General features: G+C 37.7%; 3 protein-coding genes across 3 annotated transcripts; 2 read left to right on the top strand and 1 right to left on the bottom strand.

Moving 5' to 3' along the window:
- The first annotated feature begins 15,673 nt into the window (after positions 1 to 15,673).
- On the top strand, positions 15,674 to 16,216 carry LOC122610009 (32 kDa heat shock protein-like). The gene has a single exon (XM_043783012.1). The coding sequence runs from the start codon at positions 15,674 to 15,676 to the stop codon at positions 16,214 to 16,216; it is 543 nt and encodes a 180-aa protein (XP_043638947.1).
- Positions 16,217 to 16,340: 124 nt separating this feature from the next.
- Positions 16,341 to 18,780, top strand: LOC122609915. The gene is made up of 5 exons (XM_043782901.1): positions 16,341 to 16,551; positions 16,636 to 16,868; positions 17,010 to 17,183; positions 17,297 to 17,763; positions 17,844 to 18,780. The coding sequence occupies exons 1-5, from the start codon at positions 16,341 to 16,343 to the stop codon at positions 18,778 to 18,780; spliced, it is 2,022 nt and encodes a 673-aa protein (XP_043638836.1).
- A 282-nt stretch (positions 18,781 to 19,062) lies between these two features.
- LOC122609823 lies at positions 19,063 to 21,330 on the bottom strand. Its single transcript, XM_043782800.1, has 2 exons — positions 20,436 to 21,330; positions 19,063 to 19,079 (listed from the first exon to the last, which is right to left on the bottom strand). Exons 1-2 carry the CDS (start codon positions 21,328 to 21,330, stop codon positions 19,063 to 19,065), a joined length of 912 nt encoding a protein of 303 aa, XP_043638735.1.
- Positions 21,331 to 61,922: the final 40,592 nt, after the last annotated feature.

Genomic DNA, 61,922 nt, shown 5'->3' with positions numbered 1-61,922 from the left:
CTTACTCCAACTCTCCTGTTCCCAAATTCGATGGGAATGTGTGAGACATTTGGTACATGGAAGGCTAGAATGCTCTTGCATTTTGGTGGATAGAGAGGTATATGTTGAAAATCCTTAAGGATGGGCATATACACCCAGTCCAGTGGTGTTAGCCCTCTTTCGACCCCACTGGGAGAGAGGGCACCAGGGAAAAAATCTGAGGAACATTGGTCAGATGAGGATCGCAGATTGGTTGATCTTGATACCAAAAATGAAAAACATGATTCTTTCTGCTATACCTGAGGAACTAATTCCTACTCTTGTGCTTTCCAAGTGCAAAATCTATGTGGGATGAATTAGTTCTCCAGTTTGAAGGAGGAAATGACACCATTGTCACTAGAAAGGTTGCTCTCAACAAGAAGTATGAATCCTTCTTTGCTCTTCCCAATGAAAGTTAACTGGTACTTATACCAGATTTACTGGCCTAATTAATCAACTTAGAGGCTTGGGAGTGGAGAAGGATAAGGATATTCTTCTTGAAAAATTCTGTGATGTTTTGCCATCCAAATGGGCACACATGGTTCTTGTCTTAAGACAAGGAAAGACCTTGCATAGCCATACTCTGCCTCTCTTTATGGAGCCTTCAGATTTACTGAAGATAATGATGCAGCAAGATTACTCGCTGAACAAGATGCTTTAACCATGCTCAGAGTTCCAAGGCTGCCAACTTTTCTGGGCAACCTTGTGCTGCTTTAATATCTACTGAGAATGTCCAGTCACATTCTATGAAGGAATGTTAAACAACTTTTTGAACTTGGTCTAACCACTAATCTCAGTGATGGTGTGAGGAAACTGACGATGATGATCTGGTTGCCATGATTGCTAAAACCTTTAATAGGTTTAAGCATAAATCTAACGATTTAATGGGTCCAATAATGCTTCCAATTCAATCTCAATGGATAAGGCTAATCTTACCTGCTATAAATGTGGTAAGAAAGGCCATTTCATGAAGGAATGCAGATCTAGTCAGATGAACTACCAAACTGGTCCTATTGTCCCAAACTTTGTTAAAACTGATGATTATAAGGCCAAATACAAGAAACTTAAGGCCCAGATTGCTCTCATGTCTCTTGAACAAAATAATGAGAAAGAAAAGAACAAGTGCATGATGGCTCAAATGAAGGGAAAGGGAACTCTCTGATGATTCATCTGATGATGAAGAAGAGATTAGAGATATGTGTTTCATGGCATTGGAGAGTCAACAACCAGTGGTGAAGGATGATGTTGTATCTGGAAGATGGGTTGATATCATTTAAAGAAGGTAAGGGATTATGATATCGAAATTGATTCAGAACTGAAATTGGATATTGCTGAATCATTGAATGATGACTTGTTATTTGTTGAAACCATGAGAACTGACTGTGAAAGATATTTAGAAACAGTTTTGGTTGAATTAAACAACATGAAAAGTCAAGTAAATGATTTGCAAAGTGTCCAGTTGGCTCTTAAAGAGTCAGATTTGAAAAAGAGGCATTGGAAAGAGATAACCAAAAACTGAAATTTGATCTTGAAAAGAACATATGGTTATTAATTCTTGGGTTCAAGCATCTGGAAATTATGACGCTTTTTTCAAAACCATTGATGCTCAAAAAACTGCCTGGAAATCTGGTGATCTTCAGATGGCAGCTGTTTTACCCACAATTCACCAATTGCCAGAATCTGTTAAAATTGAAACACCTTATTTCCTCTGGCACAATCAAATCTGAATCCACTAAGACCAACCCTGTTGAGGTTAAACTGGAGCCAAGAAGGCTAAAGCTACAGTTAAAAAGGAATATGGTGACAATCCCTTTACCTCATAAGTCAAGTGAGTCCTCAACTCTAAAGACTAAACCCCCGCTGAGCCAAAGTCCAAGGCCAGCAGCTGAAGAAAAAAAACATTTTGGTAAGAATGGAAAATCAAATCCAAAATTTGTCAAGGCAGGTACAAAGTTGTACTGCCAGAATTAAGAATTTGGAAGGAGGTGCATCCTCTTCTGTTGAAAAACAAATTGTCAAACTCCTCCTCAAAAACAAAAGATAAAACAATCTGCTCAGAAAGGAGCATACATCGAAAAGAAAAAGGAGGTCAATGTTCCACTGAAACCAATGTTTTATTCCAGAAACTGGAGAGAACCCTCCAGTTTCCTCATCCAGTTCAACACCTAGTCAAGCACATGGGACTTCTCGGAAGAAGTCCAGTGGACCCATCAAGAAAAGATGGGTTCACAAAAATAACTGATCACTAACTTGGGTGTGCAGGGCGATCGAAACAAAATATTTGGTATCTGGACAGCGCAGCTGGCCGGACTATGACGGATGTAAGCCCTGCTGGAAGAGTTCACTGCATGTGATGGACCTGCAGTGACATTTGGTAATGATGGAAGTGGGAAAACTGAAGGATATGGTGTTGTTGACAATGGGCAGATTCAATTCACTAAGGTTGCATTTGTAAATGGTTTGAAATATAACCTGATAAGTGTCAGTCAACTTTGTGATGATGGATATAGGGTACTGTTCGACATTGCTCAAGGCACTGTTTTTAACAAGGATTGGAAGGTAGTAATGATTGCACCAAGAAAAGGGAATGTGTACATCATGAACATGGAGCCTACTCCAAAAGAGCATTGTTTCTATGTCAAGGTTGATGAGGACACCAACTGGCTGTGGCATAAACGGTTATCCCATCTTAACTTCAAAAACATTAACAAGTTGTCAAGAAAGCAACTAGTTGATGGGATACCTTTGTTTTCCTTTAAAAGGGAGAAGCCATGTCCAGGGTGTGAAATGGGCAAAAAGAAAAGAGCCAGTTTCAAGACCAAACAGAATTTCAGCATCACTGAACCTCTTCACATGCTTCATATGGACCTTTTTGGTCCAGTGAATGTTCAAACTAAAGCTGGTAAAAGGTACACTTTGGTTGTGGTCGATGAATACACCAGATTTTGTTGGGTGATATTTATCAGATCAAAGAGTGATGCATCTGGTGAAATTATCTCTCTCATCAAGCGAATTGAGCTCAAGTTTACCAAGAAAGTTTGTCAGTTGCGAAGTGATAACGGTACAGAATTCATGAATAAAGAATTGGAGACATTTTGCACTGACACTGGCGTTTCTCAAAACTTCTCGTCAGCTCGTTCTCCAGAACAAAATGGTGTGGTTGAAAGGAAGAATCGCACATTGATTGAAGCTGCCAGAAGTATGTTATCTGAATCTGGTCTTCCCACCTGTTTTTGGGCTGAAGCTGTAGCAACTGCGTGTCACACCCAAAACCGGTCAGTTTATGTCAAGAGACATAGGAAGACTGCCTATGAAGTCCTCAGGAATCGTAAGCCAAATGTTGGATATTTCCATGTATTTGGCTGTCCAGTTTACATTTTAAACGATTCCAGTCAGTTGGGAAAATTCGATGCAAAAGCTGACGAAGGTGTCTTTGTGGGGTATTCAAATATTAGAAAAGCCTATAGAGTTTATAATTATAGACTCAAAAGGTACATGAGACAATTCATGTCACGTTCGATGAATCAAATGAAGCAATCAACAAAAGACCAACCCTTGATTTATCTTCAGTTGTCCCAGTTGATTTTGGTGTATCTGATCAGGTTCATCAATCAGTTAGTACACCAGAAAATGTTTCCAAACACCAAGTCTTGGAACCAGTTAAGGTAAAGAAGAACTTCTGTGACACCTCATTCTATCCTTCTATCAGTTTTAACCTACCTGAAAAACTGGTAATTGGATCTGATGTGCGTGCCACAACAACATCAGAACCACTTCAAGCTTCTCCAGTTCTTCAAGAGATACCTTTGTTTGAAGATAATCATGTTAACTCTTCAGTTGACAATAATGATGAAGTTGAAGTAGTTTGGACTGATTCTCCTCCTGTTGCTGCAACAGTTGGAGATCGTCAGGTGTCTTGCACTGATGTTGTATTACACCAACCTAGTCAATACACTAAATGGACTGCTGCTCATCCCATTGAGCAGATTATTGGCAATCCAGATAGTGGGGTTCAGACTAGAAGAGCCACAAGTGATCAATGCTTGAACGTCACCTTCTTATCACTAATTGAACCGAAGAAGATTGACGAGGCTATGGCAGATCCAAGCTGGGTTGAAGCTATGCAAGAAGAACTCAACCAGTTCGAAAGGAACAATGTTTGGGAGCTTGTTCCTTGTCCTCCAGGGTTAAAGAGAGAACCCATTGGAACGAGGTGGGTCTACCGGAACAAGATGGATGAAGATGGCAACGTTGTCAGAAACAAAGCTAGATTAGTTGCCAAGGGTTATTGTCAGGCAGAAGGTGTTGATTTCGATGAAACTTTTGCTCCAGTTGCAAGACTTGAAGCCATCAGAATTTTCTTGGCTTATGCTGCTCACTTACAATTCAAGGTTTTCCAGATGGATGTAAAAAGTGCGTTTCTGAATGGCACATTGGAAGAAGAAGTGTATGTTACGCAGACTCCAGGCTTCATAAATGAAAAGCATCCACATTGGGTATATAGACTGAACAAAGCTTTATATGGTCTTCGACAAGCCCCAAGAGCCTGGTATGATACTCTAACTAAACATCTTCTCAAAAATGGTTTTCAAAGAGGTGCAATAGATAATACCTTGTTCATCTTGAAAGAAAAAGGTGATATCTTGCTGGTACAAATTTATGTTGATGATATTATATTTGGGTCAACTGATGATGGAATGTGTAAAAGGTTTTCAAAAATTATGTCTCAAGAATATGAGATGAGTTTAATGGGTGAATTAACATTTTTCTTAGGTTTACAAATTAAACAACCATGGATGGTATTTTTATTAACCAAGAAAAATATGTCAGAGATTTGTTGAGAAAATACAAATTTGATTCAATCCCATCAAAAACCACACCTATTTCAGCTCCATTAAATTTGGACTCTGACCCAAATGGAAAACCAGTGGACCAAAAGAATATCGTGGAATGGTTGGTTCACTGATGTATCTAACTGCCAGTCGACCAGATATAATGTTTGCAACATGTTTATGTGCCAGATTTCAGGCAAATCCAAAAGAATCACACTTGCATGCTGTTAAACGCATTTTCAGGTACCTGAAAGGGTGCCCTAGCCTTGGTCTTTGGTATCCCAAAGGCTCAGGGTTAGATCTAATGGGTTATTCAGATTCAGATCATGCAGGTTGTAAGATTGATAGAAAATCCACAACTGGTGGATGTCATTTCCTAGGGGGAAAACTGGTGAGTTGGACAAGTAAGAAGCAGACTTCAGTCTCAATGTCTACTGCTGAGGCAGAATACATTTCTGCGGCCAGTTGCTGTGCCCAGATTCTCTGGATCAAAAACCAGTTACTTGATTATGGCATGAAATTTACAAGAACCCCAATCTTTTGTGACAACACCAGTGCTATTGCTATATCTCACAACCCAGTGATGCACTCAAAGACAAAGCATATTGATATCAGGTATCACTTCATTCGTGATCATGTTATGAAAGGAGATATTGAAATACATTTCATCCCCACTGATAAACAGTTAGCTGATGTTTTTACAAAACCTCTTGATGAAAAGACTTTTAAACATCTCATCAGTGAACTGGGTATGTTAAATCCTCATTAAACTGAAGAGGCCCTTCAGTTGAGGATGGTCCAGGTGATCCTTGATTGGTTGGAGATTGAACGCCTTGATGTACTCAAAGACTAGTCATTGATCAAATGGATCACATTTTTAGGGGGAAAAAGACTCAAAATATTTTTCAAATAAATTATTGAAAAATGCAACTGAAGGTATCAGTTGAAACTGGCATCTAAATTTTCTTTTGGTTGCTAGTTTGGTCTTGTCTCAAAATGGTGGTCAGCCAGATTTCATAACGTTGTGTTTTACTTGGTGGATACTTGTGACACGTGATGTTACTCGAGTACTAACCTCGCACTCACGAACGTCACCTGACATGTCTTACGTGTCAAGACTTTTGCTGAAATGTACTGCACTTTTTATGGGTATTGGTGAAGTTAGTGGGTAAATGTGAATACCAGCCGTCGTAGCATTAAATGCTTGATGGGAAGTATTAAATATTTTTGAATTCTCAAAATTTTGGAAAATAACTTTTTACAAATTATTTCAAACTTTTGGAGACTAAAATATCTTTTCGTATATATTTTGGCAATATTTTTACTGCCTATATATACCCCCCACCAATATATCCGTCTCATTTACTTCTCTCAAAATTCCTTCATTTACTCTTTCAATCATTCACAATTCGAGATCCTTTTCTCTCTTTCTTCTTTAAGTCCAAAACCCTAAATCTAAATTCACAAATGGCTCCTAAATCTTCTTCTTCTTCATCTCGTTCTCGTGATGTGAATCTACTCACTGCTGAGTACATTCCATCACAAAATGTTAATCGTGCCACTGGTGCTCCCATAAGCTCTAAGCTTATTAAACTAAATCCAAATAATCCAATGGCATCTCTTCAAGGGCTCCAGGCCGCTGACTCTCTTATCGGGAGAATCCAATCCTTTCTTCGGATTTCTCCCCTCAGCGATGCCTTCTCTTTGAATCCACACAAGCTATTCCATGATTACTTGTGTGAGTTCTGGTACACTGCCTCTCTTTCTGAGGACTGCTCATCCATCTCCTTTTCTCTAAAGGATGGGTCAGTCCCGTGTACCATCACCACTGGAACGTTGAGGAAGCCCTTAACCTCAACTACTGGAGACATAATGAAACTCCAGTGGTGATTTCCTCCAATATCAATTTCCGCCAGGTCTTCCTTGATATGGGAAATAAGGAGATGGTGGAGGGGGATGTGTTGAAGACCAAGGGGTCCATTACAATGAAGGGGCTTTCACCATCCTGGAAGTTCTTTATGGTCCACTTGGTGGAAAGTTTGGGAGGGAGTTCTGGTGGATTGGACCAGATAAACTCCTTCCAGGCAGAAATGGCGTACTGCCTTTGGAATGGGCTGAGGGTGGATTTTGCAGGCATTTTGTTCAGAAGCCTGGTATTCAAGTTAAAGGGTAACAGGGGTCCTTGTGTTCCCTTTTCAAGGTTTCTGTCCCTTTGTTTTATTCAGATTCTGGGCAGAGACGAGTACAACAACACGCAATCCTCGTTCTCTGTGCCAGAACTGTTGAGGAATCTGGACAACCTGGTGTCCACTTCTGATGAAGTCCAGATGTCCCCGAGAATGATTTTTGCATTCTCTAAAACTGATGCACCACAATCTGGTGAATCAGAAAGGCAACTGGGCGGGCCTCAAAATAATGAGGGACCCACCGGTTCGTCTACTGAAGTTGTAACTGTGGCAGAAGCAGGAGTCCAGGCAGTTCCTAAAGCAAGAAGATCCTCTAAAAGCAGGAGATCAAGATCTGGACTTGCTGCACCTGACCAGTCACAATCTGTGATAGTGGTCTCTGAAGCCGCTGCCGATGATATTGCAACTGAGGATAGAGCAGTTGTGGTTGAGGCACCAGTCACCTCTGTCCAGGGAGAAGATGCTTCGGCAACGGATCCTCAAACTGATGATACCATTGAGGCAACTCAAACTGGTCATCAGGAGTCTGAACAACTTGTTCAGCCACCCCCAACATTTATGGATCTTGGCATAAATGAGGGTGTGTTTCAGCTTGAGTCTTCGGACTCATCTGAGACAGAATCTGACCAGGAGATGGCTGATGCGACTATACTTGATCAGCTCCCTTCTCTCCTTGGTCAACCCCAAGAACCACATGTTTCAGTTTCCCCAACTCATGTACAAAGCTTAGAAATACCTCCAATATTCACCTCTCGCCAATCACCTTCTTCTATGGGTGTGCCTAGAAATAGACACATCCTAACCCCACCGTCGCCGTCGTTCACACCTGAGCATTCTCAGCATGAACGCCACATTGAATCTCTTCCTTTCATTTCTACAACCCCTCCTCTTCTCTCTACTGATGCTACTGCAACTGGAGAACCAGATATTGTCATACCTCGTCCAGTTGCACCTGTAGCTTTCTCAGCTGGTCCAGTGACACCTTCTCCTCCGTCATTGGACAGCCAGTTCGTGTCTTTTCAAACCGATCTCTCGAACCTTCTTGCGAGGGTGGAAGAGATTCAAAAGACACTGGAGAAGAACACCAAGTCCCTCTCCAGGTACCACAAGGATCATCTGCAAAATATTAAAGTGGTTGACCTGGGGATTAACAAGTTCTCTGCTAATGAGGACTTGGTGTTTGGCAAGCTGAACGAGTTAGTGGAATCCTCCAATCAATTGGCAATATCTTTAAGGGAGGCATTCGCACTGACTCAATCTGGAGTCACATCCTCAATATCCAACCTGCTGAACAATACTGTCAGATCTTCAGAGGTTGATATTAAGAATCTGGAAAGGCAGGTGCAAGAGCTGTGTAGCAAACCTGGCCTAGATGTGACAGAGCTTGGGAGTCGGTTGGCCTCTTCAGTGGGTCTCAAGATCGAAGAAACTTTGGCTGCCAGTGAGAGTAACTTGATAGAAAAGGTGATATCTGAGATCACCAAGATTGCAGTGCCCCAGGTCGATCTCACTCCAATAACATCTGAGATTGATCGGTTGAGGTGCAGTCTGGATACGCTGGCTAGCAAAGTGTCTGAACATTCAACTGCCATATCTGATCTGACCACTGAAGTTGGCAAAGGAAGGGCGGTTGAGCCTGACAGTGCTCAGGAAGTCCCTGCAACTGGGCTCTCTTCAGATGATCTCTCCATTCTCAAACAAATTTTAAAGAGTCAAGAGCAGACAAGTGGAAATGTAATGACTCAATCTCAAGAGATAAATCATCTTTGGAGGACAGTTCGCATGCTTTGTGGAGTCTTCAAAGAGTGTAAGACAATGCAATCATGGCAGCCTCTAGATCGCCTGCCCTCTAGTCATGCTGATTTTGAAGCCATCAGGCAGGGACTAGATGCTGCCAAGGGGGAAAGGTCGGTACATGCCCCTCACACTCTTGTGAAGACTTCAAGTAAAGGGAAGGAGATTGTGATGGCTACCAGTACTGAGGCTGGTGAGCAAGGGTTTGAGGTGTTTGATGATGTGGTGGTAGGGAGTGTTGACAAGGGAAAGGCCATTGCTGATGAATCTTTGGAACCAGCCACCGATGCACCAATGTTGGAAACTGGCAATGTCGATTTGTTGCCTCCAGTTACTGAAAGCGAGAGCCAGAAATTAGCAAGAGTGGGATACCTGGTCAAGGAAAGGAAGAAACAAATGAAGGCAAACCAGTTTGAATCAAGAAAAAATCTTCCAACCCCTCTTGTTGATATCACTGATGCTCAACTCCTTGGCTTGACACTTGTTGAATACAAGAAGATCAAAGAAGATACAAGAATAGTCAATGCACTGAAGGAGATGCTTGAAGTAGAACTGGACAAACACTACCAGGATGATGAGGCTGAACTGGATGCAAAGTGTTTGAATGTATCGGTGGAAAAGGCCAGAGAGATCAGATCTGAAGGGATTCTCAAGAGAACTGAGCAGGTCAAGAAGGCGGTCACCAAAGTGTTGAATCCACCCAAGTCCAAAGGAAGAAAACAAAAGGCCTTACCAAGAGATGCAAATCTGAGGACTTGGGTAGAACCATGTGAACCCACAACAGATGATATTCGAGCTGCTACACAAAAGCTGAGCACGAGCAAAATCAAACTGACAAATGAATCTGAAGCTCGCACATATTTGTCAGATGTACAGCGTCGAAGGCACAATAGAGGCAGGATTACTGATGTTAAGGTTTCAATTAAGCCTGGTGCCAAGCATTTTGTTGTTGAGGTACAATACTTTGGTGGACCTAAAAGGACTACTGAGAACCCGGATGTCAATCAGTATGGTCATTCCGAGCATGTTGAGATGTTGAGGCTGTTGGAGGGGAGGCAGAGGAAGAATAAAGTTGAAAGAGGCTGGGAGTATGTATTGCAAAATCTCATCAAGTTCAAGGAAAACATTGAAGAAAGATTAGGCCTTGATCCTGAGGATACTCAGCCGATTTCATCAGTCTCAAAGAGAAGGAAAACTGGCGAAGGGCCATCTGTTTAAGTTTTCCTTCTAACTATTATCTGCTTGTAATTTTGTGTACTCTCTTGTAATTTATTTGAAATTGTATGTATATACAAGTTGCCAGATTGTAACCTACAAGTAAGATATCTGATAAGATCTACAAACACTTAAAACAAAATCCAAGACATTTGATGATCTATAAAAATGTCTTGGAAACTTAATAGGTCTTATCAAATTCAAGTATTTCAAACTTAAACTTGTATAGAAACAAGTTTGAAAATACTTGACAATATTTCAGGACAATTAGGGGGAATTTGTTAGGTCCAGTTTTAACTAAACTGGAGCTCTCCAGTGACATCTGGAGAGCATGAGGAATTGTCCGAAATATTAGAAGTCCAGTTGCATTGTACAGGTTTAGCAACTGATGACTTCCTCCAGTTGAGATCAGACGACTAGAATCTGAAGACCTTCCAGTTGAAGTCAAAGACAACAAATGGAAAATAGAGATTGGCAATGGCAGCGAAGCCCAGTTGACAATCTACCAGATCAATCAACTGGAGAATCCTCCAGTGTAAATGCTCTTACAAAGCTTTACACTGATTACGAGGAGGACCTTTTTTACTCTACATCCTTTTAACCGGACAATGATATTGTCTTTGGATAAAGATACAAAGATGTAGAGTGGTTGAATAAAGTAACCTTTTGTCTTACTTTATTTAACACACACAAAGGATTATTTAAACAATACTTTTGTGTGCTGTCAACCATATTTGTACATCGAAGTTGAGATCCCCATGCTCAATCTTCGACTATAAATAGAGGTCCTTGCACAAGCTGTTTCAATAACTTTGCAAATACAAATATTCTGCAATATTGGTGAACTTGTGCAATATTCTCTCAATCGCAAAAAGAAACATTTCACAACTCTAAGTGTTTCGATTGTTTAGGAGAATTTCCAAGTTTAGATCAATTGTAATTCATGGGTTGTTAGGATATTTACATTCTTGTATTATCTTGGTTCCGCAACAACCTTGTATTTTATTTAAACAGTAATAAATAAAATACACTTGAAAATTACATATTGTCTCACCAGTTTATATGCTCGTCATTTATATTATTGCATGTATTAACATTCTGTCACTTTAATACTTAATTCCAGTTAACCTGGTACACGATCAAACTAAACTGGTCACATCCAGATTAATTGATCGTGTTGCAAAGTTCACTCACCATCGACATAGAGGTGTCTTCAGCACCCATCTAGTGATAGTTGGGACTAATAAAGGACGAAAACTTTTATAAATTTATCTGATAAAAGTAAAGAAAATTAAACTTTCGTGATAAAAGTTAGAAAAACAAAGTTTAAAAAGTAAATAACACAAAAACTTTGTGCAGGAAGTAAAAGAATTAAAAGCTATGTGACAAAAAGTGAAAGTTTAAAAGTTATGTGATAAAAAGTAAAAAGAATGAAGTTTCGTGGCAAAAAGTAGAAAATGGAAGTTTAAAAACTAAATAAAACAAAACCTTCGTGCCAAAAGTAAAAGTAGTCAAAGAAACGAAAGTGATGTGGCAAAAGTAAAAGGACGAAAACTTTTATAAATTTATCTGATAAAAGTAAAGAAAATAAAACTTTCGTGATAAAAGTTAGAAAAACAAAGTTTAAAAAGTAAATAACACAAAAACTTCGTGCAAGAAGTAAAAGAAATAAAAGTTATGTGACAAAAGGTAAAAGTTTAAAAGGTTCTGTGATAAAAAGTAAAAAGAATGAAGTTTCGTGGCAAAAAGTAGAAAGGGAAGTTTAAAAACTAAATAAAACAAAACCTAAAAGTAAAAGAATTTAAATTTATGTGACAAAAAGTAAAAGGTTAAAAGTTTCCATGATAAAAAATGAAGAGGATGAAACTTTCGTGACAATAGTTTAAAAATACATATGTTTAAAAACTAAATAAAACCAAACTTTCGTGCTAAAAGTAAAAGAAATTAAAGTTATGTGATAAAAGTTAAAAGGTTAAAGTTATGTAGCAAAAATTAAGAAACCTAAAAATATAAATAATCCAAGTTTGTAGTAAAAGTATAAGACAATAAAAGTATTACGAGTAGTATTTTGTGGCAAAAGTAAAAGAAAAAAAAAAAAAACCTTAAAAGTTTAGTGGTGAAAATAATAAAAGAAAAAAATTTACTGTAGCTACGGCTACTTTAAATGTTATATATAAATAATTAGATGAATTCCTAAAATTAACATAAAAGGGTTAAATTAACAACTAGAAGATTTAATTAAAATCAAAGCTTAAAATTCGAAAATTATTTTTGAATTTTGAATTTTGATCTTAAGTTAAAATAGTTTTATTTTTATTTTAAATGAATTTCTACTTAGAGGAAGTTCTCATCGTAAATATATATCATCACCTCATTATCATTTTTTTTTAATTTTAATTAAAAAACATAAATATATGTGACCGGGGATCGATATAATTCGTCGATGACTCATCAGTTAAGTAAAGAAAGAACCGATTTTATGCGACGAAACGTTGCCTATAACAAGTCAACGTTTCATCAATTAAATAAAGAAACGTTGCCTATGACAAATTTATGCGACGAAACGTTGCCGATTTTAAAATGAGGAGCGCATTTATAGTGCCCACAACAAAATGGTAGACACATCAACACCGCATTACCACCACCCAACAACCTCCTAACAACCATACCACATCAGAATAACGTAAAAAACTAAACCACACAATACCTCACTGTCCAATCAAATAAAAAGAATCAAACAAATTAAATGACCTAAAACAGACACCAACGACGACACACCGACATCGTCCTTCCACCTCAAAACAACCCCTCGGGTGACCCTAATCATGATTTCAGTTCACACCACGACTCTAGTGTTGTCGACCTTCCACACTGTCGACGTCTGCACCGTTACAAACCCTTTTAAAGTGTTAGTAATGGTGGTTGCGTGGAAATCCACAACCCCCACATCGTTGAGTTGTCCTATTACAAGCTCTGTGTCATTACTGTGTTGTGGAGCAAATGTTGTCTTGTTGATGGCGAGTTCAAAGAGGGTCGCGTGGGGCATTATGAGGTATAGTTTTTTCTGTGTTGTGAGGTTCAAGTTTAAAAGTTATTATTATAAAAGTATTATGATTGTTTTGTTGATGAGATAGACCGTCTTTGTTTGGTGGTTTGACCATTTATAACACTTTTTTTTTTCTATTACAAGGCAAAAGTTACTAATATCTTGCTTCTCACAAGGATCGAACCCGTTCCATCACAAATAGAAAAGCCTACTGCAAAACCTTGACCACCCTATTCTAGAGATGGCATTACTAATATTATTATAAATACTTTAAAATGTATCAAATATTCAATAATTAAATTTAAGGTTCACTAATGTATACAAACATAAATCATTAAGATAGTTCTATCGACTATTGTGTTAGAACATTATCATTAACTAAACGCATAGTATTATGAATAAATATTATATGTATGTCCATATATGGTAACAATATCTTTGTATTATGTTAGAAAGATTTGTTTTTTGGAGAAGGCTTAATCTTGTATCTATATATAAACAAATGAATTGATGAGATTAATGATATTTGAACTCCATTCTCTCTATAACTCTTGTGTTTTTTATTGTTCCGTTTCTTTAGTTTTACGACACGTTCTAATAAAAAAAAAATTTCGGTCGATGACAAAAGCAATAAAACCAATGTTTGGTTTGTTGATCCAGCCGACAAAAACAATCTACATAGAATTCTTAATATAATAATAATAACAATAGGGGTGAAAATCTAATAGGTGGGGAACGTATAGTTTTGAGAATTGACGAATAGGAACAACCATCGAGATTGAGGTACTACTTTGAATTTTTATTTTCTTTATTTTTATTTGCCGATTTTGCGTGAAGATTATTGATAACTAGCCATAAAAAAAAAAAATAAGAATAAACTAAAACATGATTGTAACCTTTATTCAATGATATATGGCACTGTTTTAAAGCGATAAGTGTTCTTTTAGTCCTATAATTTAAAATATCTTTTTTAATTAATAATTAAAAATCACATAATAATAATATCATTATTATTATACATATTCAAAATAATTATTAAAAATATAATCCGTAGATAAAGCACACATTGTAACCTTATGTTTGCCATTCTAGAATTCTTAAGTTATTTTCCTTATCATTCTCTAACATTATTAATTGGTTTTGAAATTTTTCTTAATAATAATCAAATACGTATATGTTTGATGTACACTTAAAGTGGAATTCCAAGTTAATGATAATTGGTTTTAAAAAAATTACTGAGTATAAGATAGCATATAAGTATAACTATGATGGGATTTAATATTAATATACTATATTGAACCAAAGTTATTTATATATTCAATACTAAAATCTATATTCTTTTATTTTAAAATTTAAATATTGATGTCATTACTTTTTTTTCTCTTTCTGATGGAAGTCCACACTACAACAGGGAACAGAATATAGGAATTAACTTATAATTATATGTATATACATTGCATTTCGTGCGTAAACATAAGTAAGAGTGTAATTTTTTTAAAACAAAGCTTGTCATTCTAATAGAAAGAAGGTTTTATAAGCTTAAAATTTTGTTTAGGAATAGATTATAAAATATGATCAACAAGTTGATAAATATTGAGCTTTTTAATTCTTTTTTCATCTAATAAATTATATTATATCTAAATTTGAGCGTTTGAAATCTTTTTATCATTTGAGTTAAATCTTAACCTCTTACACATTTTTAAAAAAAAAATTAAAAAAAGTTACCATTGTGAATACTCTTAATATAACTATCGTTTAAAAATATTTCAACTTACGTATGCATCAAATAGATATATAAAGTTTATTATAAATAAAAGGGAATATAAATATGTATAATTGTAAGTCAACCTTGCAACCCGCATGAGTATTAGTACTAGTATATATATATACTATAGTATATATGAAAAAATACATAAAAGGGAACCCATTTACCTAAAATTCCTAAAAAGGGGAATCTATTTTGTTTTCATTTAATTAAAGGATACAGTTTTTATAAATTTCCTAAAAGGGGAACATCGTTAGTTTTTGATGCCCGACACCCGTTAAGTGCCACGTCACCCGTGCCACGTCATCAATCCTGCTTACGTAGCATTGACTAAACAAAAATTATATATATTACGATTATATACGTATATTTTCCTTTTCTTTTATCATTTTCTCTCTCCCCGATCGTTTACCATTTTCTTTTTTACCCCCAAAATTTCCCATAAAATAAAAACCCTAAAATCAAAATCAATACTCAAAAATGGTGGTTTACGATTAAGAAGATGGTGATTTATGATCAATCACACAAGTAAGTTCCCTATTTTGGTTATTAATTAGGTTAAATTCCATGATGGAAAGATCTTCTAAGTTGGGTACTCTAGTTGTTCACTATTGTGGAGGGTTTAAAAAAATCCTTTTAGATATGAAGGTGGTGCATTGGTTACTATGGATAAACTGAAATTTAATGAGTTTACCAGTCTTTTTCCAAAAGTATTATTAGGGTTATAAACAATTTTTATCAAGTAAGCAACCCAAAGGCATCTGCTGGGCTTTACTATTGTGTACCTGGGAAAGATTTAAGTAATAGTCTGCGTTACATGGTATGTGATCCTCATTATACAAAATTTGTTAAATATGCTAATGCACATGATCAACCTATTAAAATGTATGTGGATTTAGAAAAATTAGATTTATCTAGTTTTATTGAGGAAAGTGATGATGAATGTGTGAATGAGGAAGTGAAGGAGGATAAACCACATGGTGATAGTGATGATGATAGTCAAGATTCTGACTTTGATGTAGATAAAGAGGGGGGAATTGAGATTGAATCCGAAAGTGAGAGTGTAACAGAGAGTGACAATGCAAAAGAAAGTAAGCAGAGTGATGAGGAGGTTGAGAGTGATTCAGAAAGTGATTGTCCAAGCCTTGATCATTTGTCAGCTGATGAGGAGGAGTTACTTGAGTGTAGGAAGAAAAAGCAAAACAGAAAAAAGGGTAATGCACCTAATAATATTTCACCTAATAAGGGATTCAGTCCAAGAAAACAACCTATGCCAGTCTTGAGAACACCAAACAAGGGAGTTAGTCCAAAAAAACTAACCTTTGAGACTGAAGAGGATAAGAAAACTGAAAAATGCTGAAGATCTTGATACTGTAAATCACTCTGATCCATATTTCAACCCCAATGCTGAGGAAGGGCCTGAAAAAGAAGAGAGTGAGAAGATTAAGTCTCAAATGCATGATCCTACAATTCATTGTAGGTTAATGCACCCATTCAAAGGAGAGAGGTTTGAGAGTATTGAACAGTTCAAGGATTCAATAGTTAAGTATGCATTGGCAAATGGGTATCCATTGTATTATGAAGAAAGTAAAAAGACACATGTGCTTGTTAGATGTGGGATCAGAAATGCTACAGAGAAGGGGATTGTGGTTAAAAATCCATGTCCTTTTAGATTGTGGGCATCATGGATTCATGGTGAGTCAACATTTCAAATTAAGTCTATGAGTTCCAAGCATACATGTTCAAGGAAGCACCATTTGAGTGGAATTGTGACTGCAGGCTGGATTGCAAGACAATTTGGTGATAAGATTAGGATGAGAAAGAAGATAACTCTTGTAGAATTGAAACATATGGTGATGAAGAAGTACAATGTAAGGGTGACAAATAGTCAATGCAGTAGAGCAAGGGCAAAAGCAATATATGAGATGACAACTATTCTCAATAACCATTATGCCAGGATATGGGACTATGTAGAGGCAATCAGGGTTACAAATCCAGGAAGCATAGTTGAGGTAAATGTACAAACTCAACCAGATGGAAGTTCAAGATTTCATAGATTTTATGTGTGTTTCAGAGCATGCAAAGAAGGTTGGTTAGCTGGGTGTAGGAAGGTTGTTGGTCTTGATGGCTGTTTTCTAAAGGGTACTACATAGGGTGAGTTGTTGTCAGCAGTTGGTAGAAAGGCAAATAACCAAGTATTTCCAATTGCATGGGCTTTAGTGGATGTCGAGACAACACAAAACTGGTTATGGTTCACAAGATTGATACAAAATGACCTTGGATTAGAAAATGGTCATGGGATTGCTATAAATCCTGATCAACATAAGGTTAGTTGTCTTTAAACTGTCATTTTAATTCTTGCTTACTTGCTTACTTTTACATAAGGTTAGTTGTCTTTAAACTGGCATTCTAATTATTTACAATTGGGCATAATTGATAGGGTTTGATTGAGGCAGTTACTCAGGTCCTACCAAGTTGTGAACATAGACAATGTGCTAGGCATGTGTATGCAAACTTTAGTAAAAGATGGGCAGGGATGTATTTCAAGAACTACTTTTGGCAGGCTGCAAAGTCTAGTTATCCAGAACACTTTTTTTACATTTTGGATAAAATCAGACAAGGAAATGAAGAAGCATTCAATTATTTGCTTAATAAACAACCATACACCTGGACAAGAGCATTTTATAATTCAGGTTTAGATTGTGATTCTGTTGAAAATGGAATATGTGAATGTTGGAATTCAATGATCAAAGATTTTAGGAAGATGCCAGTCATACATATGTTTGAAGAGATAAGAAGGTTAGTGATGACAAGGCTTAATGACCAAAGAATTACATGGCAGTCATGGACTGATGATATATGCCCCAATGTGATACTAAAACTGGAAGAAAGCAAAAGAACACACAGGTAAAGATTTAGTAGTTTTCTGCTTTAATATAGACAATGTCATAACAAACTACTTATCTATCTTTATAATTGTGTATTAGGGATTGGGAAGTGTTCAGTAGTGGCTATCAAAAGTTTGAAGTAATATACTCAAATGAAAGCTTTGTTGTGAATTTAGATACCAAATTATGTACTTGTAGAGCATGGCAGTTAAGTGGGATCCCATGTTTACATGCAGTTAGGGCCATATATGCTCAATACAGAGAGCCTGAGCCATTTGTGAGTGACAGTCTAAGAAAAAACAGGTTCTTGTCCACTTATATGTATAAAATTAGGTCTGTGGGTGGTGAAATTATGTGGCCAAGGACAAACAACATTCCACCATTGGCACTACCTTTAAGAAGAATGCCTAGAAGACCAACTGTGAAGAGAAACAAAGCAAGCAATGAGGATGGACCTATTATGTCAAGTAAGTTAAAAAAGTATGGAAGGTGTTGTCAATATGGTCATAACACAAGGAGTTGTACAAATACCCCATTCCCAAAAGAACTTGAGATATCAAAACAGAAAGGAAGGCCAAGTCAAGGTGGTGGTGGTGGCAGAGGTGGTGGTAGCAGGGGTGATGGTCCAAGTCAAGGTGGTGGCAGAGGTGGTGGTGGCAGAGGTGGTGGCGGCAGAGGTCGTGGTGGCGGCAGAGGTCGTGGTGGCAGAAGTGGTGTTGGCAGAGGTGGTGGTAGAAGTCAAAGTGCTGGCAAAAGTGAAAGTCAACCTGTACAACATTCTGCACCTGTTACAGTTGGGGTTGAAGAACAAAATGTTAGGGTTGAAGAACATGTTACAAATCTCAATGATGATGAACCTATTCAACAATCTGCACCTGCTGCAACTGCTCAAAGGAAAAAGCTGACACCCAAAAGGAAACCATTTGTTCCTCCAAGAAAAAAATCTGAAAGGATTATTAACAAGAAGCTTGGCACCAATGTGATAACCAAAGATGGGGTTGGCAGTAATGGTGACAAACCATTAACTATAGACTAGATGTATGCAATGCATTATGTAGTTCTATCTTTTGAAACACTTATTATCCAGTATATATGCTATGTAATGCTATCTTTTGAAACACTTATGCAATTTCAGTATGTAATGTATGATAATTATCCAAATCTTTTTTTTTTCAGTATGTAATGTATGCAATTTAAGTATGTAATGCATCAATATTATACACATAACACATTGACCATAAACACTTGCATTCATTGGATATTCAAAACCTTACAAAACATAAATTACAATTCTTGAACAGATGAGGATATTAAAAGACTAGAAATACACAATACCTATTAAACAACTAGAAAATACAGAATACAACAACATATAATACCCATTATAATCATCCTTGAACACCTGAGCTTTTTCTTCAATTTTTGATTTTCTTCTTCATATATCTTTCTTTGATCTCTCAAGTCAACCATCTTACTTGCATACCAATCATTCGGTAGTTGTGGGTCAATCCATTTGAAGTAGTTACATCTTCTAGCAGCCTTGTAGTTTAGGCAACCAAGAATCGCCTACCTGGGTTGTTTGATGTCCACGACGTCCAACTTCTTGCTACATCACCACAATAGCAACGAGAAACACCTTCCCCAAATATGTTAGACATTTGATTTATGCTCAATTGTGTTTAATTGAGAAGAAATCGATCGAATTTGATATATGCTCAATTAGGGTTCATGGGTTTGGGGGGGAAAAAAGAAAAGGGGGAAAAGAAAACGGGGAGAGAGAAAGTGGTGGGAGAGTGGGAAAGAGTTGTTTAAATATATATATATATATATATATAAGTATAAATATATCTGTACATGTATTTTTTTATTTTTTTAAATGTATTTTTGTTTAGTCAATGCCACGTAAGTAGGATCGATGACGTGGCACGGGTGATGTGGCACTTAACGGGTGCCGGGCGTCAAAAACTAACGATGTTCCCCTTTTTAGGCAATTTATAAAAACTGTATCCTTTAAATAGATGAAAACAAAATAGATTTCCCTTTTTAGGAATTTTAGGTAAGTAAGTTCCCTTTTTATGTATTTTTCCCTAGTATATATTACTAAAAAGTAATCCGGCAAGGCACAATATTTTTAGATACAATATTGATGCTATGATTAATTACTTTGATAGCGTCTAAGAGCATTCACAGTAGAAGACACTCATCCTCCAAGAACTAGTCCCTGTCAGCACCACATCAGCTCCACATCAGCCGGACTTACCAAGGACTAATTCCCCAAAACACCTACAATGCAAGGACTAGTCTAGGACCAACCATTTATTTAACTTTACATTTTCAACCCAATATTCTACCATCTATTTAATTATACACTTTTAACCCTCTAACTTATATAACTTCAATAATTTAACAAAAACACACTTAAAAATTTCATTAAATTAAAAAACCATACAATACAATACTAAAAAAACAACACACAAGTAATTAAAAACAAGAACATAGTTTCATAATTTATTATTATTAAGATAAACAACAACGAATCATGGGAGACGCCAAATATGCTTGACAAGATCATGATGAAGACCGTGGTGAACCCCTCGGTCTCGAAGCTCCTTATTGGTCCGTGCGTGGACCGCCATCCTCTCTCGGAAGGTACGAACAGGTACACGGGGGGGGGGGGGGGGGGGGGCTCACCTAGGATTTCTAGATCATATGAGGTTATTGCATGACCCGAATCCTCAACGATCATGTTATGCAATATGACACAAGCATACATGGTTCGACGAATCTTGTTGACACTAAACGACCTTGAGGGGTGTGTAAGGATTGCCCAACGACCTTGGAGAACTCCAAATGCTCGTTCCACATCTTTTCGCGCACTTTCTTGATACTTCTTGAATTTTTTCTTCTTCAGGTCTTGTGGGCATGAAAAAGCCTTGACAAATGTCACCCACTCAGGATAAATACCATCGGCTAGATAGTACCCCTTCTTATAATCAGTTCCGTTAACTATAAATGAAGTATCCGGAGCCGTATCCTCAACGATTTCCCTAAAATGTGATTGATTGAGTACATTTATGTCATTGTTTGAACCTGCCGTTCCAAAAAATGCATTCCAAATCCATAAATCGTATGATGGTTGGTACCCCTTTATCACCTCGAGTGAACTGGCCTTGCCATGCTTTTGGACACCTTTTCCAGGGCCAATGCAAACAGACGATGCTCCCAAGCATTCCTGGAAAACCATGGAGTTCTGCGTGTTTCTGGTAGATACGTTGTATATCATCTGTTGTTGGTCTTCGTAAGTACTCTTCCCTGTAAAGGTCAAACACACACAAAAAGCACCAAGCGCGTCTCTGGAAGTTTGTTCACCCATTTGTAGATACTCATCAAGTGAATCGGCCACGTTGCCATACGCCAGCTGACGTATCGCAGATGTACACTTTTGAATTGTAGAAAAACCGAGTTTACCCCATGCATCTACACACTGGTTTCGAAACTCAACAATAAGATGAAGCACATGCTCGTCACCAACTGGGGAGAAAGAAGCGATATCGTTAGCTATATGCATGAACAGCTCTTTTCGCATGCGAAAACGCCGCCTAAAGAAGTGTGGCGGGTACTTTGAGTTTTCGACAAAGTAATCATTCATCAACTGATTCCCTGCACCAAGTTGATCTCTTGGGATATAAACACGAGTGAGAGGGGTTGAAGAGTCCCCATTTTCGAGCAAAACGATAAAATCACCCACTCGACGGAAGTGAAAAAGACATGTTGATTTTAGATATATGAATTTGTGTTTTATGTTTATAAAAGTGTGTTTTTGTGTATAAAAACTATAGATGTAAAGATATATATATGTGTGTGTGTGTGTGTGTGAGAGAGAGATAAAAAGAGACCAATACTGAAAATGTGTATAAAATTCGGAAATGGCCGTTATAGGGACTGATTGTGTAACTTTTTTGAAAATTTTGGAAAACTTGACCGTTGGCTAACAAAAAAAAAAAAAACAAACAAACGAACGCTCTCACTCGTTTCTGGGGGGACCAACGCGGTCAAGAACGAGCCCTGAACGAGCGTGAACGGACCCATTGTGAACTCTCTAAACTGATTTTGTTTGATAAAAGATTCTCTGCAAATCTATTGTCTTATTTGAGTTGTAAAGTGTCTTTATTAGTAGGAACTGGTATGTTGTTTTCTTTTTGTTTGAGGTCATTCTACAATCTACACCAATAATTTGAAACTTCTGACCGATGAATACATACTTTTTTGCAACAAACTATAAGCGGTTCAAATCTTAATCTCAACTTCAAAAGGGAAATATATATTTTATTCATCAAACATGACCTTATATTTATTTGTGCGTATAGTTGCTTCATTTAATTTTATTTGAGAATGTTATGACCGAATGTAAGATACCGTATAATTGCATATATAACTTCCGTATATTTCATAACCACATTAGTAAATCTCCGTGGTCAAAAATATGTTTCAGGTTGACATGAATAAGACTACCATTATCAGTGAGCTGATCAATGGATCGTGCAATATAATACCCCCTTCGTCTCATATTAAGTGTCATAATTTGACTTTTTGAGTTTTTTTTTTCTTTTGACTTTGACCATAAATATCTTTGTTTATGTCATATAACACTTGATCTAATATATATGAATTGATTGAGTTTTAAATCTATTTCTCATTGATACAACTTTTATCAACTAACTTATAATACACAAAGATATTTACGGTCAAAGTCGGAAGAAAAAGACTTGACCAGTCAAACTAGGACAATTAAAATAGGATGGAGGGATTAATAATATCTATAAAAAATGTCAAAAATGTTTCTAACGATCCGCTCGTCTGCAAGAATTGGATTGTGAGCATTTCTTTTCCACATGTCCCTATTTGATTAGATAACATTCTTTTTACAGTTATTAGTTTTACACCTTTTTTGCTTTTCCGCATATATTCGAAATAAAATTAATATAATAATATAGTAGTTTGGGTTGGGTTGGGTTGGGTTGAGAATGTGATTGAAAATTGGAGTAGGGTTAGGTTGTATAGGTGGAAGAGAGAAATTAATTATTAATAAGAGATTGGGTTGAGTTGGTTCACTGATGTGGATAGTCTAATATGGCATAAACTTGGGAATATAATTCATTTTTTTTTAACAATATTGGGTTTCGACACTTTTTTACCAATTTTATGGCATGCATAATGGATCAATATTGATTAACATGTATTAAAATTTAAAGTAGTACTTATTAGTTTTAGTATCACATATATGTTATGGGGTGAAGTTAGCATATGAAGCTGATTTGATGAAATATAATTAGATGCTCTTATTTGATGCATCACTATATTAATATTTATATTAAATTGTTTTAATTCAGTTTTTATTGTATCGTATGATATGAGTTTATTTTTTCCGGTAATATGAATGTTTCTAATAAGTTGTTTTTGATATTATAAGAAAAATAATAGCATTGAAAAGGTCTCATGCCTTATTGCGTTAAAAAAGATCTCGAGATTTTGTTTACTAATAACTAAATTCTGTAATTATTTTATTCACTCCCGATCTTAATATTCACATAATGTATCTATTAATTGATTGAAATTTGTATGGTTTTTCGGAATATGGTTAGTGAACTTCATGAACTGCAAAGTTCTTCTAAAATTGATAAATCTAAACATATATAGTTGAATGTTGTATATGGATTTTGACTGAATAGGTGTACTAAATTGGTAGCTAATATGTGCTTGAGTCGAAGCTATTTTTGTCTCTGTGGTTATTTTATGTGTGAATATATATTAGCAGAACTTGTTTATTTTGTTTATAAGTTGGCTTTCAGCTTACGGTTGTAGTGTTGGTAATTATGATGCTATGGAAGTTTATGAAATTTATATTACGTCTTGGAAGAGATTATCTTACATATTTTTCTTATATATATATATATATATATATATGAGATATCAAATGAGAAGGTGTGTTAAGGAGAAAAGGGAGAGAAAGTCCTATTGGCCAATCAGAGTGTAACACGTCGCCTCTAAAAAAAAATGCACGGTGGCATTTTTGTAAATAATTTGACTTCAAACCTAAGCTGACCCAATCTAGCTCAAGCTAACCCAACCCAAGATGACTCAGCCCAAGCTGACCCATCTTAACCTGACCCAGCCTAAGTTGATTCAACCCAAGCTGACCCAACCCAAGCTGATCCATCACAAGCTGACCCAACCGAACCCCAAGCTGACCCAAACCCGTAATTGACATTTGTGTAGATTAATCTACATTTGTGTAGATTATTTGTAAATTGTGTCAAGCTAACCCAACCCCAAGCTGACCAAAGCTGACCAACCCAGAACCCAAGCTGACCCAAAACCCTTAATCTACATTTGTGTAGATTATGTGTAAATTGTGTTAAGTTGACCCAACCCCAAGCTGACCCAACCTGACCAGACCCCAAGCTGACCCAACTTGACCCAGACCCCAAGCTGACCCAACCCTGACCAAAGTGTGTGTGTGTGTGAGCCACATCTAATAATTATGAAGAAAAATAATTAAGTTAAATCATATTTTGCTCTAAATTAATGAGATGAATGGTATTGAAAATAAGGGTAAAATATTACATGTGAGTTTTGCAATGATTTTCTCCCTTATGAATATTTGATAATTTAAATGGAATACCTCGTATGCATTTAAGGATTGCAGAGATTACCTATGAAATATGATTCATTTGTTTATGATATGTGGAGAATACTTTGCTATATTTGAATACTAGTATGAATGATGATTACCTATTAAAAAGTTGAATCGATGATAAATTACGTGATTGGTCTATTTCTATGTTGAGATGTTTGATTAATCAATCAACTACGAAATATGTGCAATTTCATGATATGTTGTATGCCAATGTGGATATTATTTATGAATGTATCACCTTTATACAAGAAAAATATAAATTCATGATGAGAAATCAAATGTTTTGAGATGTGCTGGTACATATGCCTTGTACAAAGCATGTGTGAATATATAAACGAGAAGAATATATACTTTGATTAATTGGTATGACCGGTTAGATCATCCCGGGTCAATAATGATGCGAACTATGAAAATTTTCAATTGATTATCGAGTATGAGAATGTTTGCTCGATATAAAGAAGTATATTATTGCCAACTAAAATAAGGATTGAATCTTTTGGTTTATGGAACATATGCAAAGGAGATGTAATTAGGCCTATACATCGTCCGTATTGACCATTTAGTATTTTAAATCGAAGCATCGTCTATATGGGTCACCAAGGTCGCAACATGATGTTTGCCTAATTAATTGCTCATCTTGTAAGATTGGGAGCATGTTCCATATTGTATTAGCAATAATGATTATTGAGATCAAATGAATGACTATAGATTGGGGCAATATTATTTAACATGCAATAATATGAACTCGCATCATGCCAATAGTATTCTTCCCCATTGAAATTGGTTTATAGTCATAAACCACATATGTCTCATAAGAGTTTTGAATGTGCAATATATGATTAAGTTGCTTCACCAGAATGCACAAAGATGAGACTAAGAAGAATGTTGGAAATAATGTTGGGAAAATAGACGTGCCTTGGAGGTGTGTAAGCTTATGCTTTGATTCAGTTCAAAACTGTGTGATTACACTAGACATTAGTATGGTTGTTTTGGGTATGAGTTAAAACATGAAAGAGGTGTGCGTATTCGATAAAGCCATCATTGGAAGATTTGTATATGGCTTAAGTTTATCATTGATATGATTTAATTTTCCCAACAATAGGGGGAGATGTTCCTAACATTAGGGAAAGTGGAAAGCAGCTAAAGAAAGTAAGAATGAATTATGAAAGATCCTCACACCAATGAATATAAGCTTAAAGTTTGTGGGATAATTCATTGAGAATATGTAGTAATTGCCAGCAATGTTAACTGACCCAAAAACTGCTTATGCTCCAATTGTTAATGAGTCTACACACATTTGAAAGTGGTAGAAAATTCGATTCCAAATAAAAAGTATCGAATGAAAAGGAGCATAAAATTTAGATGGTCAAAGTCGATTTACAAAGACCCCAAAAGAAATTAGTGATGAGAAACTAGACATGGATATTTTTGATAAACCCCAGGTACTTGGAAATAATGAGATCTCATGAGTTGTAAGAGACTTATGGAATCGAAAATAGATGATGTGCAAAATCGAGCTTTAAATTTATAAAACTAGAATTACCTGAAAACTCACTACTACGCACTATCGGGTAATGGACTCGACCGTTTGTAATATTGCTAAGAGGTAAGCCCGTGTTCATTCTTAGGGATTGGATTGACTAGTTGTTTGATGAGATGGTTTGGAAAATGGGTGTTGCTTCTATAAGTCCCAACTCAAGAGATGGTACTAACTGAAGACACCTCTATGTCAATGGTGAGAGTTCTTTGCAATATAATCACTGAACTGGAGACGACCAGTTACAGTGACTGTATACCAAGTCCTTGAATAGATTACTTAGCAGGTGACAAAGAGAAAGACAATGCAATAAGTAAATATACCAAAGTAAAATGGTGAGACCAAGTTGTAATTTTCAAATGTATTTTATTTATTGATACTAAATAAAATACAAGGTTGTTGCAGAACCAAGATAATACATAAATGTAAATATCCTAACAACCTATGAAATACAAATGATCTATACTCGGAAATTCTCTTTTAACAATCGAAACACTTATAGTTGTGAAGTGTTCCTTTTTACGATTGAGAGAATATTGCACAAGTACACCAAAAAAATTGCAAAAGTCTGAATATGCAAAGTTATATTCTTGTTGTGCAAAGACCTCTATATATAGACAAAGTTGGCATTGGGAATCCAACTTTGTCGTATAAATATGGTTGACAGCATTTAAGGAAACTAAGTAAGTTCCTTAGAGATGCTTGATAAGGGAAGTCAAGACATTACTTTATCTAACCTGCTTTATGCACTTTTGTACTTTAATCATAGATAAATGATATTGTCTATATAAAGCTGCATAAAGCAAAAAGGTCTTCCCATAAACAGTGTAAAGCATTGTAAAGGCTTTAAACTGATATTCTCCAGTTTCAATCTGAGTAGAATGCCAACTGGGCTTCGCTGCCATTGTCATTCTCTATCTTCCATTTGTTGTCTTCGACGTCAATTGGAATGTCTTCATTTCTGATCAGATCTCAACTAGAGGAAGTCTTCAGTTGCATTAACTGTATGTTGCAACTGGACTTCAATATATTTCTGGACAAATCTTTTGGTCTCCAGATGCAACTGGAGACTGGCCAGTTTGGACGAAACTGGTTCTAACAAATTCCCCCTATTTGTCCTGAAATATTGCCAACTCTGTTCAAGTTTTGGTAACTATACAAGTATGAACTTGAAAGATTTGTATGACTAAATCTAATCTAAGTTTCCAAGGCATTTAGATAGATCATCAAATGCCTTGATTGTTTTTTTTTTTGTTAGATTTAATCTGTTATCTATTTTGTGGTTACAATCTGGCAACTTGTATATACAGGATAAAATTACAAAAGTTACAAGACAATAAGTAAAATTACAAAATAGATAACTGAAGAAGATCTCAAACTGATGGCCCTTCACCAGTTCTTCTTCTCTTTGCAACTGAAGAGATGGGTTGTTTATCTTCAGGATCGAAGTTTAATCTTTTCTCAACATCTTCCTTGAACTTGATCAGACTTTGAAGTACATTAACCCAACCCTTTTCAATCTTGTTCTTGTGCTGCCTTGCCTCTGGCAGATTTAACTTTTTAACATGCTCAGAATGTCCATATTGATGAACATCTGGATTTTCAGTTGTGAGCTTTGGTCCCTTGAAGTATTGAATAGTTACCACAAATTGCCTTCCTCCAGGTTTGATTGTAACTTTGATTTCATTGATTTTTCCTGGATGATATCTTCGCTGAAGAACTTCATTTAAGTATGCACGTGCGTCAGACTCATTGACCAGTTTGATCTGGGCAGTGCTCAGTTTTTGTACAGCAACTCGAATATCTTCAGTGGATGGCTCATTGGGTTCCACCCAAGTCCTTAAGTTTGCATCCCTTGACAAGGGTTTAGGTTTTGACTTGCTCTTAGACTTAGGTGGGTTCAATACTTGTTTGACCTTTTTCGATATTTTCTCAGTTCGTTTAAGAATCCCTTCAGTTCTAGCTTTTTTTGCCTTCTCCACTGATATATCTAATTTCTGGCATCATGCTCAGCTTCATCATCAGGATAGTCTTTGTCCAGATGGACTTCAATCATGTCATTCACGAGTCCCACTATCCTTGGGTCACTCTTGACCTTCCTGTATTGCTCCAGTGAGATGCCCAACAGATTAGCATCATTAACATCAAGTATGCCTAATCCTTGCAGTTGAACCCTTGAGACAAGCGAAGTGGCTTTCTTTTATTTCTTCCTTTCATTTATTGCATTGCCAATTCTAGCCAATCTCTTGCTGTCAGATTCAGTCACTGGAGGAAGCTGATCAGGATTTCCAGTTTCTAAGAAGGGTATATCAGTGGCCGGCTGGGCAGATTCATCAGTTTCAAGTGCCTTGCCTTTATTTTTCTTCCCCCTATCACCAACATCCTCAAATTCTTCAATAACTTGCATACCAGCATCAGTACTGGCAGCGACAACCAACTCTTTTCCAACACTTGAACTTGGAGTTTCAATGTGATGTCTGGGGATGTTAACAGATCTTTCCCCCTTGGCAGCTTCTACTCCTTTCGTAATTGCATTAAAATCTGAAGGACTGGAGGGTAAGCGATCTAGAGGCTGCCATGACCCCATGGTCTTGCACTCGTTGAAAACTCCACATATCATTTGAACTGTCTTCCAAAGATGATTGACTCCTTGTGACTGGACCAACACATTGCCATATGTTTCAGTTTGGCCAACCTGAATTGTTTTAAGTATAGTCAACTCATCTGGGGAGAGCCCAGTTGTACCAACATCCTTCACCACTTCTTCATTTTTTGTTTCGCCAACCTCAGTTGTCAGATTATGTATTGTAGTGGAGTGTTCAGATACCTTGCTGGCCAGAGTAACTAGACTGCACTTCAACTGATTGATCTCAGATGTAATGGGAGTGAGATCAACCTACGGCGCTGCATTCTTGGTGATTTCAGATATCACCCTTTCCATAAATTGTTGTTCTCTAACAGTTGTGTTCAGCAGGTTTGTAATGGATGATGTGACCCCATTTTGAGTAAGTACAAAAGCCTCCCTTAAAGATGTTGCAAGTAGATTGATTAAAGATGTTGCAAGTAGATTGAAGGAATTGACTAACTCATTGAGCTTGTTAAATACCTTTTGAATATCCTCAACCCTTGTAAGAAGGTTTTGGATATCAGATTGAAAGGATACAAACTGGCTATCCAGTGACGGAAGGGAAGGTGTCACTGGACCAGTTCGAAACGCTACAGGTACAACTGGAAGAGGTGTTATAAGTGTTGATCCTCCAGATGTAGTAGCACCAGTTGAAACAAGAGGAATTGTTGAAGAAAGAAGGGGAAGAGATTCAAGTTGACGTACAGGCTGAGAATGCTCAGGTATGTACGCCGGCACATTCATGGAAGAGAGGAGTTGTCTTGAGGCGAATTGAGGAATTTCTTGTAGTGTGGTGAAGTCAGAAAGTGAAACTGAAACTGGTAGATCTAGGGGTTGACCAGAAAAGGAAGGAAGCTGATCATGAGTAGATGCATCAGCCATTTCCTGGTCAGAATGTGTCAAATCCGAATCCGAGGATTCAAGCTGAAACTCACCCACACTCATGCTGAGATCCATGAATGATAGGGGTGGCTGAACAAGATGTTCAGACTCCTGGTGACCAGTTCCAGTTGCCTAAATGGTTTCACCAGTTTGGGGATCCATTGCCGAAGCATCTTCTCCCTGGAAAGAGGTCACTGGTGCCTCAACCACAACTGATCGATCCTCAGCTGTAGTATCATGGGCCGTAGAGTTTGGAACCTCGATCTCTGGCTGTGACTGACCAGAAACTTCTTCAGTTCATGCTTCAAGAGTGTCAGAAGTATGGCTCTGCAAGTTAAGTGCTGACACCGACTCTAAGTTGGGATGGGCGAACCCAATAACATCTTCACCACTTCCTCCTACAACAAGTTCGGAAGTGGTTGCCTGCTGTTCACCCCTTTGACTATCTCCAACATCTTGTTTGGAAGAGGCTGGAGGGCTGGCAATAGTACTAACGTTAGTGGCAAGATCTGACTGTCTCCCAAGACGCCTTTTTGTTAAACGTTTTGCCTTTGGAACTACCTGGACACCTGTTGGGAGGTCTCCAGGGTGAGATGTTGGTGGAACTGACAGGCTGGAGCTGGTGGGGAAAGACTACTGCCAAGGTTCGGCAACCGTCACAGTACCAGCAGATGAACTGGTGGGTCCCTCATTATTTTGAGGCCTACCCAGTAGTCTTTCTGACTCACCTCGGACTGGTGCATCAGTTTTTGAGAATGCCAGCTGCATTCTACTTGGCATCTGGACCTCTCCAGGTGAGGAGCAAAGAGAATCCAAATTCCTCAGCATCTCTGGGACAGTGTAAAGTGACTGAGTATTGTGATAAGCATCACTGCCCAGGATCTGAAGGAAACACAAAGACAAGAATCTGGAGAAGAGTATGCACAATCCCCTGTTACCCTTCAACTTCTGCACAAAACTTCTAAAGATGATCTCTGCAAAATCCACTCTAAGACTATTCCACAAGCAGTAAGCCATCTCTGCTTGGGTAGAGTTAATCTGGTCAAGGCCATCAGAACTTCCTCCCATACTCTCCACCAGATGAATGAAAAAGTATCTCCATGAGGGTGTGAGTCCCTTCAACGTCATGGCACCTTTAGTTTTTAACACCCCATTCTCCAAACATTCCTTGTTTCCCATGTAAAGGAGTACCTGGCGATAGTTAATATTTTGGGAAATGACTACTGGAGTCTCACCTTCCCTCCAGTAGTTAAGATGCAGAGCATCTCTCACAGTATCCGCTGTGATGGTACACGCAACTGTTCCATCCTTGAGAGAAAAAGAAATGGATGAACAGTCATCAACAACTTGTGTGGATTGAGAGAAAAAGTCACACCAATGGGAGAATCCTGAAGGAAATGTAGGATTCTTCCGATGAGAGAATTGGTGGCTTGAACCCCTTTCAAACTAGCCATGGGATTATTAGGGTTCAATTTTATCAATTTTGCCTCAGGGGCACCATGTGCACGATTTATTTGAGAGAATGGATTGTATGCAACATTGAGCAAATTAATGTCTCTGCTGCGAGAAGATTTGGGAGCCATTTGATTATAGATAAAGAAAGAAATTGATAATTAGGGTTTTGATGATAAGCAGAGAGAATGAGTAATTGTTGATGATTGGAATTGAATGAAAGAATGTGAAACGAAAGTGAATAAGTGAAAGTAAATACAAGGTATTTATAAGCTGGATTCACAATCCCAAAGAATAAATAAGAATACTTTATTATCAAAAATCAAAACTTTTAAATATTTTGTGAAAAATAAGTTTGAATTTTGAGCCAAAACATTCATATCCTAATGTCAGCATTAAATGCTACGACGGCTTATATACCCACTCGCCCACTAACATTTCACAATCCCAATAAAAGTGCATCTTTTTACAACATGGTAATGACACGTCATGTGACAGTTGTAAGTGGGTTAAAACACTCAAGTATTATCACGTGTCACACAATTGTCCAAGTATTCTTACCGTTATGAAAATCTGGTTAACCTCCAGTTTGAAGACGACACAAAACATTTACATTGGAGGAATAGTCCAATGCCGGTTTCAACTGGAGAACTCTCTAGTTGCAAAAGCAAATTTTTGTTAGAAAAATGTTTTGAGTCTTTTCCCCCTAAACATGAGATCCATTTGATCAAGGACTGGTTTTTGAGTACATCAAGGCGTTCAATCTCCAACCAGTCAAGAATCACCTGAACCATCCTCAACTGGAGGGCCTCACCAGTTTAATGAGGATTTAACATGCCCAGTTCGCTGATGAGATGTTTAAAAGTTTTCTCATCAAGAGGTTTTGTAAAAACATCAGCTAACTGTTTGTCAGTGGGAATGAAATGGATTTCAATATCTCCTTTCATAACATGGTCACGAATGAAATGATACCTGATGTGAATGTGTTTTGTTCTGGAGTGCATCACTGGGTTGTGAGATATAGCAATTGCACTAGTGTTGTCACAAATAATTGTAGTTCTTGAGTATTTCATACCATAATATAGTAACTGGTTTTTGATCCAAAGAATCTGGGCACAACAACTGGCCGCAGAAATGTACTCTGCCTCAGCAGTTGACATTGAGACCGAAGTCTGCTTCTTACTGGTCCAACTCACCAGTTTTCCCCTTAGGAAGTGACATCCACCAGTTGTTGACTTTCTTTCAATCTTACACCCTGCATGATCTGAATCTGAATAACCCATTAGATCTAACCCTGAGCCTTTGGGATACCAAAGACCAAGGCTAGGGCACCCTTTCAGGTACCTAAAAATGCGCTTAACAGCATGCATATGTGATTCTTTTGGGTTAGCCTGAAATCTGACACATAAACATGTTGCAAACATTATATCTGGTTGACTTGCAGTTAAATACATCAGTGAACCAACCATTCAATGATATTCTTTTTGGTCTACTGGCTTTCCATTTGGGTCAGAATCCAAATTTAAAGGAACTGCAATGGGTGTGGTTTTTGATGGGATTGAATCAAGTTTGTATTTTCTTAACAAATCTCTGACATATTTTTCTTTGTTGATAAAGATACCATCCATGGTTTGTTTAATTTGTAGACCTAAGAAAAATGTTAATTCTCCCATTAAACTCATTTCATATTCGGTAGACATGATTTTTGAAAACTTTTCACACATTGCATCATCAGTGGACCCAAATATAATATCGTCAACATAAATTTGTACCAGTAAGATATTACCCTTTTCTTTCAAGATAAACAAGGTATTATCTATTGCACCTCTTAGAAAACCATGTTTAAGAAGATGTTTGGTTAAAGTATCATACCAGGCTCTGGGGGCTTGTCTAAGACCATACAATGCTTTGTTCAGTCTATATACCCAGTGAGGATGCTTCTCATCAATGAAGCCTGGAGTCTGTTTAACATACACTTCTTCTAATCTTCCATTGAGGAACGCACTTTTGACATCCATCTGGTAGACTTTGAATTGCAGATGGGCTGCATAAGCCAAGAAAATTCGTATAGCTTCAAGTCTAGCAACTGGAGCAAAAGTCTCATCAAAACCAGCACCTTCTGCTTGACAGTAACCCTTGGCAACCAATCTGGCTTTGTTTCTTACCACATTGCCATCTTCATCCATCTTGTTTCTGTAAACCCATCTAATTCCAATAGGTTCCTTCTTCAACCCTGGTGGACAAGGAACAAGTTCCCATACATTGTTCCTTTCAAACTGGATAAGCTCTTCTTGCATTGCTTCTACCCAGCTTGGGTCTTCCAAAGCCTCGTCAATCTTCTTTGGTTCAATTAGAGATAAGAAGGTGACGTTCAAGCATTGTTCACTTGTGGCTCTTCTAGTCTGAACCCCACTACTTGGATCTCAAATTATTTGCTCAATTGGATGCGCTTGTGTCCATTTAGTGTATTGACTAGGTTGGTGTACAACAATATCAGTGCAAGTAACCTGAGGAACTTCCACAGTTGTTGAAACTGGAGGAGGATCAGTCCAGACTTCTTCAACATCATCATCAGAGTCAATGAGATCACGATTTGCATCGTGGAATTCTTCAGTTGAAGGCACATCTTGAACAACTGGAGAACTTGGAGTCTGAATTGGTTCTGATATTGGAGTGGCATGAACATCAGATCCAATCACCAGTTTTTGTGGTAAATTAAAACTGATGGAAGGATAGAATGAAGTGTCACTAGAGCTTCTCTTCTGTGCAACTGGTTCCAAGTCTTGGTGACTGGAAACATCTTTTGGTGTAGAAACTGATTGATGAACTTGATCAGATACACCAAAATCAACTGGAACAACTGGAGATAAATCAAGGCTTGGTCATTTATTGATTGCTTCATTTGATTCATCGAATGTGACATGAATTGTCTCATGTACCTTTTGGAGTCTATAATTATAAACTCTATAGGCCTTTCTGATATCTGAATAACCCACAAAGACACCTTCGTCAGCCTTTGCATCAAACTTACCCAACTGACTGGAATCGTTAAGAATATAAACTGGACAACCAAATACATGGAAATAACCAATATTTGGTTTACGATTCCTTAGGACTTCATAGGCAGTCTTCCTATGTCTTTTGACATAAACTGACCGATTGTGGGTGTGACAAGCAGTTGCTACAGCTTCAGCCTAAAAACTGGTTGGAAGACCTGATTCAGATAACATACTTCTTGCAGCTTCAATCAATGTGCGATTCTTTCTTTCAACCACACCATTTTGCTCTGGAGAACGAGCTGAAGAGAAGTTTTGGGAGATACCAGTGTCATTGCAAAATGATTCCAATTCTTTATTTATAAATTATGTACCATTATCACTTTGCAACTGACACACTTTCTTGCTATACTTGAGCTCAATTCTTTTGATGAGAGAGATGATTTCACCAGGTGCATCACTTTTTGATCTGATGAACACCACCCAACAGTATCTGGTGTATTCATTAACCACAACTAAAGTGTATCTCTTACCAGCCTTAGTTTGAACATTCACTGGACCAAAGAGATCCATATGTAACATGTGAAGAGGTTCAGTGATGCTGAAGTTCTGCCTGGTTTTGAAACTGGCTCTTTTCTTCTTGCCCATCTCACACCATGGACATGGCCTCTCCTTTTTAAAGGAGATTAAAGGTATCCCATCCACCAGTTGCTTTCTTGATAATTTATTTATGTTTTTGAAATTTAGGTGGGATAACCTCTTATGCCATAGCCAGTTGGTATCCTCATCAGCTTTTACATAGAAACAATGCTCTTTTGGAGCTGGTTCCATGTCCATTATGTACACATTTCCCTTTCTTGGAGCAATCATTACCGCTTGCCAATCCTTGTTAAAAATGGTGCATTGTGCAACATTGAACAAATCTCTGAAGCCATCATCACACAGTTGACTTACACTGATCAGGTTATATTTTAAACCATTTACAATTGCAACACTTTAGTAAATTTGACTTGTCCGTTGTTAAGCACACCATATCCTTCAGTTTTTCCACTACCATCATTACCAAAAGTCACTGTCGGTCCATCTTGGACAGTGAACTCTTCCAGCAGGGGCTTACATCTTGTCATAGTCCGTCCAGCTGCGCTGTCCAGATACCAGATATGCTTCTTTCGATCGCCCTGCACACCCACAAAATTATTAGTTGTTTTTGTGAACCCATCTTTTCTTGATGGGTTCACTGGACTTCACTTGAGAAGTCACAGTTGATTGTTGAGGGGTGGAACTGGAGACTGAATCTAGAGCTTGTTCATTTACTTCAGATCCATGAGTAAAAACAATTGGTACTTGGTATTTGCTTCCCTTTCCATTTTCAGTTTTGGTTCCAGATGGAACCTTTTGTTTTTGTTTAGACTTAGAAAGGGTTTTGACATTTAGTTCTTCAACTAAAGGATAAGAGGCTCCTTCTAGATTTTTGATTCTGGCAGTACAACTCTGAACCTGCCTAGACAAAAGTTGGAGTTGACTGTCCAGTTTCAGTAAAATGTCATTTTCTACAGACACCTGACCCTTGGACTTAGGTTCAGTTGGATTCTTGGTCTTAGGATTCTTGGGCTCCTTTGACTTTTGAGGTAAAGGCTGTTCACAATCAACCTTTTTAACTGGAGCTTTAGCTTGATTGGCTCCAGTTTTGACCTCAACAGGGGTGATTTTAACAGATTCAGTTTTGAAATTCTTAGGTTGATCATAAGGTGTTTCATCCTGAAGAGATGAAGGCAATGCATGGAGATCTGGTATGGCAGCTGCCATTTGAAGATCTCCAGATTTCCATGCACTCTTTTGGGCATCAATTGTTCTTGAAAAGGCATCATAATTTTTCTCAGATGCATTAACCCAGGACTTGATAATTTTTTTTTCTTTCTCAAGATCAGATTTTAAACTTTGATTTTCAAGTTTTAAAGCTTCAATTTTCAAAACTGATTCTTTTAAAGCCAACTGGACACTTTGCAAGTCATTCAACTGGGGTTTCACATTGTTTAATTCAGTTAAGGTTGTTTCCAGATATCTTTCACTGTCAGTTCTTACAGTTTCAACAAACAATAAATTACCATTGAGTGATTCAGCAATGTCCAATTTCAATTCAGGGTCATCCTGCTTATCATAATCACATACCTTTTTCAGAATGATGTCCACCCATCTTCCTGCAATGACATCATCTTTCACCAAATGTTGTTGATCTTCAAGTGCCATAAAACACATATCCCTAATCTCTTCTTCATCATTAGATGAATCATCAGAGAGTTCCTACTTCCCTTCAGTGTTTTCCATCATGCATTTATTCGTTTCTTTTTCTTTTTCAAGGGACAAAGGGCAATTTGTGCCTTAAGCTTCTTATATTTAGCTTTATATTTATCATCAGGCACATTATAAGTTGGGATAAGGGGACTAAATTGATTGTTCATTTGACTAGACCTGCAATCCTTCATAAAATGACCTTTCTTACCACACTTATAGTAGGTAAGATTGGCCTTGTCCAGAGAGTTGGAGCTGGAAGCATTGGAACCATTAAATCGATTAGATTTGTGCTTAAATCTATTAAAGGTTTTGGCAATCATGGCTACCAGATCATCATCGTCAGTTTCATCACAACCAACACTGGTCTCAGTGGTTAATCCAGAGTTCAGTAAGTTGCTTAACATCTCCTTCGTAGAATGTAACTGGACATTCTCAGCAGAAATTAAGGCAGCACAAGGTTATCCAGTGAAACTGGTTCCCTTGGAACTTTGAGCATGGTTTATGGCATCCTGTTCAGCCATAAGTCTTGCAGCATTGTTATCCTCTGTGAATCTAAAGGCTCCATAAAGAGATGCAAGAGTGTGACTGTGCAGGGTTTTACCTTGTCTTAGGACAAGAATCATGTTTTCCCATTTGGATGGAAGAACATCACAGAATTTCTCAAGAAGAATGTCTTTGTCTTTTTCAACACCCAAACCCTCTTAATTGATTAATAAGACTAGTAAATCTGGTATAAGTACCAGTTAAACTTTCATTGGGTAGAGCAAAGAAGGATTCATACTTCTTGTTCAAGGCAACCTTTCTATTTACAATGGTGTCCTCACCTCCTTCAAACTGAATGACCAATTCATCCCAAATAGCCTTGACACTGGGAAACAACACAAGTGTCTGGTATCCAAGTCTACCAGTTTGTGATCCTCATCTGACCAGTGGTAATCTGTTTTTTCTCTAGACCATCTTCTTCCAGTTGGATCAAGAAGAGGACTTACCCCGAGAGACATGGGTATATAGGGTCCATCCTTAAGGGTTTTTAACATATACCTCTCAACATTCTGGCCTTCCATGTCCCAAATGTTTCACCATTCCCATCAAACTTGGGAACAAGAGTATTTGAATAATGGACATGGACATGGTTTGGGGCATTAGGAGGAGGTGGAGGAGGGTTGTTATTAGCAGTTTGATTAACATTTTGATTAGGTATAGTATTGTTAACATTAGTGTTTTCATCATTACCAGGACCATTCTCACCTTCAGTAGTAGACATCTTAGCAGATTTAGGCAATTATGTTAGCTTTCCGCTCTGATACCACTTATAAGTCCCAAGTCAAGAGATGGTACTAAATGAAGACACCTCTATGTCAATGGTGAGAGTTCTTTGCAATATAATCACTGAACTGGAGATGACCAGTTATAGTGATTGTATCTATCTGTTATCCATCTTGTGGTTACAATATGGCAACTTGTATATAAATGATAAAATTACAAAAGTTACAAGACAATAAGTAAAATTACAAAATAGATAACTGAAGAAGATCTCAAACTGATGGCCCTTCACCAGTTCTTCTTCTCTTTGCAACTAAAGAGATGGGTTGTTTATCTTCAGGATCGAAGTTCAATCTTTTCTCAACATCTTCCTTGAACTTGATCAAACTTTGAAGTACATTAACCCAACCCTTTTCAATCTTGTTCTTGTGCTGCCTTGCCTTCGACAGATTTAACATTTCAACATGCTCAGAATGTCCATATTGATGAACATCTGGATTTTCAGTTGTGAGCTTTGGTCCCTTGAAGTATTGAATAGTTACCACAAATTGCCTTCCTCCAAGTTTGATTGTAACTTTGATTTCATTGATTTTTCCTGGATGATATCTTCGTTGAAGAACTTCATTTAAGTATGCACGTGTGTCAGACTCATTGACCAGTTTGATCTGGGCAGTGCTCAGTTTTTGTACAGCAACTCGAATATCTTCAGTGGATGGCTCATTGGGTTCCACCCAAGTCCTTAAGTTTGCATCCTTTGACAAGGGTTTAGGCTTTGACTTGCTCTTAGACTTGGGTGGGTTCAATACTTGTTTGACCTTTTTTGATATTTGCTCAGTTCGTTTAAGAATCCCTTCAGTTCTAGCTTCTTTTGCCTTCTCCACTGATATATTTAAATTTCTGGCATCATGTCTAGTTTCATCATCAGGATAGTCTTTGTCCAGATGGACTTCAATCATGTCATTCACGAGTCCCACTATCCTTGGGTCACTCTTGAACTTCCTGTATTGCTCCAGTGAGATGCCCAATAGATTAGCATCATTAACATCAAGTATGCCTAATCCTTGCAGTTGAACCCTTGAGACAAGAAAAGTGGCTTTCTTTTGTTTCTTCCTTTCATTTATTGCATTGCCAATTCTAGCCAATCTCTTGCTGTCAGATTCAGTCACTGGAGGAAGCTGATCAGGATTTCCAGTTTCTGATAAGGGTATATCAGTGGTCGGCTGGGCAGATTCATCAGTTTCAAGTGCCTTGCCCTTATTCTTCTTCCCCTATCACCAACATCCTCAAATTCTTCAATAACTTGCATACCAGCATTAGTACTGGCAGCGACCACCAACTCTTTTCCAATACTTGAACTTGGAGTTTCAATGTGAGTGCTGGGGATGTTAACAGATCTTTCCCCCTTGGCAGCTTCTAGTCCTTTCCTAATAGCATCAAAATCTGAAGGACTGGAGGGTAGGCGATCTAGAGGCTGCCATGACCCCATGGTCTTGCACTCCTTGGAAACTCCACATATCATTCGAACTGTCCTCCAAAGATGATTGACTTCTTGTGACTGGACCAACACATTGCCATTTGTTTCATTTTGGCCAGCCTGAATTGCTTTAAGTATAGTTAACTCATCTGGGGAGAGCCCAGTTGTACTAACATCCTTCACCACTTCCTCATTTGTTGTTTTGCCAACTTCAGTTGTCAGAGTATGTATTGCAGTGAAGTGTTCGAATACATTGCTGCACCTCAACTGATTGATCTCAGATGTAATGGGAGTGAGATCAACCTGGGGTGCTGCAGTCTTGGTGATCACCAAGACTGCAGCACCCCAGGTTGATCTCAGATATCACCCTTTCCATAAATTGTTGTTCTCTAGCAGCCAAGGTTTCTTCTATCTTTTGACCAACTGAAGTGGCCAACTGGTTGCCAAGCTTGATCACATCCAGACTAGGTTTTTCAATTAGCACCTTAACCTGTGTTGACCAGGTTTTGCCAAGCACCTTAACCTATGTAAAAATAACATGGTACCACCAACCGTCATAAATTACGTTGACAAAATTACTCTTGAATTATAATGATATTTACTATCATATCATGAACTAGTGATAATTACTTACAGATAAGCAACCGTTTTAAAATCACGTATACATTCAAGTGGTACCACCAATGAAGAATTTATATGCAACCAATACCAAAATAATTACTAAAAAGAAATAAATCATCAAGATCACGGAACAACGATAATTAAATAAACCCTTTTGAGTTAAAAATATTGCAATCACATCATTCGTCTCGTTTCATCAAGGTGGATGATAAATAGTTTAGCCACTCATGATTAAAGAACAATAATAATCAATAAAAGAGAAGAACATATTGTACCAATCGTTTGAGAAAATAGAAATTTGCAAGACAGTAATGTAATACGATCTAGATGGGTGCTTGTAAATCTTCAATGGATCCGCCTAAGAAAAAGACTTGCTTGGACACCTAATAGAACCCCTTGTAGAGCAGCTCCTAGAAAGAAATCTGGATAATTTTCGGAATTAGGGTTGTGGTTGTATTTGTACCCCTTAAAATCTGATGCTTAAAGTCGGTGAAAAGTTTTCAGATCCGCGCACCCACTACGGTGCAGTGATTTGAGATGTCCCCTCACTGCGGCACAATGAGGGTCTTTGACTTTGACTTTTGTTGACTTCTGGCTGACTGCGGCACAGTGACTAAGCCAATCCTCCACTGCGGCGCAACCAGATCTCGCGTCCAATTTTCTCCTATCACTGACTGTGGCGCAGTCAACCTTTGCAACCCCCAATGCGGCGCAGTGGGGTAATTTCACTTCAAATTCCGTAGGTATGGGCTGCAGCGCAGTGGGCTAGGTACATCCCCACTGCGGCGCAGTCAAGCTTATGTCGAACAATCTCCTTTCTATCTCGAGTACATGTCGAGCTTCGCCATCTCTTCCACTTGAATCAACTCTCGATAATAAAGATCATCTTCTAGGCCAATAAATCTTTCGAATATGTACCAAATGAACGCGTAACCTGTTTAGAGCCTGAAAACACTAACAAACACCATAAACGCGCCAAATGCACATAAAATCGACTTAAAACACTTAAATAAATGGCTAATAATGATGTGGGCGATGGGTATAAATTGGTCACATCAAATCCCCCCACATTTGAGCTTTGCTTGTCCTCAAGCAAATCCGGAATTTAAGAAAAAGTATTCCTTGACAATCAAACTAATAAAACAAATTACGAGTATCAAAAAGAAGCAACACCAAGCATGTCGAATGACAAAAGGCGGGTGAAGTAGTTTTAATCTGAAATGAAAACCCGAAATGTTTGACAATACATGAACAATCCGCAAGCCACGATAACTCAACTAAGCATAAGTGAAACAAACGAACCTATCAATATCATTTTATTCCAACAAACTTACTTTCGGGGTTGAATATATGAAGAATCACTCATAGCTCGGTCATGATGTATACTCTTTTACCATAAGCTTGAACTAGGATCGACGCTCCACCAACACGGCGCAAGCACCAAGTACATCGTCAAAATAGGCATAAGGTCGGTTGTATAGTTAAACTAAGGCTATGTATAATGGATATGTACAATGGAGTACGGGAAATTTATAGGGTAAAGATGAAAGGAAATAATACAAAGTTAAAGGTATATATGAAAAATGCACAAAACAGTCTAATCAAACCCATACCATTGATTCCCAACAAACCTCCAACCCATAAGATGATATCCCGCGAACACACCTCCAAAGTACTAAGCAAACCCGACACCATTGTGGTGTATCAACTTCAAACAACTTATAATCATCCAAGTCTTCCATTATAATGATACAACAAACTTTCTAGACATTTGAAAATGAGAAATACTCACTAGTAGCCCAAGTTCTTTCTTCTTTTTTTATTTTTTTATTTTAAGTTTTCTGTTTTTCATAATTTTTATTATTTTTGGACCACTTTTACTCTACTAGTTGATACTCTCTTACAATGATAAACATGTCTATAACTCTTTACTTTCTTTGTTTGAATAATCCAAGACAATCCTCAATAACTTAACCCATTGACGTATTCTGATAGACATGAATATTCCCCTAATTAATCCACTGATGCTCTCCCAAACCATCCATACAAACCAATGACAATCAATGTCCCCCAGATTAGACTATAGGTATAGTAAGGTATAATTAGGTAAAGTTTACATATATATGGTGATTTATACAAAGGAAAAGGCTAAGTTAAAAGGGATGTATATTTGTATAATTTGCTAAGGTATACAAAGAAAGGAAGAATGTGTGTATATACAAGTATACGTATAAGGTTTTGTAAAGTAAAGGTGTAAATATACAAAAGAAAAGTGAAAAGGAAGAAAGAAAAAAAAATATGGTCAAACCTAAATGCCAATTCGTCATTCGATGTACTCGTCACGATCACCAGACCAAGTTCTAGAATCAACACATCACCGACACACTCTTATCGAGAAAAGAACCCAGAAATGGCTTAGAAATACCTCAAACATGCGCATCCTATTGCAGGGCATCAAAATGAAAACCCTTACTCCCGAATAAATCCAAGAACCTAAGAGAGGGACGTATTTATGAGGCAATGAAACCAAAACCGTCACCTGACACTACTATATATGAAATGATGAAATCTCACATTTGGGTGTTTTGGATATATATGAGCATGCAAGTAATGTTATCAATCCTGAAGGACTAGCCAAATAACCGTTTTGAACACACTTCGCCAATTAAAAATTTTTGTCAAGGAAAAACTTTGTTGTAAAATTGCTTATTAAATTATCAAAAATTAAGTGACAAAAGCAATTTACCACAAGGACAAGTTCAACTCAAGTTTAAAAATCATATCAACTTCTATCGTCCCGCCAAATTGAAAGCACCAGTTTTAAACATGCACATCATAGTGAAGAGCTCGAAATGGAGACTCATACCCCTAGATAAAATCCAAAGGCCTACGAGAGGGACACATCAACAAAACCAGTAGAAATCTCAATGGCAAAACAACAAAAGCGATAAACCCGGTAGCTTAAACCTATTTGCCACCCTCCTCCCCACACTTAAGATGGACAATGCCCTCAATATCCATATTCGGTCAAACAAAGGTAAATAGGGGTAAGCGACATAAAAAAATAGGAGCACATACCGGAATAAGAACACATTCCATTTTGAAACAAGTTAGTCGACCCCGTGTTACAAATGGCGCTTCCGAAATAGGAAGAACACTTTGGTTGGCAGGAGAAACAACTTGTACCAAAACGGAAGGTGCGAGAGTTGTGTGTACATCAAACATACAATCAACACATTGATGCCATAGAATAGAGATGAGAAGAGAATCCAAGGTGTTCCCCCCACACTTGTGTTGCGCCATAGCCATCAACATAACAACCTGTTTCATTTGCATCGCTAACAAACCACAAAAATTCCAAATTTATCAAAGTACTACTGATTCATGCAAAACCTAAAGAAAATAAAAGAAAATGAAAATACAAATGTCTCATCACCCCGTAGGGTGGATACCAACAAAAATAAAGAACAAGAAATAAGTAATAATATTTAAAGTACAGTCATCCCAATACCGAAATCATCAAATATCAATCAGTAAAATGATTTCATCCCACGTGATCAGATGGGAACCATCATCAACATCATCACTACTACTGCCCATGATATCCATGAGAGAAACTGGGTGGAGCAAAGAGGTCAGTCACCCAGTTACGCTCCTCCTCTTGTCCTGAGCCAGAGCCACCACAACCACCACCAGCCTGATCTCCTGCGTGTCTAGAACCACCAGTAGCAAATCCTCCTGAACTGCTAGCAAAATCGGCGAATCCAGAGCCAGTACCTGCAGTAAAACTAGGCATAGAAGAGGAAAAACCAGCATCACCACTCGTATATGTGCCAAACTGCACCGGCGATCTAGGAGATCCTCCCAAGCTATGAGGTCATAGAGACATGTCCCCCGGGGCAGACATAGGAAAGAAACAACCGCCGCCCTATCGATGAGGGGGAACATGGATGGGTGGAGGGCTGAAAGGAGGAATCGGGTTGGGTTTGACAAAATCCCGTCCCTCAAACTGAGCTTGCGACATCGGCTGATTATAACCAAGAGTGTGGTTAGTGTAGCCATGCTGGGACCCTAACCAAGTAAACTCCTGATCCATCCGCCGATGATACGTATCAAAAGCCTGGCGTCTAGCCTGATGTCCCTCAAAAATCTGCTGTAGCTGGGCTCCGAACGGGGTCAAATCAATATCTGTGCAACCTCGCCTCCTCTGTTGCTCCTGAGGAGCATCCTCCATCTGTACATCCTCAGCTGCCCCCACAATCGGAGGCGGTGCAACAATAACACCCGTATCATCCAACAACCTAGAATTCTGGCCCTTCGACATCTTCTTTACAATCTTCCCCCTACTCAGCTCGTTCTCTGTAAAGCTCTCTTGAAAAATCTGGGGAGACAAATCCATCTGGCACAACTAAGTATCAAAAATACCCATACACCTGTAAATCTGGGTAATGAAGTGCCCCAAAACCAACTCTGAGTCAGAGTGGTTACACATCCTATCTAGAACAATCATGGGGGCCAAAGCAAACTTCCTAGGCGCCCCCTCAGAGAATAGCTTGATCAACCACAAGTCAACTTGGTACGCCTTGTCCTAGTGAGTGGACCACTGTACCAAGAACGTTACAATCATACGGTGGAGCATTCTCAGCTTAACACTCCTAATCTTGGACACACTAACTGTCCCCCCAGACGGCCAAGCTTCACCCCCAGAAATGCGGGTCCAATACTGTGCAATGGACTCCCCGTCACCCATATCCTGCTTCACGTATAAAGCTTTCCTCAACAATGCCCTAAAACTCTGATTGTTCAACTCCTCCCTCATGTACATACCCGTATAATAACCGAACTCACCAATGGATAGCTTTCTCTGAGTTCCCCCACAATAGAAAAATACACACCTCTCCCCAAAAATATCTTTCACCTTATGCAATTCTTTCGACAATTTTAAAGTTGAATAAAATTCCAAACACAACTCCCTATAGACCGGTTTCCGGTTAGTGAACACATTTTGCCACAAATCACTAGTAACTATCCGGTCACCCACTTGTGCCTCAACCCGAAACAATCTGTTTATATCCCCTTGAATACCAAAAAATTGAGCAGCCCATGGGGTGGAGATACCTTGGCGGGCAAACCACGTGTTTGTGAAGAGCGAACAACTTCTTGAGATAAGTGTTCTTGTGTGGTTGCTTGACCCCCTTGAACTCGAGCCAAGCATGCTTTTCATTGAGTTACCCCGATCAATATTTAAGAGTTGGTGGTTCCGGTTGTTGTCTTGCGGCCTTAGCGGGAACCTCCGCGGTCCCACTTGATGATCCAACTTCGGGATTCTTACGCTTATCGTCACCGATGGCATCCTACAATCACAAAAAATTAGATAATCAAACATGTTAAATAAGGAATGCTAAACGGGAATCATGTCAATTAAACGAGCAAAATTGGGCAGGAAAGGCCCCCCACTGCGGCGCAGTGGGCATAAGCACCACCTCACTGCGGCGCAGTGAGGCTAAAGACAAACAGGGACGAGAGTTCCCACTGCGGCGCAGTGAGGTTCAAAGCATGTGCAGGTCACGAGGATGTCACTGCGGCGCAGTGACTTGAAATTCTGGGCAAGTTCATCTTACATCACGACTAGAAATAAAAAATTATGGGGTCATTAATCCTTTCAACAGTTACAATAAACAATAATCACTACATATTCAACCATTAACCTCCCCCACACTTGTTCACCAAAAAGCCCCAATTTTTTTTTCAAAACCCTAGTCTTAATTCGACTCAAATCCGGACGAACAAGTGTTTGCATTGAGAAATTGAACATCACATTAGCTTCTATACCCCATAATTAACAAAACCCACTAATCAATTCGTAAATTAAAACCTAAAAATTGAAAAACACAAATTAAAGAAAATAAAAAGATTAAGTTAAGAATACTTACATTCTTCCCTATGATAATGATGATGAAAGGTAATCTAAGAGAAAGAAGAAGAAAAGTGCAAGATTTGTGGTGGACTAGAGGTAAAAATCGGAGCTCTTGGAGGGTTTTCAGAGAGGTCGTTCGTTTTTTAAAGAGATAAGAGATAAAGGATGTGAATTTGTGTTAAAAAAACTCTTTCCTTTTTTTTCAGACTTAATACCCTGCTCCCCCTTTGATTGGTCAAGGTGCCGACTGCGGCGTAGAGGACTTAGGCCTACCTCACTGCGGCGCAGTGAGGCTTAATGCACTTCTGGTTTAAGAAAAAGGATTGCGGCGCAGTCCAGTTCGTTCATCCCCACTGCGGCGCAGTAGGGTTAATCTCAATTCTTTACGTGGAAACCGACTGCGTCGAAGTCACCTAATCACACCCCCACTGCGGCGCAATGGGGACTCTCGAATTAAAACCACCTTTTTTACTTAGAAAAACTTTTAGATACTAACTTACCTCATTTTGCTTCACACCAAAGTTGCACCTGCACTTTCTTGACAAAACAAAAATCAAAATCTAACTAATAAAAGAAAATAAAATACAATAAACTTAGACACGAGTTGCCTCCCGAGAAGCGCTTAATTTATTTATGAGTCGTTAGCTAGACTCGGCCATCATTTCAAGTTTCTGGTTCAAAAATGGGGCTCTCCTCAACCATCCCCTCCTCTTGATCTTCTTCCAAATACAACTTTAACCTATGACCATTGACAATGAAAGAACCATCTACATTTCTTTTGAAAAGCTCAACATAGCCGGATGGATACACATGCTTAATCATAAAATGTCCAATCCACCTAGAAGTTAACGTAGGTTGTTTGATTTTAAACTTTGACAAGAATAACAAAACCTTACCCCCAACCTTAAACTCCTTTCTCCGGATCCTTTTGTCATGGTAAACTTTAGTCTTCCTGTATAAATCCTAGAGTTTTCATATGCACCCAACCTAAGCTCATCAAGCTCATGAAGTTGCAACATTCTAAGTTCTTTAGCTTCCATCATATCCAAGTTTAAATTTCTCAAAGCCCAATACGCCTTATGCTCTAATTCAACGAGTAAATGACAAGTCTTACCATAGAGCAACCGGTATGGCGTAGTGCCAATCGGCGTCGTAAAGGCCGTCCTAAACGCCCACAAGGCGTCATCTAGCTTCTTAGGCCAAACCTTGGGGTTATCCCCGAATATTTTTTCCAAAATTCTCTTTAATGTCCTATTGGTGTTTTCCACTTGACCACTGGTCTGTGGGTGATAAGAGGTAGAAAAGTAATGATAAACACCATATCTTTTAAGAGCCTTAGCCAATTGATGATTTGCAAAATGTGTACCACGATCACTAATCAAGGCTCTAGGGCAACCAAACGACTACATAACTGTTTCAAAAAATCAATGACTACTCTCGCATCGTTTGTAGGCGAAGCCTTGGCTTCAACCCACTTAGACACGTAGTCAACAACTAAAATATACTGAAACTTGTTAGACGGTGAAAGAGGGCCCATGAAGTCTATACCCCAAATGTCAAAAACTTTACATACCTGAATTCCTTGCTGAGGCATTTCATCCCGTCTAGTTATGTTCCCTTGTCTTTGGCAAATGACACAAGTTTGTACCAACGTTTGAGCCTCCTTAAAGATTGTAGGCCAATAGAAACCTACATAAAAAACTTTTTTACCTGTAACTGAAGGACCATAATGACCTCCAGTTGGCCCGTAGTGACAAGCATCAAGAATCTCCCGAGTTTCAGCTCCATCTACACAAACACTGAATAAGTATGGACTTTCCGAAAAGTAGTGCTTAGCATCCATTTTCAGCTTCTTCTTTTGTTGACTCGAGAAATCATCCGGTATCTCACCTGAAACCAAATAATTAGCAATATCTGCAAACCAAGGACCTTCATCAGAGTTAGAAATAACATTTAAAGATTCAGCCGGAAAGTTATCCTTAATCTCCTCATCTTGAAGTTCCTCCCGGTTTGGGTCTTCCAATCGGCTCAAATGGTTAGCTACTAAGTTTTCTGCACCTTTCTTGTCCTTGATTTCTATATTAAATTCTTGTAATAACAAAATCCAACGGATAAGTCTAGGCTTAGCATCTTGCTTAGAAAACAAATACTTTAAAGTAGAGTGGTCAGTGAAAACAACAGTCTTACTTAATAACAAATATGACCTAAACTTATCAAATGCAAAATCTACCGCAAGCAACTCCTTCTCTGTAGTAGTGTAATTCTGTTGGGTTGGGTTCAAGGTTTTACTAGCATAGTAAATGGGCTTGAAATGCTTATCAACCCTTTGCCCAAGCACGGCTCCGAAGGCATAGTCACTTGCATCACACATTAACTCGAACGGCAAATTCCAATCCGGACCAACCATGATAGGAGAATTTGTCAACCTGTCCTTCAAAACCTGAAATGCACTTAAACAAACATCATCAAACACAAAAGGGACGTTCTTCTCCATCAAGTGGGTCATCGGACGAGTTATCTTAGAAAAATCTTTGATGAATCGACGGTAAAAACAAGGCGTGCCCTTTCACACCGTGTCAACATTTTATCCAAGTTATGCAAGCAAGTACGAAAAGAATCCCCGAAAACCAAGAAATCATCCAAGAAAACCTCCATGGAGGTTTCAAGCATATCCTGGAAAATAGCAATCATGCACCTTTGGAAGGTGCCCGGGGCATTACACAAGCCGAAAGCCATTTGCCGGTAGGCAAAAGTACCAAATGGGCATGTGAAGGTAGTCTTTTCTTGGTCTTTTGGATCGATGGGTATTTGAAAGTACACTGAAAATCCATCTAAGAAACAAAAATACTCATTACCTGCAAGTCTTTCTAACATTTGATCAATAAATGGGAGAGGAAAGTGATCCTTACGGGTGGCATCATTAAGCTTATGGTAATCAGTACAAACCCGCCAACCCGTTACAGTCTTAGTGGCCAAAAGTTCTTTATTTTCATTTTCAACCACTGTCATGCCCCCCTTTTTGGGGACACAGTGGACTGGACTTACCCATGAACTATCTGCAATAGGGAAAATGATCCCTGCATCTAACAATTTAATGACCTCTTTCTTAACAACTTCTTTCATATTGGGATTAAGCCTCCTTTGTCTCTGGACAACGGGCTTAATATCATCAACAAAATCAATCTTATGTTGGCAAAAATCAGGACTAATACCTGGAATGTCGGTGGTCTTCGAAGCAAAGGCCTGCTTATAGGCTTTAAGCATAGCCAAAAGAAGATTTTTCTCGTCACTAGAGAGTGAGGACGAGATAACCACGGGCAAAGAGGATTTACCTGCCAAGTAAGCATACTCTAAATGGGCAAGCAATGGCTTAAGCTCCAGATCAGTAGGTGGGACATCAACAGAATTAGGTACCCTTGAGCTTCCATCAGCAACAACCTTCTCAAAGAAATTTCCTTATCTTTCACCCGGATGATAGCATCCGCGGTATTAAGGAATGGTCTACCTAGAATTAGGGGTACCTTCGTGTCTTCCTCCATTTCGAGGATAACGAAATCAACTAGAAAAACAATATGGCGTACCTGGACAGTCATGTTTTCAGCAATCCCAATGGGATACTGAAAATAATGATCAGTTAATCTAATACTCATCCGAGTAGGTCTCAAAATTCCCAAATCCAACTTACTCCACACCGAGTAAGGCATCAAATTTATGCTAGCACCTAAATCAGCAAGTGCCTTACAAGTAAGAGAACGAACAGAACAAGTGATAGGGAAACTCCCTGGATCCTCAAGCTTAGGTGGAATTTGGTTCTGCAAGATAGCAGAACACTCGGCATTCAGATAAGTAGCCTTCACCTCATCCATCTTTCCTTTGTCAGTCACCAGTTCCTTAATAAACTTCGCATAATTGGGCATCCCCTGAATTAAATCAACTAAAGGAACATTAATGTGAACATTTTTAATCATATTGACAAACTTATCATATTGTTCCTTCAACTTAGCCTTCCTGAACCGCTGTGGAAATGTAACCTTGGGCTTATAAGGCTTAGCCTCAGGTATTACAGCCAGTTTCGGTGGAGTAACCAGAGTCTTCACAGTCGGACTATCCTCCATCTCAATCTCCTCATCAATATGACATCATCATTACCTAAATCCTGCACATCTGAAACAACAACATTAGGCATAGGAGGAGGGTCATAAGATTTACCTGTTCGGTTAGTAATGGCCTTTGCTTGCTCCTGGCGAACCGGAGGTGGAGTATACTTCTTTCCATTGTTAGGACCTTGATTCTGTCTTGGATTCTGCTGAGTGTTACCAGGCAAAGCTCCCTGAGGCCTAGTGATAGCAGCCATCCTACTCTCAAGATCCTTGAAGTTGATACTTTGATTCATGGCATTCATCTCCACTTTGCCATTAATCCTATCCAACCTCTCACTCAACTCCTTAGTGTCATCCATTATACTCTGAATGCTAGTGTTGGTCTCAACCTAATTGCTCATCAACTGTTTCATCATTTCTCTCAACTCGGCATTAGGATCCGCAGTAGAAGAAGAAGAACCTGATCATTGGCTTTGTTGAGTCTCCTGCTGCTGTGGCTCACTTTGATAATTATTCCTTTGCCACCTGTTACCTGAAAAAATGTTAGAAATTCAAAAATAATGATAAATTGAAATTTAAGTTAGTGGACTTACTTGTTGTTAAGTCATAGATTAATAATCACTAAGGTTGAGGGACTAGATGTGATAGGTTGCATATGTATAGGGATAGATTATAAATATCCTCATACCTTAAAAATTATTAAGCCTTGAACAACATTTCATTTATTTATGTAACCATTTTTCACACATACTTAATTTCCAATCATTCCACTCTCTCTCTCTCTAAAACACACACTAAAACACCAAGAAAACACACACATCCAATCCACCATTGAATCTGTGAATTCGGTGCTGAAATCGTGTTACTTACATGTGGTATCAGAGCAAAACATCATTTTGATATCGATCCATTACTGAATTTGATTACAGATTCGTTAAAATTTCAAAATCAAAACCGTTTTTCTTCACGTCATTTTTTCTTCATTTTTCGCCTATCAAATCTCATAAAATCATAGTTTTTTTTGTTCACCAATAGATTCGTCATAGTTTAAAACATAATCCTGTCAAGTTTCAAGTTCCAATTCGATCTAAATCTCGAGTTTGAATTTTGGCATTTGAAAGACTACAATTTATTCGTGTTTTGATGCGGAAGTTAAGTGATCAACAATGGTGGAATGTGTGTGTTAGTGTGTGTTCTTGAGAGAGAAAGGTATGTGTGTGGAATGATCTGTATTCATACAATACCTCCAAAGTGTTGTTATGGTTACAACTGTTATAAGGAAAGAAGGATTGAGGGGTATTTATACTCTAATCAAACTTATAAAAGCTCCCCCTCAACCTTACAACTATTACACAAAAGTACATTATATTTTAATACAACTAAGCACTATTTTGTATTTCTAACATTCTCCCCCTTAGTGCTTGGTTGTGTACTTGATAGTCCATCATCTCTTCCTTTGTTGTCTTCTTCTTTTGTTTGCTCGCCTTTGCTTGTTCTTTTTCTTCATATATCTTTGAGCAACATTTGATGTCGAAGGCTTGTCAATCTTTGAACTCCAGAATGCTCTTTTCTTGTAACTATTCCAAGTGTCTTTCCAAAACTTCTTGGGGATTAAATGCCAGTTATCACCTTCAGGACATTCATCTGGCAACCTGATGTTATCTTGGAAATTCACTGGTGGAATGTTATGAGGACCATGTTTGTGACTAGGATTCCAAAGAACCCATGAACCTGTCTCAGTATGTCTTATTCCTTCTTGAGCCTTGGGAGTTCTTGAAACAATGAGATCTCTTATTCTTTGACGCATCTCAAGAACAACTTTGATACGTCTAATATGATTTCTTCTCTGAGACTTGATGTTATCATCTTCTTCATCATCAGAATTGTAACATCCCAAACTTTTTATTTAACGGTTGACTCGGGTCATTAAGTCAACATTACGTGTCCGTTAAGCCTATAAATGATTTAATGACTATATGTGTTTAATGTGTTATATGTGTCAAGCTTTAGTGCCTTAATGATTAATGTGCTAAAGTGCTTAAGATATGTTTTATATGCCTTTTGATGTGCTTAAAGTGTTTAATGTGTTGTAAGTATTCCCAATAGGTGTTTTGAGCTAAATATGAGCCATAAGGAAGCCTAAGGACTAGTTTTGACATAGGTGGAAACTAAAAAAACGGGATTAGGGTCTTGGAGCAGGCCATTAGCTTCTAATTACTCATATTATCCTTTTCTCTTTGAGCCCTAACCATTCCCCATTGCCATAATCAATTTCTTGTTCGATTTCATCTTCGTTTGGTTGATTCGAGAGTGTTTTGATCAAGTTTTTACATTCTCTTTATAATCTCCAGGTATCCCAGGTATAATAACATTGATTTCATGTCCTTTCAATCCCTTGATTCGATTCATAACTGATCTAGGTCTTTAGAGGGTTGATTGGAGTCAAAAACGTGAGTTTTAATCAATTTGGTAACCTAAAATGATTGTTGTTGTGTTGCAAATCAATTGGATGTTAAGGGTTGTTTTCATGACATCATTAGAGTCTTAAAATGATGAATTTTGAGGGTTAAAAGTCGTTCATAAGGTTTGGGGTCGTTTGGGGTGTGTTTGGTTAAGTTTTGGAGGTTAAACAATGAGGTTTGTGCAGAAACGGGGCTAGCTGCGGCGCAGCTACTAAGCTGCGGCGCAACTGGAAACCAGTGACACATAGCTGCGACGCAACTAGGTAGTTGCGACGCAATAGCGACGGAATTTTCAAATGGCCATAACTTTTGAACCGTAACTCCGTTTTTGACAAATAAGATATCCACGGAATCGTGAGAGAGTCTACTTTCTAATGGAAATGTTTTTGAAAGATTATTGTAATGTCAAGTTTCTAGAAAGGTCAATTTAGTGAGTGTATCCTGAGTTTCGTCGAGTTATGTAAGCTTTAAAGTATTAATCGAATGTCCGATGCATCAAGCATTGTCATGAGTCATGTTTATAGGTATTTAGACGTGAGTCATGACCTTAAGTGAGTGGGTATTTATTAGCTCATTATGTCGTTTAATGATTATAGGTAGTCGAAATACTTGCAAAGCTCGGTAACTTACGTTATCATTTCTTGTGCACTCCATTGAGGTAAGATACACTACTTTGACACGCTGAGGGTTCAACAAAAATATAGTTTTCATATAATAACTTCCCCTAATGATATCTCGGTTGCTTATGGGTATTCGGGATTATACGGGAGGTGATATGGGCTATGTAGATGCATATAAAAGCCTGAAATGCTACCCCAATTATACGTATTGCTATGAGATGTTATGTATGCTTAATAGATGATATGATATGAAATGATGTACGATCTAAAATGATAAATGTTATGCAATGTTGTAATGATATACGATATGCAAAGATATATGACGATGTACGTGATGTAACAATGTATGCGATGTGATGATATGAAATGAAACGCTATGAAATGTGATGTATGATGATGATATGTGAAATGTGCATGATTACATGGCTTGTTCATCTAGTTCACTAGACTTATTAAGTTGCCACGACACGTGCACGTTTAAGGGCCCAAACGTAATGATGTATATGTGATGATTGTTTAGGTTGTGTAAACACCTAAACTATATGTGATGTGAAATCGAGCTCGTAAATTTGATGTGAAAGTGTTAAGCTTAACCCGTACTTGCCCTTGCCCGGCGGGTGCGTATATGGTTGCTTGGGTGGCTCCTTGCAACGTAATTACGTGGTTTGAGTATCTCCGGGTGGAGTGATTACCCACCAATGTCTTTGAACATACGGACTACTCCTGGATTGGCTTGTCATTCCTTAACGACATTGATGCACTACTGAATGGTGGTTCATCTAGTCGGGTGCGACTTATGTCACACTTAACGAGATGCATATGTTATATGAGACGCGTGACTTTTGTCACGATTATAAAGATGTTCAAATGTGATATGTGATGATGCAAAAGATGACTAGGCACATTTAGGATGACCCATCCTAATATAAATGATGTTGATGATATGATATGTAAGTGTGATGATATGTTTGAGGATTTGTGCCTTAACGACTTAATATGACTTTTATATAATGTTTTAAATGGACAAATGTTTCATAACTTATGTGTTATCTTACTTAGCTAATTCGTTAGCTAACACTTGCTCTTTTAAAATGTGTTGTGCCCTCAGGTCCAACAATAGTGAGCAGGTAGATGTGAGAAGATGTGAGGCATGGGTAGATGATCTTGAACCTGGTTATAGTTTACCCATAGTGGTTGCTCGCTCTAGACATTTGCTTTATGTTTAGATAGTAATGACTTGTATTGATAATGTGTTCGGTTGTTTAATGTTGGGCAACTGATGGATTTCCATTTAGACTTATTTTGATGATATGGCTAGTAACACCACTTAATGAATAAACCAAACAGATTTTACTGGTTTGGACTTTTAAAGTTAATTCCGCTTCTTTTAACGCCGTTAGGCAAAGGTTTTTGTAAATCCTTGTTTTTAAATGTTGGGTGTTACAAGAATCTTCATCCAATGCACTTAGAATAGATAGACAGTAGTTCAAAGTACCACCAGAATACTTGGGAAAATCTGAGGCACAAATGAAGATCTTTCTCTTTAGTCGATTAATGAAGACAAACCCATCCAAGTCTTCAATCACATCTCCAATCTGAAAAGAATCTAGCTCATAACCTCCAGCTCTTTGGTTTGGTCTTGTGAGATTAATTCTGCTAGTCCTTTTTTCTAAACCAATCTGAAAGTCATTGAATTCGTAAAATCTGATTAAGGCTTGAATGTGACTTTTCAATGCTTCATATGCTTGAAGTTGATCAGGAGTCTTGATTATCAGGTATGTATATTGATTGTAGAGGAAAAGAATGTCTGAGATCTTCAAGTGTTGAAATGATTCTTCTTGTACAACATAAATGTTACCATCTGCTCGGCGAACTTTAAATCAAACAAGTCTTATGTTGTGAGCTTTCAAGGGAACAAACAGCTCTAGCACTCTTGTGATTGGTCTTTCAAATTGCCTATACCACCATTCATCTCTTGCGGAACTTACTGCATTCATCAACTCCATGTAAGCATCTCTTTGATCTTTATGTCTGAACAAAAAGAATGCTCTCAAACAATTCAAAGTTATGTTTAATCTTTCATCTGGTGAGCAATAAATCTGGAAAGCTCTATCTTCAAGATATCTTGCTTTCACACAATTTCTTTAGGTTTGGTACTCAAATCCAAGATCTGCTCATAGTTCTCAGCGAAATAACCTTCAAAAATGTCTTTTCCATATTTTTCTTGCTGAGATTGTGGAATGGCTTCACTTGTTGGAGCATTATCAAGATCACTTGAATTAGATGAATCAGACTCAGCATCCTCTGGTTGAAACGGATCAGGATCACTTGACTCGTCAGAACTTGAAGTTGTGGAATAATAATGTGAAATGTATCTGACAAGTGAGGGTAGGTCATCCGAATCTGATTCATTAACATGAGATGATGAAGCTTGAGCTTGAGTTTGATCTTGATTTATTTGATCTTGGACATTTTCTTCTTGACCAACTTGATTTTGAGTTTCATGACCCTCTCTGATATCTCTAATATTCTCCCCCTCGGGTTGATCATCAGGATCTTGATCATCTCGACTCCTTGAGATATCAGCCAGTCGACATTGTTGGTCAAGTTCTCTGATTCTTTTCTGAAGAGCTTCAACTTTTGCTCTATTCTCTTGTTGAGTACCTTGAAATGACATGTCTGCAAGGAGTGATTGAAAGATTGATCGTTTGTGGGAAGTGAGATTTGGTTCTTCAGATCTCAACCGATGCATGAGTGCAACAATAAGAGTATCGGTTAATAGACCACTGGTGGCAATTCGTCTTGGTGAGCAATCACTTAAGTTTTCTGCTGAATCGGAAGATTTGGAAGAAGAACTGGAAGAATGATGTGGTGAATTTGGATCGGGGAAAGATTGAGTAATTGGTGTTGTTGTTGTCGGTGAAACAGTTGGAATTATTGGTGTTGTTTGAATTGTTGTTGATGGAATTTTTGTTGTTGTTTGAATAGTCGATGGTGTTGGTGTTACACGGGGTGGTATTGAAGATGCTACTGGAGTACCAATGCGTAAAGCACCTCCAGTACGCAATCTCGGTGATGGTGAACTTGTTTCTGTTGCAGGAAGTTTTCCGGTTATGATATTTCTTGAAATAAGTAATGCACTCCTTTGTCCTTCTTCAACTCCTTCAACAAACTGAGATAACAATCTTTGAGCTTCAATAGGTAATGGAATAGCAGAATCTGGCACATCAGTAGTCTCAAGTGATTATACTGAGTGACCCGAAGACATCATTACAGTCTCAGGATTTCCTGTTGGTTCAAAGGTATGAACAACAGTTGATGATTCAGCTTCACCAGAATCCTTAGGGAAATGAAGGTAAATAACTCTGGAGTCACTTAGACTTACCGTTAAGCCTAAAGCACGAAGAGCTGATGCAACAGATTGAGCTCGAAGGAACTCAGACTATCGCACAACTGTTCTAGCTACTAAGGTGCCTTCATTCAAAGCTGGCGTGATGTTAGCAATGAAGGACTTCCAAACAATCCTCGAGAGGGCACAATAGCCAATCTCTCTATGTTTGTTCCAGCAGCATCACGTAGATGTGCAAAAGGTATCACGATCGGTGTCATAATGGGGGTACTAGACACACGTGCAGAAATGAAGTTCAAGAGAGGGGCAGGTGTCTCTTTTGATTCAACATTCATAGACTCTGAAGGAGAATGGAATGGAGTACGTGGATTTTTCCCATGCAAAAATGAGACGTCAGTCTGTAGAGAGACTTCTGAATGGCTAGTGGAGATTTGACCATGCGAGAGTTGGGAGCTCTCGTCTTCTATCTTAGGGCGAACCCGGCGTTGAAAAACGAACCCGGCGTTGAAAAACGTTTGTAACTGTTGGAGGCCAACGTTTTCTTTTTGCCTTTCACCTAGCCCTGACCTCTCATCCTCTCTGGTATTTTCAACCCCTCCCTCATTTCCTCCTTGTCCCTCCGGGATGTCCATGACATCATCAGCAAACTTATTTGCGTCATCAGAATCAGATTCATCAACACTTGAATCATTCACATCTTCTTGTTCCGTTGTTTGAAATCGATCATATTCAAAATGAGATCTCTTGAATGTTTTGCAAATATTAACAGGAATTGATTTTTTTCGGCCTTGAAGATATGTTGGTGGAGGAGATCGAGGAAATGATGATGCTGAATGAATTTGTGATAAAACGGTTTGAAATTGAGTTTGTTCCATGGTTGGGGGTACTGGTGAAATGATTTCTGGAAGAGGTGAAGATTGATGAACAGGTGTTTGAGGTGTTTGAGATGATTTTGGTGAAGATGAAGATGTTGATCTTTGAGGTGATGGTGTTTTTGGTGATTGTGATCGATCTAAAATTGTAGTTTTGGGAGGTGGAGATCTGATTGGCTTGGGAGACCCTGACACAGAGATTGTTTCCTCAAAAGATGTGGGTGAAGAAGGTTCAGCTGGAGCTTTTCTCTTGATTTTCTTCGATGAACTCCCCTTCTTCTTCTTTTGATGCACTTTCTTACTCAACTTTAAAACAAACATTTCACCCTTTAATTTAATTTTTTTAAACTTACTGGAACTGGATTCACCCTCACTCTTTTTTCTTTTTCTCTTTGACCTCTCACTTGGTGACCTATGCATAGCTTGGGTAGGAACCGGGAGGCTTTCCGGTCCCAGAGTTGTTCTAATCCAGTCCAGATAAGCTATCTTATCATTATCAGAATCAGAAACCAAATCCAGCAAATGTGATGGAATCAAGTATGTATAACTTGCAATTCTAGAATCTCTAACATACTTGTACTGATGGATTTTAACTTGGGTATCATCTTGAAGCCTTGGAATGCTCTTTTCATGTCTGACTGCAGCGCATACTGTCAGAAATCTTATAAATGGAATATACTTCTTGGGTGCTGAGACTTGCCATTAACCAATACTATCAATTGGTCCTACAGAAGTTGAGTGATATCGTAATGTGTATTAAAGACAAGACCATAGAAGATATGCAACATAGGCTGTGTCAGATTATCCATCCCTCTTGTGTGCGGAGTCAAGCAGTTGCTGAGGATGGAATATACATAATACCAGATCTTGGGTAGATTCTTCAATTTGAAGTCTCTAGTCTTGGTCAAAGGACCTTCATACCCAAGGGAAATCAATGTAGCAAACATCACATCATTGGACTCAAATGTATCAAAATCACCATGTCCATTAGAATTTGCTTCTGGGAACATCAGAATTCTTTTGAAGTCATCAAGATTGAACTCAAAATCATATACTCTATCTCCAGAACTTAATTGATATTGGAAGAAGCCTTGGCGACGAAGTTCAGGAGATTTATGTTTGGGTTTGGATCTAGAAGAAGAAGGGTCTTGAGGTTGAACAAAAGATATAGTCCTCCACATCTCAAAAAGATAAACTTCAGGCAAATCTCTTTCAACTATAAGTACGTATGAGAGTGGATGATTGAGAAGGATTCTCGGAACAATTGGGAATCCCAGAGCAACAAATGGATCAGATAAGGCTCTATTGTTTCTCATATTGCTTGAGTTGCCGATAACAAGGATTTCTTCGATAGATGCATTTAGGGCAATCTCTTCATCATGTTCAACTTGATCTTGATGTTCCATTTTTTGTTATTTTTCTGATTTTAAGATAGAAAACAGTTTAATGCACACATAAAGCAATGTTTGAATTGAAAATAACAAGTTTCATACAAGTGATTTATATAAAATACAAAGAGGTTCACAAAGGCGATCAACTCGGTGTATTTCAAATAAATAACTTGATATCATAAAATAAACACAGAATAGTTAGATACATATTTCCATATATAAACATAGTAAGGAAGTACACAAAGCCGTTCAATTTCTCAGATTTTTATATATTTTCATATGTATATAACTTTGAAAATAAAGTAGAATCATATAAGTACACGATATTTGAGAATAGCAAGGAAGTACACAAAGGCGTTCAATTCCTCGTATTTCAAATATATTGCAATTATATGACAATACAAAGCATTTTGTCACACCACACAAAGAAATTTTAAAAGAAGAAAACAAATTTTGAAAAATTTTCTAAGTATGGAAAACTAGGACGATCTTGAAGAAGATCGTCCTGAGGTTGAACTCAGGTAAGAAAACAAGACGATTATGGAAAAGATCGTCTGATCATTTGAAATGGTGAAAAAGTTTAAGTATTGGAAAATAACAGGTGGGATGATTTTGATGAAGATCGTCTTGTGGTTTGCTGTGTTGAAAAGTTTAAGTATGGAAAGGAAAAATGGGACGATCTTGGTGAAGATCGTCTTAAGGTAAACCTTTTTAAAAACCTTTTGAAGTGAAGGATTATTGAGACGATCTTGACAAGATCGTCTTGGAAATCAAGTGATAAAACACTTCACTTCTCTTTTGAAAAATTCTAATACTTAGAAATATAAATGGAAATTATGTCAATTCAAGAAAAATTGAGCATAATCTCCCCTTATATATGAAAGTATTAGTTCTGAGCAAAACCGATCTCTTACGAGATCAGTTACCCATTTAATTGAATTTCAAAAAAATAATCATCAACCACACAGCGTACAGACCCTAAGACGATCCTGACAAGATCGTATTGGTCTTGGTCTCAGGGGTTACAAAGGGAAAAAACACATAAGTGGAACTAAGACGGTCTTGGCAAGATCGTCTCGTTTCCAAGTCGTTTTTGAACCAAGACGATCTTGGTCAAGATCGTCTCAGAACCAACCCAAACTTGAAAATAAGATGACTTTGCAAAATCGTCTTAAATCCAATCTCAAAACACAAGACATTTAACACAGACTTATCCATATTATCATCAAAGCATAACACAAACACTAAATTGAAACAATATAAGCAAGATATCACTACTCTAATCACAAAAATCAACAAAATTAACCTAGAAAAATTTCGAAGATCGTCTTACATGTTGAAATGCCTAAATGTGTGATTTTGAAATTTCAAAAATGGCAACCTCTGTTCTTGTGTAGAAGATGTTCTACACAAGAACAGAGGTTGCCATTTTTGAAATTTCAAAATCACACATTTAGGCATTTCAACATGTAAAATTCATACACACATAGCCTAAACATGCTTGTAAATCATTCCAAAATCACAGAATTAATAACATACGCAAATAATGCGAATAAATTGATAAAATAAGATCTACATTCAAGTTTGAATTCTTACTTGAAGATGGAATTATCTGTCAATGACAATATGGAATGAAATGATCAGCTCGAAAATAGCAACAAAACCCTTAACTTGTTTTAATGATCAAAACGATTGTTAATTTGAAGTGATTTTGATCGAGTGACTGTGTGTTTGTGTGTGTTTTTATGGAAAAAAGAAATAAGGATAAAGAAAGAAAATTTATTGTTCCCTCCATCTTATTGTCTAAGAAACAGATCGGGTCGGATAGGATCCTTTGGATCTTGACCTGGTTTGAAAAAGTTTGGACTCAAATGTTGGAAACTGGGCTTCTTGACTTGGGCTTTTTGAAATTTGGCTTGATATTTTAGAAAAGAAGATGGGCTCAAAATAACAAACCACATAACAAAACAAATGATAAACAACTAATCAAAACAAATTTTATTAATAAAACACATAATAATAAATTTTTATTTTGAATGATTTTTTATTTTATTATTTTTATGGATTTTTTGTTATTATTCAATTTTTTATTTGTTTTTCTAAATTAACAATAAATTTCTCTTCAAATAGTGCAAATACACAAACTCCCCCTAGATTCATGAATTATCCTTTTTCTCCCCTCAAACATTGCATGATATTTAAGCATATTGCACATAAACATGCAGAGGCAAGTAAGTGCATTGGTAATGAGCACTTATTTGAGATTATTTCTTTGAAAAGAAGCTTATTCCAGGATCATGTGTTGAACAACATCCAGGAATGGAATGCTAAACACGGACCTTTATTACCTGCAAAAACACAATTAAGTCTTTTTAGGTACTCACTTTTGAATAGGTCCTTGTGGGTTAGTGGAATCATGAGAGGTATACGAATGAGGTTTTCGAACAAGAGGTTTATTCTTAAAATTTAACACAATCCCATTAGCATCAATAATCAGAGGTTTAGAAATCACAGTAGAAGATTTAGAATTTATTACAGACCATGGTTTAGCTAAATTATTCAAGTTTGAATAAAATTTCCTATTAGGAACTTTATTCTTGTAATCATTAGCTATCCAACTTCTTCTAACTAGTGATTTAGTGGACACTTGTGTTTTAGCATAGCTAGTAGATTTTATCAATGATGATTTAGGAATCCACTTATGGTTACTAGCTAAGCTCTTCTCTCCTGTAACAAATAAATTCTTAGAATTAGTTTGAGGAGTTAAAAACACATTTTGATTGTTGGTTTTCTTGGAAGATTTGATGTTCTGTTTCTTTGGGGTTCCAACAGTGAACCATCCATACTGATCTCTATATCTAGTTTTACCATTAGATGTATCTTTGATTAGAAAAACTTTGTTAGTCTTAGATACCTTAGGTAAATAACTAGATTGAGAGATAGCTTTAGGAGCAGAGGTTCTAGAAACTGATGAAGTATCAACCTTGTTCTTTGGGGTAGTAGGAATAGGCTTTTTACCTTTGACGGCTGATGCATGCTGACCTTTGGGTGAATAAAATGAAGTTGGAGCAATCTTCGATTGAGATTCCTTCTTTGGTGCAACTTTAGGCTTTTTGAGTGACAGTTTTTCAAGTTCTTTTTCAACTTCCGGTGCAAAAACATGATCAGTTTCCAAAAACTTATCAAGTTCTTCAACAGTAAAATCTGGAACTTTTATTTGAACTTTTGGTTTGAAAATAGTTTTGTTTGTCAACTTTTCAATTAATGCTTTTGCTTTAGCCTTAAGATCTTTAGGAGTCTCAATCTTGTGCTCTAAGTTCACTTTATTTTTGTCAACAGGGGTAGTCACAGGGGTATCAAAAGAAAGTATCTTCTTGACAGAGGCAAGATGTTTAGCTTTCAAAGCTTGAACTTTCTCTTCAATTTGGAAGAATGATGATAGCATTGAAGTGGACATATCATGAATCTCTTGAGGAGAGATGTTACCACCCTGCCCATCTTTGTTTGAATTCTCACACCCATTGGATGGTGTGGAGCAATCAACAGAAGTTAGATCATGCAATATTTGGGTAGGGGTGGTTTCACTTACCTTTGAAGATGATCTTGAGTTTTCAGATGCTCAATGAC

The sequence above is a fragment of the Erigeron canadensis genome, chromosome 1, assembly GCF_010389155.1.
Source record: "Erigeron canadensis isolate Cc75 chromosome 1, C_canadensis_v1, whole genome shotgun sequence".
NCBI classification, from domain to species: Eukaryota; Viridiplantae; Streptophyta; class Magnoliopsida; order Asterales; family Asteraceae; genus Erigeron; species Erigeron canadensis.
This window is presented reverse-complemented; position numbering and strand designations above follow the sequence as displayed.

Excerpts from the sequence above, each read along its gene's own strand:
- LOC122610009 (XM_043783012.1), top strand. The coding sequence starts at position 15,674 with ATGGTATGTGATCCTCATTATACAAAATTTGTTAAATATGCTAATGCA.
- LOC122609915 (XM_043782901.1), top strand. The coding sequence starts at position 16,341 with ATGCACCCATTCAAAGGAGAGAGGTTTGAGAGTATTGAACAGTTCAAG. Across the intron at positions 16,552-16,635 it reads GTGGGCATCATGGATTCATG|GCTGGATTGCAAGACAATTT; the intron begins GTGAGTCAACAT and ends TTGTGACTGCAG. Across the intron at positions 16,869-17,009 it reads ATCCAGGAAGCATAGTTGAG|GGTGAGTTGTTGTCAGCAGT; the intron begins GTAAATGTACAA and ends GGTACTACATAG.
- LOC122609823 (XM_043782800.1), bottom strand. The coding sequence starts at position 21,330 with ATGCGAAAAGAGCTGTTCATGCATATAGCTAACGATATCGCTTCTTTC.